This window comes from Argiope bruennichi, chromosome 1 (genome assembly GCF_947563725.1).
Source record: "Argiope bruennichi chromosome 1, qqArgBrue1.1, whole genome shotgun sequence".
In the NCBI taxonomy this organism is placed as follows: Eukaryota; Metazoa; Arthropoda; class Arachnida; order Araneae; family Araneidae; genus Argiope; species Argiope bruennichi.
Window position 1 is genome coordinate 145,773,785 of NC_079151.1, and position 72,089 is coordinate 145,845,873.

At 28.2% G+C, this 72,089-nt stretch overlaps 1 protein-coding gene across 2 annotated transcripts; it reads left to right on the top strand.

Annotated features, from left to right (window-relative positions):
• The first annotated feature begins 3,908 nt into the window (after positions 1-3,908).
• LOC129959961 (ileal sodium/bile acid cotransporter-like) lies at positions 3,909-33,395 on the top strand. 2 transcript variants are annotated; one of them, XM_056072932.1, is made up of 7 exons: positions 3,909-4,034; positions 9,903-10,263; positions 18,508-18,713; positions 22,766-22,970; positions 27,862-28,122; positions 30,172-30,319; positions 30,440-33,393. In XM_056072932.1, the coding sequence occupies exons 2-7, from the start codon at positions 9,958-9,960 to the stop codon at positions 30,619-30,621; spliced, it is 1,308 nt and encodes a 435-aa protein (XP_055928907.1). In that variant the 5' UTR covers positions 3,909-4,034; positions 9,903-9,957; the 3' UTR covers positions 30,622-33,393. The 2 variants fall into 2 exon arrangements, with proteins under 2 accessions (XP_055928907.1, XP_055928995.1); XM_056073020.1 differs by lacking the exons at positions 3,909-4,034; positions 9,903-10,263 and adding an exon at positions 16,761-17,185 and having other exon boundaries at positions 30,440-33,395.
• The last annotated feature ends 38,694 nt before the right edge of the window (positions 33,396-72,089 follow it).

Below are 72,089 nucleotides of genomic sequence, written 5' to 3' on the forward strand. Positions count from 1 at the left end.
AAAAAAATTACTCATGAATTATTATTTAATCAATACAGTAAAAATAGAAATAAATTCTTAAAATTAAAATTAGGATAAAAAAATGTAAAGTTATTAATATAAATTAGTAAATTACTATCAATTAAACATTAATGCATTCTGAACGATATATAGTTTATAGCTTGTCTTTTGTTACTATAAGATCTTTTAAATTCCAGCGACTACTTGACGTACTTCAACACATTTTCTAGTTTCCAACCATTAAAGCTGTTTTTATATAATTATTGAGCTGCCGTAAAAGTATTTTGAGCAGAAGTAAGTGCTTAAACGATTGTAAAGAGTATATATTTTATCAAACGTAAAGTTATATAAGAGCCTACATTTAAATGCCCATGTAATATTAAACCATCCACAAATAGTCAACATTTCCCGATGGCAGCTTCAAAGTATCAGTGAAATGTTGATCCTTTTAGTGATAGTCACGTTTAGTGCAATATGATTTTTTCCCCTGCAGTTAGAAATGAAATGATTTTCAAAACAGTTATAGCATTCTTGCTGCAGATCGCATCTCGACAAGAATCATTTATCAATCGAAATTAATATCTGCTGACAACCGACTGGATTTAATAAGCGTTTGAAACAATTAGAGATTTATTTTGAAGCATAACATACGGGCAAGTTTGAAACATATCTTATGTACAAGAACCACGGCATGTAACAAGTATAACGTTATGCAGAATCCTACTTTCCAAACCAATATGAGGACAATACACCTGATAAATAAGAACCGTGGAAGGTAACGAATATAACGTCTGATGCGGAGTCCTACTTTCCAAACCAATATGAGCACAATACACTTAATATATATAAATCCTGGGAAGTAAAGGATATAACGTCTGATGCAGAGTCCTGTTTTCCAAACCAACGAGACGATAATATACCTAATATAAAAAAAGATCGTGGGAAGTAACGGATATAAAATCTGATGCGCGATCCTACTTTCCAAACTATCAAGAAGACAATATAAGTAGAATGCGATGGGTGTAATACGCAGCAGTCCCACACACATGACCAATTTTCAAGCGGAAGGAGGTCATAAAGTAAAGATTTGTCGAATTTGAAGGCAAGACTTTATGATCGGTTTAAACTGAATGAATTCATTCAAAATATTTTAATGCTTCTGTCATAATTCTCGAATACGAAATACGGAAAGAAATCAATATAATTTCCAGGACATTTATTTTATGCTCTTAGAACAAGGATAAATTTTCTTGGATGATTAACAACTTGATTATTATTATACCGAAAAAAGAAGCACTATAGTAACTCATCTTAGGAACAAAAAATTTACAAAACTAACGATTTTTTTTAATTAAAATATAGTCGTTTTTGTTTATAAAATTTTGCCATACGATCTGAATTATTGATTTTTCCAAAAAAACTATTATTACATCATCTGAAACATATAATTTCTTTTGTATAAATGCTAAAATATACAGAGATTTTTAAAACATATATATATATATATATATATATATATATATATATATATATATATATTGTGATTCTTTAGAAATAAAAAATAATTAAAGGCTGTAATCCTTTACTTTTCATTGCATCAAATTCATCTATTTAAATGTTTCTCTCATGTTTCTCTTTAACTTTATGTGTTGATTGTCAATGTCAGATAGTAAACACTAGAAAACACGATTTTTAGTTTTCAATGCTGTGCGTTCGTTTGTGAATGGCTTATGGTTTCATAATATTGTTTCCTAACAAGCCAGTTAAAATTATTTGCAATGAGCAAACATCTTTTATTATCTTGTGGCAACATTGCGTTGCTTTTGATAGTTTGTTGGTGGCGTCTAGAAGAGAGCGCGTGCAACAAATTAAAGAACTTTTGCGTCATCAAGATGACAACGTTCGTTAGAAAATGAAGACCCATTTTCATTTATAATTGGCTTAATTTGACATTTTAAAACGTAATATATCATAAGAAGTAATTGCAATAAAATGAGAAGTTAAGTCATTAGAAAAATATAAAGTAAAAACGAAAAATGAACATTATTACTTAATGAAATTTGCTCATTAACATTCATATAATATTTCAAAGACACATTAAATATCAGATAATATCTGAAAGAATTGGAGAAAATTGATCATTATGACACACCTCGGTCACTAGTTTTACTTAGCTGTGAATTTTTTAAATTATCCATAGGATGTATATAACACAGTAATCAACTTCTAAATAGACGTGGGCCCATCTAATTATTAATTTCCATTTCTTTGACTCTCTTTAGTGACAAAAGCTAAACATCATTTTTTTAAAGTTTTAAATAATTTTCATTATTTATTGTTTATCAATTTGGTTAAACTTTGGACAAACAAATGTAATAGAATTTCGACTATATAGTTGTATTCAAACCATAAACAATTGTTTATATGTATAAATTTAATGATTCACCCTTATATGACTATTAAGGAAATATATTTCATTAATGAAATTTTCGATGATTCGGTTGAACTTTGCTTATTAAATAACATGATAAATATATTATTACTTTCATTGTTCATTAATATTAAAATTAATTTTAAAATTTATGTATCATCTAAGTATATCATCTATTATTTTCATAAAATACATTTTTTTTTCAATATTGTAAAGCTATAAAATATTTTTGGGTGGTATTTTATTTTAATTTGATACATTTAATTCAATAATTTTTTTATTATGTTAAGTATAGGATATTCAATAGTGCGATGTATATTTTGCTGTATTATTATATTTAAATTGTGGTTTCTTTTATTTTTTCAACAGACTCCTAAATTTTGCAGAAAAGCAAATATTAATGGGTTATTAATTGTTCTTGTTAAGAGACTAAAATCACAAAATGTAAGTCATGCATTGCAAATATCAAATAGCAGATCTAAATACATTATTTCTCAGTGTTTATGTAAGTCATCAAAATCGTATAATGTTTTTTATCATAGAAAATGATCAAGTAAAATTCCGCTAAAACATTGGTTACAAACGGATAATATTAATTGCAACATTTTATACAATATGTTGTCTAAAATTTCGTTTTATTTGCTTTAATTCTGAGAAAATTTAAAATTTTTATCAAAATATTATCTCAGGACTTAAAAAAAACCGTCATAATGTCGGGTTACTTCATAATAGATTTAAAATTTTTAAACATTATAACACATGAAAACTTTGAAAAAGAAATGTATAGTTACTGTATTTACTTTCAATGTATTTTTGCGGTGTGAAATTACAATTAGCTTTGTTGGTGAAAAATGAAATTCGGAAGTATTTTTTTAAATAATTCATACAAATGGAACTATATAAAATTTATTTTCTTTTCGTACAATCTCAGCAACTTGTTATCTGAATAATAAATAACTAAAAACTCTATCATCTTTCAAATATTGCCGTCATCCATTCTATAAAGCATCATTGTCATTCATCACCCACTTAAAGTATTGTTTTACTGAAGAATCATCAGTTCACTGGAGGTCTTTTCGTCCAAGATATTCATTTCCGTACGATTTATTGTGTGCTTCATTTATTCTAGAACTTTTAATAATAAATATCATTTATCCCTTAACTGATAGTAATAAATGTCATTTATAGCTGAACTCCATAGTCAAAATTCAAATCTTGTTTGTGTACTTTTTATAACTCGGTCCCGTCTGTCCGGCGGCAAACTTCAATTACAATCGGCATGGCAGAGTCATTGTTGATTTGTGGGGGAAAAATCGCGAAGCATAAAATATATTATGATTGTTCATTTGATCATTAAACATCACGATAATATTTTTTTATTTTATTTTTCAATTACATGTTATTTTTGACTGTGAGAAGTCTCGATTATCTGTCTAACTTTTGATAAGTTGTGGCTCTTAGGGGAATTGTTTTGTAAGAGTGACGTCATTTTTCTCACAAACACACCTGTCTTTATATTCCGCTGAAGCAAAGCCTGCCTCCCTGTTCAGAAATGTCAGAACAGAATTGAAGGATCATTTTTCATTGCGACGGAATTGCCCAGGTAGGTTCATCCTTTTGCTCTCTTTATCATTTCTACCGAATGGCTCTTCGGCGATTATTTCATAAAATAAGCTTCTCCATTCTCTCGGTGCCTTTGATATTATTCTATACAGGCTTTATGCTTAAGTTCTCGAATTTTGAATTCAGATGTATAAAATCTTATTTAATCAGTCTGACTAAATTATTTTTTTTTAAATCTTTTACATAATATTTTACATTTATAAACTGCATTTTACGTATATGTTGTTTACAGAAATATTTTTTTTAAAAATGATAACCATTTTTTTAACTTAATGATGATTTAAAGCTGTAAACATTTAGCAAATGGCAAGATTAAAAAATACTAATAATAATAATCTAGAAACAGATCGTTGAAACCATAATTTGCAAAAGCTATTTCTTGGGCAGTCCGTAATCACTATGAAAAATTGTTTCGATATTTTTATTAATTAAAAATGAATCGAAATATTCGCTATTATTCTTAATAATATCAAAATATATTATTTCACAACAATAACCATTTTTTATACAGATTGCTGTGATACAAATTTATTTGCTTGATGATATTAAATTTTCCAATATTAATGTGAAACATAATTTTTTGCGACTCGATTTTTTTGTAATGAAATTCAAGACGATTTTATTGTTTCACCCACTTTTTCACTTGCATATTTTTAATAATGTTAAAATTACGATTTTTTAAAAAAAGCTTTTTTTTTCATTAATTTCTAAACAGAATTCTTTACGCTTTCACATAAATGACCATGATTCTATGTTCAGGCAGTGTTCTTTCTGCAAATTGCGCAATAAAAATCACTGTGCTCTCAAAACAACTGCTGATGCAATCAAGACGAACGAAGGCAAGACAATATGAATATACCAAAACCCTTACCATTCTACCATGTTTCACACAAGAAGATAAAATCTATTTTAATTTTTTCAATGGAAAATAGAATTTCTATTCATTTTGATCCATTATATCCCAAAAGGAGTGTAACATCAACGAAGGCCTGTTACATTCAGTTATAATGAGCATATATAATGTTCATTTTTAAAGTGGTGATTCAATCAACAGAAATTTATTTCAATTTGCGTTGCATACACATATGCAATGACATTGAAAAATTCATGCAGTGCATTTAAATTACTGTCTTTCAGAAAATTTCAACAATTTCAAAGCGCCAAAAAAGTTATATTTGCCTAAAAGCGCATTTTTTTTAAATAGATTTTTTTTATTCAGTAATTTTTTCTACTTTCGTACACTGTATTGTATATCATTATTGTAATTTACTGTAATAGTTCAATGTTTTCCGAATTTATAAATTTTTAGTGCCACTCATAATTATTTAACAATTTTTCAATCACAGTACTGCATTTAGCAAAAATTAATAAAATCCTATATTTCATATAATATTTAAAGAAACAAACTCCACGATTCGTTCAATTTATCATTCGCTAATATTGCAAGATAGCGTTTTAAATGTTTTCCAAAATTTTAAATTAATTTTTAGACTTATTAATAGAATTAGAAAGCAAAAAGAAAAATTGTATAATCTTTTAGTGAGTTTTAAGATTAGAGAGATGTTTAAAACAGTTTGTACTGAAAAGATCAGGCTAATTGCCATTATTTCTGTGCACATTAATTAATCTCTTAGTCAGTAAGAAAATGATATGTTTTCATTTCGAGACAAAGAGCTCCGCATTATATGTTAATGTCCGTTATTTCAATTATACAGCCATTCCATTGCTGCTACTAAACTCAAATCTAAGTGTTTATACAGAAAAGAATTCATTTTCAGTTAAGGTTAATAAAAATGCTAATATTATATTTTATAATTCATAAATTCATATATGACAGTTCTAATCGCATCAAAATTTTCAGAAGTAGAGCTATCTTAAATAGTCATAATATGCTGTAAAATTTATGAAACTTTTCTAGCGTCCTCAACATTGTATTTCTTAAATAAATTTTGTCTGATTGGAAATAAAATACTTCTTTTAGTACAAAACTGAAAGATTCCGAAAAAGTGAGGATAATTTCGTAATACCAATTTAAGAAGGGAAAGGTTATTTTAAATAATTTAAAAATTTTCCTTAAAATGTATTTTTAACGAATAAATCATCTACCCTATTTTAAGAATAATTTCCAGAAATTATATGTAAAATAAGAAATGTAAATATAACAATAAGAAATAAATATGAATACAGATACAAAATATTTAGACATTTTTCAAAAGAAGTTAAACATTTACAATAATTAATAAAATTTCAGCCTCAAAATTAATAAAATTTGTCATTTTTTTCTCTATCATCATCTTTCTTATTTTGTCTTCAAAATGTTAAAAAATTTTATCAGACACCTAAAACAAAGATATTAAACTAAAAGTTGACATGCATCAAATAAAAAAAAAGTCTAAGTTTATATGGACTGCAAAAAAGAGACATTTTCAATTTTTATACAGAAGTAAGCGTAAGTCGAAAACACAGAGTAAAAAAAAAAAAAGAATGGCAGTATTTTCTTCCTAAAACTTGCCATCTCCTCACTGCTACGAACTTCCAATTTCGAGGAATGTCTTGAACACAGTGATTTATTTCAAAATTGACTCCAAGTGAAATTCTTGGACTCCAACCTACACTGATAATTTGGAAATTACAAGATACTTACTTTCTTTCAAGAGTGAAAATAATTGCACTATTAGGAATTAGGTTTACCAGATTACAATTATTAGGTTTACCAGGGCACAAAGGTAGTCATCTTGGATCGCATGCACCCAGTGGGATATGAATTTGATATTCCTGTTCTGGAAAATAAAATATATGTAAAATAACCATTTCATAAAATTGTACATTGTGCTTACATAATCTTCAATGAAGACCGAGCTTTGCTCGGCAATTGGTTTTTATTATAAAATCGTGTTTTTGGGGGAAAATATTTAGATACGAATCACATACTGATTGCATATGAATATTTTTCAATCTTACCTACATGTTAACTAGTCATTTAAATAAAATAAAAATCCTGAATGAACTTATTTTTATATGTTAGTGGAAACAATTAACTATATTACAGAGTTCATTTTACAGTTTAGCTATCATATTTTTGATCTCACGCTCAGTTTCACCATGGAAAAAACAGGTACGCGATGACGCTATATGACATTGCCAGCATGAGAGCAGATAGAAAAATGCTCTAATAATTGATTATAAAAAAAGTTTTTATTTTTGTGTGTGTAAAATCGCGTTTTATCAGGAAAGACACATATATACATAAACTTAAAACTCGTTTAAAATTATAAGATAAATCACTTCAATTTCTCATTTAAAAGTTTATCAAGATTAAGATAAATGTTGATTTTGTTCTGCAACTGCACTAAAAGCTCGTGTTTTTTTCCATAAAGTAAAGAATTCAGAACATGTAGAGAGTTATTTTGTGAAAAGAAAAAAGCAGGCAAATGTTTTCCTGAATTAAAATTGTTAAGCACAGCTGTATAGATATTCTGCAGCGTAACCTTCTCTTTCATTTTCAAGGCAGAAAATATCAGTAAATAATGAAAAGAATAACGTTCAAAATAAAATGACTATCATATTTATTAAAGTTCAATGACAAATAGTAATCAAAGTTTTATTGGCTTACATGCAAGCAGAACTTGCGTCAAGTGGAGATTCAAATATAACATCATTTAGATTAAAAGAGTTTTATTTTTTAAAGGTAAAGATTGTGCTCCTGTTTTGAAATTTTCAAAAGAGAATTTCTAACTCCTTTATATTTAATATTTATATAAAATATAGAGAAGATAAAAACTATATAAGTTATACTCCTCTATATAAAGTTCTTAAAATATTTTTCAGCAGTACCATGAAATATTCCTATAAGAATAATTCTAGAAAATCTTTAAATGTGTAAGCCATAATATCAAACTTGTATTATATAAATATATAAACATTATATAAATTATTCGGAAGGTTGTTCAAGCAATACCATGAAATATTTTTAACGAAACAATTCTAGGAAACCTTTAAACGCAAGTAACAAAAAGATCAATTGAATTTTTATTCGGAAATTTCATACGATGTTTCAAAAAGACATTTTTATGTATCAATCATATTTTATAGTTAAGTATTCTTTAGTGGAAATATACTATACAGCAATTTCATATAAAACAACAAAAATTGTAAACAAAATAAAGCATTAAAAATGTGAACAAATTTGAAATGGGAAGGGAAAGCAGTCGCCGTCATAAATTACAGATTAAAAGAAACACTACGTAATATTTTGATGAGAAGTATATATTTTGAATTCTAAAGAATCAGATGAAGAGGAAATAATTAATCAGGAAAACAAAAATTCGTTAATTCAGAATTTCACTCTAATCAAATGTTTTTATTACAAATTGAACACATTTCAGTTTAGATTCAAATTTTTGTAAAAATCTAGAATTTACCATTTCTATATTGTCCAGAAAATATTTTCCAGTCTCTAAAACTTCCACAGAAATTAAAACTCTCTTCCATTTATGTAATGTAAAAGACTACGTTATTATATATTTCTTTCAGAAAATATCAGCTAATGGCACAACAAAATTAAAGATTGACACATACAAAAAGAACATAACAAAAGGGACATTTGTGTTAAAAAAATAAAAAATATATATTAAATACGTAATAGATAAACTAAAAGTATAAAAAAGACCACTTATACTTTAGGATCGTAGATCTCTTTAAATATTCAGAATAGTTATGAAAAATAATAATTTGAAGACAAGAAATAAACAACAATTACCAATACCAAAATAAGGAAAAAAAAATCCCGAGTTCAAACATGGTAAGTGTATCAAGGATTTTAACCCGAAAAATGATGGTTGAGGCCGCCAACATTTTCTAAGTAGTTAAAAAATATTATGCTGTTTATCACCAATGAATAAGTATCGCGATACATAGCTTAAAATGTAGTAAGTGAACATCGGACCCGCATGTGGCATCGTAGTAAGTATCATCGACTTGAACAACTAGTCTGAAGAGGATTTTTCTTTCTCCAGTAAAATTTGCAATTTGATACTAACTACGTTTCCCTACGTCTTGCTCGCAGTGATTTCCCAATTTCATTTATAATAGTTCAACCATATATTCACAGGAATAATAAAGTGAATTCACAGGAATAATACTTACTTCAAGTGTTTAAATATTTTGTTGCTGTTCCTAAATCTTATTTGTTATTATTGCATTTGGCTTGCTAAAGATTTATAACGCTGTTAATCACGCAATTGCATTGCTCTGCTGTTGTAGGCCAAATTGGCTTGTTCTGCTATTTTAACCACATTATATTGCTATGTTGTTGTAAACAAAATTGGCTTTTCCTGTTATTCTAACCAAATTAAATTGCTCTTTTATTGTATTCTAATGTGTTGTACATATTAACTGATGCATCCAATTTCTATTTATTTAATTTAGGGACATATAGGCACACATTTGTTTTCCCGATCCCTGTTCTTTTGCAAAAACGATTTGTTTCAATTCGTCTGACAAACTTTTCAAAACAGCTTATGATTTTTTTTATCCACTGTATATAAACATAAATCTAAATTCCTTTCCTCTAATTTTTTTCGAAAAATTCTCATTTTTATGATTCTTATTCTATATAAATAACATTCTTTAAGCTGTTCAATTTTACATATGGTACAAAATACAATAAACTAAACGGCTAAGAAATACAATGCTGCGGGTTGTCCATTTATTTGAGAAATAATGCTTACGATATTTATTTTCTTTATCATTAATTTAAATAATTACCATTATCAATATGTTTTAATTGTTGTCATATTTTGATGAGTCATAATAGTGTTTCAAATCTTGTTTGTATCTTTATATTTAGGTAATCACTATATCTGAATACTGACGTGAATCAGAAGGGACATTTCTAAAGCATTATGGACCAGATTGCAAAATTTTTTAAACAGGCCATGTTTTCTGGTCTTTTGGACTACATGTACATTGAGACTAATTCAAGCGAAACCAATCAGACCATCAATTTGGATGAAATAGACAGTCTTGACTCTTATTATAGTGCTTCGGAGTTTAATCTGAATATGACTAACCGCACTATCATTAAAAGCAAAAATATAACAGATCAGGACTTATGGAAAGAAGATATGAAGTTTGCTGTAGATTTCTTACTGTTGCTGCTCCTGATTCTCATCATGTTGGCGATGGGCTGTGAAATTACGATACAACAGGTAACATAGTTTTATAGTTTTTTTATATAAATTATAAGCCTAAACACTTTTTTAAATTATATAAGTAAACCTAAACACATCCTAAAATTGTATAATTTATCATAAATTGTAATAAATCACATTGTTCTTATCATTTCTAATACCTGATTTCATTCAATAAGATATTTTAATATCATTAAATTTATCATTAAAATCTCCGACAGTTGTATGTCTTCTTCATCAAAATATTTCAAAAGTTTTCCTTCCATTTCGAAATCTTGTATCTTCTTTTAGAATCCAATATACAGAATGTGTTAAATTGCTAATTGTTAGTTTCTATATGGAAGTTTATTATTCATCAAAATAATTCTCATCAATTCTCAGCACATGTCTCCTGATTTTTCCAATCATTCTCATTAGTTGGAACATATCGATCGATTTGAGTTTTGAAGTCATACAAATTTGCTGAAAAGCACGATAACATTAAACTCAATCCTTAGCAAAGTCACTTATAAAAAATTACAAATAAACTTGTTAGAGATGACACGCGAACTAAAGTTACAATTCTAAATCGAATAAAGATTAACAGTTAGGAAATTATTCACTTCAAAAATCTTCCGAGTCTGATGTAAAAGTACCCCCATATCTTAATTGCAAATCTCTTTGTCCTTTTGCAAATGATGAGCTAGATCCATAAATTTAAGATATGTGCTCACACTGATGATTCTCCTCAATAAAATATATCTCTGCAAATAGTGAAAGCCCTCTGCCTTAAGATAATACCCGCGAAGTATTTTGCGTCTATGAATTAAAACTTGCCCATCCTTTCTTTCCAAAGACGTGCAATTTTTTTTAAGCAGTCAATGATTCTGGAGCAATCATTTTTGAAATCGAATAAAGATTTTTGATTCATCGTGCATTTGAAATAAATAAGGTATTTTCTCTGATATTTCACATTATTTTCCTGCCATAATAAAAATAACATTCACCGTAGGACATAAAAATAGTCCTGGAAATTTATGAAATGGGTTGTAACCATTTACTTTCTAAGATACAAACAAAGAAAGTCTCTTTAAGACATAAAACCTAATAAGACATATCTAAAAATATCTAATAAAAATATAAACAGTCCTATTTCTTTTTAGTGTTTTGTTAAACACCATTAGCTTATTTAAATCATTGTCTGCTTCTTAAATTATTAGTCTCGGATGAAAAAAAATCTGACATATCATCATTAATGGCTTAATTCGATGAAATACGGTTAATTAATTCTATTAGATGAGAATTTAACTAATATAATAAACTTCTCTCTATTAATTCGTTTGCAGTTCGTTCAAATGGAACGAGCTTATTATATTATTTTATTAGCTTCATTATGAAACTGCATTAACGAGCATTTAAAGTTTGTTTATAAGCAGTCGCGGTTATCAACATTAGTTGACATTGAAATTTCTCTTTTAATACATTAGCAAGTGTACCAACAGTCCTCTGCGATTAAATCTTATCTTAATGGTGTATATTTATTCTTCACCAAAGATTGGACAGTTTGTTTGACGCATTCGCCTTTTAACCCTGCATCCTCAAATTAAGTGAAATGCTATGTTTGGTGTCTTATAATACATTTCGAAATAATTGGCTGCGTAGCCATCAATCATTTTTTTAAACAGCTCTCATTAAATTTTCGTTTTTGACCAATCGTTGTTAAGCATCGTGTGTTTGGATTTTAAATTAGCAAAGATAAAAATACAGAGAAATATTTATTGCAAAACACTGTCGCATAAAATGTTTGCAAACATTAGAAAAAAATGCTTCTTTTCCTAAGCTATGAAAATAAAGTATTATAAGTAATCTTGCAAGAAAATTGATCTTAATTTTAAGAAGTAACCATAGCAAAATCAATCATTCTGATAATACAATGCGTGATAAAATGAGAAAATAAAATCATGGAGCTTGAAAAGCAAATATGAGGGTTGGAATACCAATAATCATATAATTACAGTTGATGTCACTCAGGAACTAATTTTAAATGTTCGTACCCGATGAAATCGTCATCAATGCTATTTAAAATCTTGATTCGAGCTACATGTGAGTTGTAGAATAACACTAGTTCCTTTTGATGCTTCGTCTCTCGAATTAAGAATCTCTAAAACAGTCTGATAATGAATATCATGATACATCTTTTTCAAATTTATTTGGTATTAAAGTCCCATTGATTATATAATCAATGGGACTTAAATCCTGGAAGTTTGGAGGATGATAGAATAACACCCAGCTGATAATTACAGTTGAAATACACACAAATATTATATTGAATGTTTATTGTTCTGTGAGGCTGTCTCCAGCATTTTGAATAGCTCAAGAAGTACGAGTGCACTCGATGATTCCGATTGAGCGACTTTTTTTTATCCGGACGGCACTGAAAGTACAGTTTTCATTTTGCCTATATCATCTTTCGTGATCCTTTTTCCAGACGGTATTCACAAGAACACGAAGATAATAGCAACAGCAACAAACATTAGAGGGCAACGAAAGGCAAAAAAATTATTATTATAGAGAAAATTAATTATTTTATATTCATTAAATAATACAATTGTTTACTATATCCTGGAGCATCCTACACTAAATTTATCAAATAATGGAAATAAATTAAATAATGTCATAAATTAAATTAGAGCATATAATGGATTAAGAATCTGTGAAATATATAAGAATCTCTAAAACAGTCTGATAATGAATATCATGATACATCTTTTTCTATAGCAACCCGTGATTGATTAATATGACCTTTGGGACCAGAAGTCATTCTATCAGACTTCATACTCCCCGGATTCAAGCAGTTGTATTTATAATTTTCAAATAACTTTGAAAGCCCCTATTAAAATAACTTTTCATTTTCCCCATTCTTCGTATTTCTGATGTCCCACATTTGCAGATTGCTTTCCAAAATCTAACATCCTCCAAAAAAAATTTCATTTTTTGACTTTAACATTTCACGATCTTTCCAGTGAGTCCAATTCATCCATTTGTGAAATAAGCGTGAAAGCATAGAGATAAGGATAACCTATATTTCTTTTAAGTTGCATCCTATATACTAAAGGTCGCGTCACTTAAGAAATTAAAATTATATTCTTAAAAGTATGAAATTTAATTATTTATTAATTATTCAATACCATGTCGTAACTTAAGTTCCCCATTAATGTCGTAAGTTAACTTCCCCATTCATTTAATATTAATTCAATCACGCTCGAAGTCATGCTTAACTGTAATCTGCCTTAGTTCACCCCGTATAGACTAGAATGAAAATCATGAGATCATATCAATGATTGATTTTGCTGGCAAAAAAAAGAAGAAATTATAATTGCGATAACCTGATTAAAATATTTACTGTGAGTATAGTGAATTCTTTATTCAAAAAATATTAATACAAAAATACAAAAATCAATAAATTTAGGCGTGAATTTTAACTATAAGAATGTAAATAATATTGAAAATAGCTTTTTAAATTTATACAAAATCAAGAATTTATTGAGTTTTAAGAATAAATTGCTATCAACCAGTATTCTCATGTACCCTAAATAAGAAAAGTGCATTAACATTTCGTAACTCAATTTGAAAGTAGAGTGAATATGATAAAAACATTTTTAAAACACAAATTTATGAAGGTGCTAACAAGCAGATCTTTTTTCGTTCTATTCTACTTTTTAATTTTTAATTTCTTATCCGTTATTAAAAATATTAAATAATCTTGAAATCACTTTTTCCCTCACTCGATGTGTCAAACTCACAATCAGATAATTCCCTAATATCAAAAAAATCAAAATTTTGTTAAAGAAATATCATTAAGTTCCAAAATTACTAAACTTCGATGCAACTTCGATGTATTCATGTAACTCTCCTATACTATCCTTTTTCGAGACATGTTTCTGGTTTTCGCATATGCCATGATAGAGTTAACAAGTAAACGATGGCATACAGAAATGTCGATCATATCTCTACACAGTTACTTTATGGAACGTTGGTCAAATGAAGTCTTTATAGGTATGTCGGGAATGGGTCGATTCCAGTGAAGAAAAGGACATCGGCTCTGTTCCAGTTGGCCGCGTGGAGAGAAATTTGGATATTACGTTGAATGTGGATCAGCCTGTTTAACCTTCGTCCCATTCTTTTTGCCATTTTGTCATCATCTCTGTTTGAAGAATATTCTTCAGGTGACATCTTGTGAACTTCATTAAATTTCGATCTTGATTCGCAATAACCAGTGTATCTGTTAGTTTGTTTGCCGTTTCATTCTCACCGTAAGATATACGTGCCTTGATCCATGATATTTTAATGCGGGTATTTCCAAGAAGAAGGGAGAATGTGTCTCTCGCTAATTAGCTATTGGTGAACTTGAGGATTATATACTTGTTTTATTGTCGAGATAAATAGTGATTGAATCTGATGAGGAGAGAGATAAGTCCTATCATTGACTCTCCGTTCCGCCCGAAGGCACATAGATAATAAATACTGAATGACAGGACCGCCGCAATAGCAACACTGGCGGGAACTGCGGTTGATTCCTAAGAGCCGTCACCGGTCATGGTACAACCCTTCCCTAAGGAAGTACATCCCGTCATCGATGGAAGTAGCCAGACCCCAACCTTTTCATGCACCCTCCAGGGTGGTGAGATCTAACCACCATGCCGGAAGCATCTCATCCTCATTTCGAGATTTAACTGTTCTATTGAGTGTTATTAGTTCAGAATGAAAGAACTTATTTTCTTTCAGCGAGTCTAATCATTCACATCTCCTACAGCCGTACCATCCTATAAATAAAGTTTGAAACATTGTTAGCACACCATTGATACAGTCAGTAGGAAAAATTCAAATTTCAAATTGTGGATAAAACAAATTTTTATACACCTTTTTAAACACTAGTATTTTAACGAAAGGAAGACCCATTCTTATCCTTCTTTATGAACCTTTTAAAATTATTCAAAAATAAAAAAAAGCCTTCATTCCCTGGTATCTCCTATCTCATTTCGTTGCAATTAAGTAACCTTTACTTGAATAGAGCAGCCGACTGAAGCTATCTGTTGGATGATGAGAGGATAACTTCAGGATGAAAATGGAATTCTTATCGCTTAGCTTAACAAATGTTATATCAGTGAAAAAAGAAAGTCCCTTAACATTTATAGGTCAGGGGCATTTTTTTTTCATTACAAATTATATCTGCAATATAAAAAAAGATTCACAAAATTAATTTAAAATTAAATTCACATTAAGTTTTAATTTTATTGAAAAAATATAATAATGAATATCTTTCTCATATTTCAGATTATTAGATCTTAAATCTGCTATCTGAGCATTTAAACTCAAATTTGATTCTTTCACATATGATGCACATATTTTCAATGTGTTGTAAAGCAAAAAGAGCTTCTTTTCTGCATATAAGTAATTTTGGAGGACATCAGGAACATAAGAACTTAATAAACAAATCTAGCAGCTATTTCTTTCAAGAAATGAGTATCGTGATCCACATGGTAATAATGAGAGTGTTTATAGATTTTCCATCGTCCTTGCGAATAAAATCTTTAAATTTTTTTCAAAGACACTAAAAGATAACATTTTTATTGAATCCATCCAATGAACTATTCTTGGATATTATAAATGACAAATGTAATTTCGCAAAGCTAAACATAAAAGAACCCGCAATAAAATTGGCGCTGCATATTGGGTCACGTGAAGGTGCGCTTGATTCTGTTCTATTCTGTCTTCCAAAAGGCACTGCCACGTGAATTCCCCATTCTCCTTTTTTTCCTTCTGAATTTAAAAAATGAAAAATTCTTTCTAGAAGTTAATCGAAATTCGCAATCTCCGTAACTAATCGCATAGGATTTATGGAATTCGATTCATCTGTTTAAAATTCCATCTAACGAAACGTTTAAGAATAATTTAAAGGGCAGATTCAAAATACAAAAAAAAAGAAAAAAATTTATGCATATTTTTAAAATTTTATTTTCCTTAAAATTCCAAATATATACTAAATCATATGTTGTATAATTTTTTCATTAGAGATGTTTCACTTTATATATAAAGATATATAAAGATTTATATATAAAGATATTGCTCCTAACTCAAAGTTTTTATATTGATTTGATGATTTTCATTGATAAATTTCTGACATTTGATTTAATAATGATGTGTGAGATAATAATAAACTAGATAACAAAAAAAAACAGGTTTCCACAACAAAACAGGATGGGAAACATTATGATAAACATTTATATATAATTCTTGAAACTCGCAAAACAATACTCCTAGTGCAATTTCCCCGAAACTTTTTCGAAACAGATTAGCTGGTGCCTTTTTTCTTCAACAAAAAAATATCAAATATCAATAAACTGTGACCTGATCCATATATTCGTTAACATCCTTATCACTATCGGAGCGTCCAGAAAACATAACCCGAGTTCGCATCCAAACATGGCAGTGAAGACGCTCTTGGGTAAAGTTCGACGCTCTACATAAGCTAGACATGAAGCGATGGAAGGGATCAGTTATAGGATTTGAGATGGACTTGAGTAGTTTATATTCATAGAAGTACTTGTTTCTGGTCAGGCGGCAGGGCATTCGTAATACTTGCTCGTTTCTTTGAATAGGTTGTCTTGCATAGGTTCATAATTTTAAAGGTATTTCAGGACAGCGTTTTGCTTTGATTAAATCGGAGAAATCTTTGAATTTAGAGAAAATGGAATTTTCGAACATAACAGCTAAATTGGCTGTGGAGCGAATAGCCGTCGTTGAGAAAAATAGTTCAGAAGAAATGATCAATGATACCATAAAATATTTAGATGAAAGTTTGCGGTTGAACGACGAAATGAAACCTGTCATTAATATTTTACTGTTGGTTTGTTTGGTCCTCATCATGTGTTCTATGGGCTGTGAAGTCAGTATTGGCGAGGTAAGAAAATACTTAATATATAAATTAACCCAGTTTGTACCGTGCAGATGTTATATGGATCTCCCCCCCCACACACACACCGTTTAAACTTGAAAAAGAATAAAATAAGTTTTTTTTTTCATTTTATATAATTACCCCTTTTTTATGGTAAGTATAATCACGTGTATTAAAGCATGAAATAAATTTTAGAAAATGAATCAAATCTATTTTAAGCACATTATGTAAAACCCACAAAATCGGTTAAGAGTCATTCATTCACTCCGCGCTCCTAAATATTATGCAGCCTGAAAATAACATTTCAAAACTGTTGCTTATGTACATTTTTGAATAAAGCAGAAGAAAATGTAAGAGCTCAGCTCTTTTATTTATAGATAAAAACTGAATCAGTAGACATTTATCGAATGTGAATTCCTTTAAAAAAACGATCGTTAAAAGCAAAGATCGAGTAAAATAAAAGCAAATTGTGATGCTAATCTTTCGGAAAGTTTGGAGATAACGTGACGATCTGACTCATCGCTTGCTGAAACGGAGGATCTCGACGATTTTTCAAGACATCTGATTATCAGATGATTTCAGTTATCAAGATAAAACATTGATTTTTGTTTAACCAATTTTTGTTTTGCGGTCATTAGAAGAAACTTAACTTCATTTTCAAATTAAAATCTGTTGATAAGTTAAATTTATTTTCTATATTGTTTCAAATTTAATTTGAAAAATTTCACAATTGTTTTCACACGTACACTGAAGCAAATAGTAGCAAATTTTTGGAAATGTTTTGACAACGGGAAAAAAAAACTTGTATTTGATTTTTTTAAACTTATATTTGACAACTTTTGATATTTTTACGGTAAATGTTATAATTCCAAAATCTTTTAAAATTTACTCACTTAATCCTAATGTTCCCTGAATATAAATCATAAATACTCTTTCAAATGGGTCTTTTCAGACTTTAAATTGAGTTAATTTAAAGTCTTCTTTATTTTTATTTTGACTAATTGAGAGTCCTCGTCCAGTTTAGAAACTATCATAAACTCCTTTGAAGAATGCGTTGAGTCAGAAAATTAAAATTCCATAAGACATTCCTTTTATGTGAATAAAAAGCACGAGAAAGGGCGCATCTTTTTATCGTCATTCTATAGTGACTCAGCCAAATAATTCTATTTTCCTTCTAATCCGATCATGTCCGATCTTGAAATTCGTTTTAATGGATATTTCGGATAAAAAAAATTTGGAAAGGGGAAGGGCACTCTGTGCAGTTAATTCTGGACTCTTCCTTAAATAAGAAACCATTGTCTTGCAAGTTAATTCCCTTTCTTTTATAGCTATGGCACCACATTAGAAGACCCATTGGACTAACTATCGGAATCGTCAGTCAGTTCGGAATCAAACCAGTTGCTGCATTTGCTGTGCTTTTAGCCTCTGGGGTGGAAGGACTGCATGCCACGGGAGTGCTCATTATATCGTGCTGCCCCGGAGGTGTACTTTCTAACACTTTCACTTACTTCAGCGATGGGGATTTGCCTTTGAGGTAATTTTTCGTTCTTTTCTTCCCTTATTTAGAATATGTGGGGACGTCTAAGAAATAAATGTTAAGATGATGCATTGCAAATATTTAATAAAAATAAATACTAAATAGTACCATTTCAAGTTATTTTATATTTCATAAGTAATTTAAACAGATAAATAACAATGAAATAAAATAAAACATTAAAATTCTTTCTTTAATGTAAAATTAATTAAAAAAAGTAAAATTAATATAGAGCAATAATCCATTGAAAAATCAATTCATAATTTATCATTTTATATAAATAATTCTCAGACATTTCGTAACTATGTAAAGAAATTGAAAAAGACTTTTCAATCCTTATAATATTTCATCATTCCATATGCAATCTAGAAATAAAATAAAATATGGAAATAAATTAATCACATTCATCTAGAAATAAAATTATACCCCCCCTACTCCATTATTTCATATCTGTGTGATCGAAATTATTTATTTATATTTTACTCAGTACGGTGTTTCCGATTGGCACAAATGAATTGATTTATCACCTCTATTTTGATATCACCGTCTTATTTTGTTTTCATGTCATAACTTCTGAAATTATGATCCGAAAATATTTCTCTTGGATATTAATTTACTTTCTGTTTGGCAAAAAAAAACTTATCTTTTATTATATTTCGCTGCATCATAAAATTAGATAATTATCCACTCTCCAAACGAAAATCGATGTAGCTCTGATTTTTCATCATTAAAAAAATTATTTTTGATTGTAATTATGAATTAATATTTTCATCAGATGAAGTGGCATGGCTTTTGCAAAAGAACATATTACTGACAATGACTCGCCAATAACATTCCACTTATATTCAAAGGAATATTCTTAATTAAATTAAGGCATTAATTAAAAAATTATATAATACTTTCATTTGAAGGGAATTACAAAAGTATATTAAAAACAAATATCTTTAGGGCACATACCACAATGACGAACATCATACGTATGTTCGAGGAAAAACAATTTTCTTCATCACCGATGGGTCGGAAATTTAAGACATGTCTGTAATTTCCGATTAAAGATTTCATAAATTTAGAAACTTAATTTATGTCCCATGTTCTTCTCATTGTATTTTGGGTGGTTTTATAACAAACAAACATCTCACGGTCAAAATGACACAGGCAGTAATTCCCACTCAAATCGGGATCTAAACTAAAGAAATTTATCAAAGTCGAGATGTTTACCGATTGTGCTGCTTTACATTCTAATGCTTATTAAATAAATTGTTAAAATGAAATATGTAATTATTTATTTTTTTAAATGATTCAAGACAAAATATTTTTTAAAAAATATTTATTCAAAATTTATCTAGCAAGAAAACAGATTTTTATAAATATCGCATCATAAAATCTCATAAATTGTTTTTTTTTTTTTTTTTTTTTTTTTTGTTCTCTACGTTTAAACTCCTTGTGTGCCAACAAGTATACCACAAGGTTTACAGATGTAAGTCAGTACGCAATCGACAGTAAAGTAAATTTCAAATATAAGGTCGCAGGTACAAATGCAAAAATAGAAGAAAGAAAAATAGGGGAAAACAAGTAGATACGCAAACAAAAGCAAAATGAAACAAAATTGCTCACATAGTAACAGAAACATACAGTAAATGATATAAAACAATTGAATGAGCATGATCAAATAAAATATACAAATACAAAAGTATATATGCAAATATATGTAGGCAAACACACTAAAGTAAAGTTTAAGTCATACGTGGAAAAATACTGCTAATATATGTACAAAAGGAAATGAAAGATGATTTACACTGTACAAAGGCAGATAAATGAGGAGGCCAAGCTATATTGTTCTTTCGAAGGCAGTTCTTGAGTTTTCGTCTTTCCGGAATAAACTTGCGGCATTCAAATATCAAATGCTTGACATCCTGGACTGCACCACTGTAGCACGAACACCTATCAGTCGGCGACAAATTGAATCGTTTTAAATATGCTTTAAAGTTTCCATGCCCAGTCAAATTGTTGTATTGAGCTTTGATTTAAAGGTCTTAGTTTCTAATCGCACTTCAAAAATAAGAGGGCACTCAATTTATCATTATGAATTATCAATTTATCATTATCATTTCTGAAAAAAAAAATGGAAATCTAGACTTTTCTTACATTTAAATTTGTCCACAGATTATTTAAATCAAAATCACTTTCCGAACCTGAACTGGATTTATTTAAGACGATTTCAGTATCAAATAGATTTAAGGCTTTAAATGTATAATATATTAACAATAATGTTAAGGTATGATTGTTAATGAGCAATTTATATTATTGCAAAAAGTTGTGTTGTTAAAGCACCAGAGAACTTTTTATTATGATAAAATGATAAAATTTCTATAAATAACTTTGATTGCTGTCAATATATCTCAAAATGTTTCAAAGTAAAATATGATGCAGATGAAATTAAAGAGACAACAGGTGATAGTATTCATTCGTGCGGAAACGCAAGCAAAGAAAGATGACTCAAACCAAACATAGACTTTCAGACACTGCTCATCAAACTTTATTTTATAGGGTTAATATCCCTGAACAGGGAGAAAACAAGCATAAAAAATGTTGTTCCTAAATTTAAAAATACACTTTTCGTGGTTTCTAGAAAATCTTCAGGGCAACAACAAGGTTACTTCAATTTAATCGAAATTTTAAAACTTATTATTACTTGGAGGTTTACCAATTTTTTTATACACTTTTTGTCAATAAAGTTACCGCACTGTATAAACATCAAACCATTTAACCATGACATTGAGCTAAATGTTTACATATAATAAAAGAAACAGTTTGAAGATTCGATAAAGGTATAACAAAAAAAGTCCTATCAACAAGACAAGAGACAAAGACTTTTTTTTGTCAGGAATTATAAGAACATTTCACCAGCTTCCGCCATTTTTTTCTCTAATCTCCTAAAGATATGAACTATGAGGTTAAAAGATATTACAAAGAAAACTTTCCATTGAGATTCCTTATAAATAAGTTAAAAAAAAATAACCGAATTTAGAGATCTCTTCAAATTGAACTTCTAAGCAACTACAACCATTGAAAGATTTTTTTTGAACAAATGTCATTTGCAAATGAGATGATCATTCAACTAAATTATCTTCCTACCCTCAATAATAAGAGGAATATGGTGAAGGGAAAATGTCCACCACTTTTGAGTTTGATTGTACATCTACGAACTTGGCTAAGATTTTTTTTTATCCTGCTTTGAATAGATCATTCACAAATAATCCTGAAAAAATCACTCTGGTATAATAATTAGTTGTATTTATATGATTTTTTGCTATCCCCTTTTATTTTAATAACTACCCTTTCTATTTTATTGTACTTTACATTTTTCCATTTCAAGATTCCATTATACCCTTTAAAACTGCAATTTGAAGTTTTTATGGCTTGTAAATTTTATGGTATATTAATAAGAATATCTAATAAGACATTTTTTTAACTTAACTGTAGAACTTATTATAGAACGGGATGCTTTGTAATTCTAATGTTCTGGATGTTCTGCAGGTCTGGATATTTTTAATTGAATATCTGAAAGAGAAAAAGCTATCATAACTATTTTATTCATATAAAACTGAAACATTTTTTGTTAACTAATATTATATTTCGACTTTTAAAAAAGAAAATGTTCAATTTTTATGAACGAGTGACTTCACTTTTTCGATACTATAGCAATGAAAAAAATTCAATTTAAAGTGCATTTAATCTTTTTTGAGAGGAATACATTATTAGATACAAGCATCATTATGTATTATTTATCATTATGTATTTGAACTCTGAAGTATGTATTATATTTTAAGCCTTCTCAGATAAAATAGAATAATTGGCATCAACTTTGCATGAAAATGTGAACAGAAAATATCTGATATCATGGCGATTGGATTAAGTAATTCACAAGCAGTTCTCAGTCAGTTATTTTTATAATTCCATTAGATTTGATGATCATGTACTTTCGTATCAGTAGGTGAATAGAAGAAAGAAAAAGAGAGAGAGATTCTTACATGTTATTTTTGTCGTTTTAGCGTGGCCATGACAACAGCTTCCACAATTATGGCTATGGGAATGCTTCCAGCAAATATCTGGCTTTACGGAAGATATTTCGAATCCGTTAATCTAGTTATACCATACCAAAAAATGGCTTTTTCACTATGCATCGTAACATCGCCAATAGCAGTGGGAATGTTAATGAAGTGGAAACTGCCGCGTGTTGCTAAATGGACTACAAAAGTGAGTAACTTTTCATTTTTGTTTTAATTAAATCAGGAAGGTCACTGATGTGAGCATTAGTTAAAGACATTTTTTTTTCTGAGACAGTGAAAGGCAAAAATACATTAAAACTTCTAAATAATGTTATTTTTAAGGAATATTTAAATTTTCTATAAATATAGAGATAAATAAATGAGTATTAGAATTTTCTAGACTCTAAATAAACTTTTAGGAAACTAACTTAACTTAATATGCGTTAGGTTTTTATAGACAGATGATACCACTCTTTTTTAAATTCAAAAACTGAGTTCTTGATTTGAATCTGACTTTTATAAAAGTGGCATGAATTCACATATTTTTTTTTTTTTTTTTTACTACATGAAATTTAAATCAGAATTTTAATGGCATAAAAGATATATTACAGATTTTTTTAAAAAAATTCTTATCCACGATTCATCCCATACTACGTAAATTATTTTTTTTATCCTCAATTCATTTTTCTGAAAAATGCTTCCCAAATCTATACGTAGCTTCAGTTCATGAAAGGAAAAAAGAAATGTTATCTCATTATAGCTAATTTTTTGGTAGTAAACTTTCATGAAATGAGAAAAATATGTAATCGATTCTGGGAAGCTGGAAATGGCAACCCATGAAGTCTTGATGAGATAAATAAAATATTAAAAGTTTTCCAGTGACTTCTTTGATAGCTAAATCTCGTTACTTCTGAAATTAATTTTCTTAATTAAATTTTATGTTCCTTAAATGTATCTCAATATGTCGTTTCAAAACTTTGGATAATCCTTATCTTGAATAAAGTAACAATGTGTAGACGTAGAATTGTATTTTAAAAATATGCCAATTCAGAAATTTCTTACTCCTCATAAAATGACGTATTACTAGATTTATGCTTTCTACTGTGTAGACACATGAAAATACAAATGTGATTGTCACGTGCTAGACAGGTGACGCGCGAAATGTATTTTGACACGAAATTCATTTTGGACGGTTAACAGATGGTTTAAGTACAAAACGATCCTTGCCTCTGAAGGTAAAAACAGTGGGCGTGACGTTGGATCATCTTTTACATTCATCTATAAGGTCAAATTAGCTCAAGACACATTTTCATAACAGCTACTTTTACAGAAAATGCACTGCTTGGCCATTACCGACTGTACTATAATGGCACATCAAATGAAAATTAGAAATAATGCATCTCTCTTGTTAAATTCAAATCATTCAGATTCTAATTCAGATTTTACTATATTTTTATAAGAATTTTGGAAATGTTATTCCGTTTAATAATAGACTTGCAGTTCTTTATTTAAAAGTAAAATGAACATCAATTTTGCGATTCTTCTTTGAAGTTTCTGCTTTAGCTTTAATTTCATAAACGAAGTGTAAAAATGAAATTAAAATGCATTTTTAAATTATTTTATCTACACACTGCTTAGAAGTTTTACTGGGAACTAATTGTGCTTAAAATAAACAATAAAGAATGCGTGAAATTGTATTTTCTCTTTAGTAGATCAGATGATCAAACATTTTTTTTTTATTCTCTTCTTTATTAATTTCATAGTTTAGTTAATCACTTTATAAATCAATTTATTTGATCAGTATTTAATATACTTTCTAATAAACTTTAATCATAATCATAATATACTCTTAATAAATTTATTTATTCACTTTATTTAATCACTTTAATCAATTAATTAATTTCATTTTTATTAATCGTTTCATTTAACAACAAAAAAAGATAAGTGATATTTTCATAAAAAGTCCTATACTTTCACTATTGGAAGCATAACAGTATTTCATTTCGCGTTTTGAGAACTAACAAATAATATATATAAAAGCATTTTATAATGAAAATGAACAGAATGCATGTCTTAAAAATCTAGTTCAGTTAGGTTTTTTTTTGTAAATAACTTTAAAAATCAGAAAACCATATAGCTATATTTAATCTGAAGTCTCCATTACATTACTTATAAACTATTTATAGAAAGAAAAAAAGAATAATTAAAGCTATAATTAATTAAGTTATTTTAACACACAGAATTTATTTTTAAGTTATTTATTTATTAATCAAATATAAAAGTGATAAATGCAAATCGTTGCTAAAAACATGGAAAAATATATTTTTAAATAACTGTATAATATGGATGAAAGAGAAGCAAGTTAAAAGTAGTGATATTGGAATAAACTTATTTTTTGTCTTCAATTAAAAAATAATCAAACATAATAACGTGAACAAAATAATTAATATTAAAATTGACTTTTTGAATTTGATATAAAGATACAGAAGGTTTTTCATGATGTTTTTACAATGCAACACAATAAATTCAGTCATTTTTAATATGAGTAAATTACTTTAAAATCCTCTGAAAAGCAACTGGGAAAAATTAATATATTTTTCAAGATGCTATGAATTAGTTAATCGAAACCTTTAGTGCTTTCAGCTTTAAGACGTTACTTAAAATAATCTTCCTTAATTTATTTAATAATGCAATCTTTTTTATTATTATTATCATCACAGAATATTTGACTCTCCGATTTTTCTTTTTTGTTATGAATATAAAAAAATAGCTTCCTCTTTAATTTGAAACTACTAAAATGTTTTTTAAATTAATTATAATTTAGGTGGCATCTATTAACTTGTTTTATTTTGTTGTTGAGTGCAAGCAAATAAAAATCAGATTTAGTGGATTAAGTAAAATTGAAAACTGGTTAATTAAAATGCTTGAAAAATTATTTTAATTACAGTCTTTTGGACTCCGAATGCTCGAAACAATTGCGACTCACCAAAATTAAAACTTGAAAGTTCACAAACTTATCTACTCTGTATTTTAGTTGGCGCAGTTTTATTCAAATAATTTTCTTATTATATTTTCCCAACCAAATCATTACAATATTCGCACAATTCTTCTTCGGAATCCGAACTTAAACCTGATTAAAAACCTGACACCTAATTAAAATTCGCTATCATACAGCTAGAAAGAACGAAATAATAAAAATTAAAAAATTCTGCTTTAATAAAAATTTGTACAGATGCAAAAATATCGAAAACAAATGCATTCGATTTAGTGCGGAAAAAGAAAAGACCATAAAAAAAATGCACTGCTAAACAAACCATCGGCCACAACAAACATTTGTATTTGATCAAAAATGCAGGCATGCACATCCCTAGTCATTTGCAGTATGACAGTATCAGAACTATCGATGTTATACTGCCGTCGGATGCTGGAGAAAAAAATTTTCAGTTTTAAAGCGAACCCTTTTTTCAAATCACGGAAAGTTAATAATTTTAATTGCAGATATTTCTCCCAATTTTACATATGGCTCCATGAAACTTTTCCTTGTGTTTTTATTATGGTATTGCGCACAATTTTTTCATTCGACTTTTTGGCTGATTTTTCTTTATTTTTTTAGTTATTCTTTGTAACATCGTTATAACTTCGCTAAAAGCGCTGTAAACCATCTCAATAAAATCAGCATAGTCGCTTTACTATAGGTACATATTACTTCCCTGATTATATGAGACGCCATTTTGAATTTAAAAGGCTTAATGGGATTTTACCAACCACCGTGTGTATATAACTTTTCTTTGATTACTCTTATATTTCCGTGCCTTTTTTTTTATCTCTAACTTCAGTACAATATATATATTACTGCATTTACATCCATGCAAGCACTGTATGTATTTATATGTAATTTGTTGTATGTATCATTCATTTATTTAATTATAATTTAAAAAAGAAATACAAAATAGACAAATTCTAAATTATTCTAGTCTAAAACATTGTTATTATTGTTCGGACTAAAAATTGTCATTTTTTTTTCCTTGATTCCTTTACTTTCTAATACTATTTACACAGTAAATGTTTCATTTTAGTTGAATTCGTTAAATATATTTCATTCACTGTTCCGATTTGATTTACTATCCGTAATATTAATCATTTTGGTACAATTGTTAGGTATCGAGCTTACTAAAAACTCGCGAAAATTTAACTTTATAAAAATAAATGAATTATTGTTGCAACAAATCTAAACTACTTTGTTAAATAATTAAATTTACTTTATTATTCAATGATTTTACTATTACAAACAATTGCAGAAAAACCATCGTGGTTTACAGAATCTTCTCCAGTAGAATCTTAGTAATCTGTCAGATATTAGGTTAGTAATATTTCAGATTGATAAATGCTCCGAATTAGTAATGATTCATTTTTAAATGCATTTTAGAAGCCAAAAATATGTTTATTAGCCAAAAAGTACTAAATTGTATTGATAATTACACGATACGATAAATATTACAAACCAGCTGGTACTGGGAGCGTTACTCCTACATAAGAAATAATTTTGGTAATATCGTTTGAAATTTGAAACAGCTATCTTGTTTAATTAGGAATGATCAAAGAATGATAATTATTTTCTTGTCGACAATCAATACATTCATTGAAATTGAATGACATATAAAGGAGAAGTATGAATAATATTTATTCTTTTTTTTACTATATTATTCAAGTATACTTTAGGGTAGACAATATTTTTTTGTTTTTCGACCTTCAACAAAATTGTGGAACTTATGAGAATCCAACATACAACTGGCCATGAGAAAAAGATGGATTTGCTAAGTTCAAACCAATAAGTTGGCAAAATTTTATCGCCATCTAATGAACAGTACGGCAGCGCATAAAATACGAACGAACAAAAATTCATTTTTTATATATATTAGATTATCATAATTCGGAATGTGAGTAATTGTCTATCTTTTACGTAGGCCCAAGATCATTTACATACTTCCCTACTTGCTCTTTTGAAAATGTCAGACTATTAGAAGTACCGAAGTATAAAAAGATACTTTTTTTAAATTTTGCTTACTTAAACAGCATTTGTTATCCTATTTTCCCTACAGATCGGTACATACACTGGACTCCTGCTGATGTTCGCTAGCGTTATAATTGAGATCGTTATTTTCCCCAACATGTTTACCGGTGTGCCGCTAAAGCTGTACGCTATTATCCTTGCACTGCCTGGCATAGGATTAGGGCTAGGCTATGTCATTGCTGCGATTATGAAACAGAAGGTGCCGGTCTGCAAAACTATAGCGATTGAGTGTGGCGTACAGAATTTCCCATTAGCTTTAACCATCATTGCTTTGTCGTTTCCGATGGAAGTAAGTAAAAGCAAATTGCAATTTTTATACATTTTCTATTTAATTTCTGTTATTCGATCAAAAAATATTACATCATACATGCATCAGTGACATATGAATATATATAAAAATCATTCAATTAAAAGGTATATATTCAAAATGTTCATTTACCAAGAATATTCAATGTGGTCTAATAAAGAATCTAAGAAAGTAATTATAAGTAGTATCTTCTAGAATTATTAATTCAATGACTAAAAAATTTTTTAAAAAATTAAAAATATATGTATTGCAAAAAAAAAATTCGCATAATAAAAGTTTTATATTTACTGGTAATCAGTTTGTGGAATAGACAAGATAAAAAAAACTTGTATTTAAAAGAGCAGAATCCAAGAGATAATGGTTGAAAATTGTGGCAAATTTCTTCGATGTCGTTAAATGAATATGAAAAAATACTGATTTAATAAATGAAGAATTATTTTATATTTATAAACAAATTCTTTCCAAGACAGCTGATATTCTCAAAAGAAAAAGCTCACTTTTTAAAGTTCCAGGAAAGAAAAACATTAGACACATAAAAAATAACATATTTTTGAGAAAGATGTAAGAAACCTTTAATTTCTTTAAATAAATGGGATAAAATGTTACGTATTATTACTTTACTTAGAATTGTTTTATGAGTAATATTAGGGTAATGCAAAGGGGAAAATATTAATTTTCTTTAATATTAAATTAAAGCAAATATATGTGATGCATCAGTCGATTGTAATTATAACTAGTACCTTTATTTAAGATAATTTTTACTAGGTCGATAAAGTTGTTTATTTTCTCTTTCGAGTTATCGAAAAGCTCCTTATTTATTGAGAAATAATACAACTTAGTGATAATTTCAGAAAATGTTGCGTAAAGTAATTGTTTTTTTTAAAAAATATATATGTCACAACGCAACTACAAGGTCGGGCTGTTAATTTGCTCCATGTATCAAGATATGAAAAGCAAGATGCAGGTTGGGCAATTTATGATCCAGTTGATAAAGCCTAGATTATTTGTCGGTTTGATAAGAAGGTGAAAATGTACATCAAATCATGAGGTTAAAAAATACTGGAAAGTTTGCAGATTGTTAATCGGACTGAATCACGTGATATAAACACCAGACCCTTGTTTGGAACAGTTGTATATAATAAATTTTTCATTGGCAACTGCGAAACTCAATTCTGAAAAGTAAATATTCTTACATAAGACATTTCTCCTTTTTCAGTTCAAAAATACTGATAGCTATAGAATAGGCTCAATTAAAGAAAGATGTTAAAAACAAGAATAATTATGACTTATTATAAAAAAAATCTTTGAGATAATTACACTCTTATCTCACACTAACTAGAAATTAATATATTAAATTAAGCTTCTTCAAATAATCATGTATGTAATTCTATTTTGGGGTACACTTTTTCAATGGTTGATTTAAATAAATGCTAAAAGTGAATGAAAATATCGCCCCCTTTAATATTTTGATTTGGGGAGTAAACTTATTTTCAAATTAAATTTTTAATTAAAATTTGTGAAAAATTAGTAATTGCTTGACTAAAAATTATTTATTAACATTTACTGATGCCGTTGAAAGATGTAATTATTAATCGTTATTATATAATTCAAAATCACTTAAATGATGTAAAATTTCAACTCTACAAAAAGAATTTCTTCTCAATGTGATATTATATGTAACAATACTTCTACGGTTACATTATAAGCTCCATGAGCCAGTATTATATTTTATTTATTTTTTTTTTGCTATATATGAACAAATTCCCATAATATTATTTATAATTAAATAGGCCCTTAATCGTAAATCCCATATTCATTTGTTTATAATATAATCAATTTTCTAGGGGAAATCTAATTCAACTGGTAAATTTAAGAATAGTTTGTTAAGACTAAAAAAACAGTATTTCTTTTTCAAATTTATAACACGCTTTACTAATTTAACACGTTAAAAGAAATCATCATATATTTTACAAAAAAACAATTACAGGTGTCAAAAGAAACATTTCAAAACAAATGGTTTTTGTTTTCTAGATGCAAGGCGACATCGTCTTACTCCCCTGGCTTTACGGCTTTGCCATGATTGTTGGGTGTAGTATTCTGTGTGGCATCTATCAACTATACAAAAGATATCAGAAAAGGAAGGAAATTAATGGAAAGAATGTAAATGGCCTCAAAGAAGGTTTGTAGTTCCCTATAGAATTTTGATAATATCTTCATTCAAGCAAATAGAATAACAAATAAAATATCAAACTTATTGAAAAAAAAGTCAGAATTGAATACAATCGTTCAATATTTACAGGTTTGGATGAACCTGAAAAAGAGGATCTGATGCAATCAAATGGCAAACACCTTCCAATGAAACTCTGCACAGTTAAGCTGACCGAACCTGAAAAAGAAGGCCTCATGAAGTCGAATGGAGTGAGCGTTCAGATTAAACCTGGTGCGATTAAACAAAATGGCGTCCACAAAGCTCCAGTGTGATTGTTGCTGAAGCTACAGATGAAAAATACCTCATAAACTTCAGATCATTTTGTTCCAGAACCGGAAGACGATTATATTTCTAAGTTTTTAAGAAATATGGATCTCTTTCAGATGGGGATTTTTATTTGGCTTTTATAAAGTCGCTGGCTGTACTTGGAAACTGAACTATTTTGGTCAATCCAGCTTCCAAAGATAATCAAAATGGTAAATGGTCAAATAGCTAGATTTCTGTGGACAGATATGAATTTGTCATCAGTAGATATTTTACGTGATACATTTTAATAGATGAAACAATTAGTTGGTGTAAATAACAGCGTAGTTTTTATGCTTGTAGATTTGATTGTATATATTTATGTAAATATATAGCCAATATAAACTAAAATGACATAAAATAAATAAAATTACAAAAAAAAAACGCATTTTCCTTGATACTTCTTGAAGTTAGATTTTTAGTCAAGTATGAACTTCTTATAATTGGCACTTGAAGAAGTTAGGAATTTTTTATTAAATAATTCGTAACTTTAGTAGCAAAATAAAAATAATAAGGAAGGAACTTCAGTTTCTAGGTGAACAAATAAATATTTAAATAACTTTTTAAAAAATATTTATATATAAATGTGTTTAGTATGAAGAAGTGAAGACATTTCGGGAAAGAAGCTTTTCAGCTTTCTAATGATTTTTAAAATTAAAAGATATCTGTTTGGGATATTTTTTAAACAAGATATAAATTATTCTAGATCATGATCAATTTATAAATATTGCATGTGAAAGTTTTGTGATGAAGTCATATCACCGGTGAATGTAAAATCATAAAAAGAAGGCAGTAAAATTATGACTAAGCATTTTATTACTTCTGAGTACGTAAAATATCAGTACTTAGAAAATTCCCTACATTATAAATGAGTGATTTGGCATTTCTCAAAATCGCGAAGATCGTCAGGAACAGCCAGTAAAGTTGGAGCAGTAGGTGGTACGATCATTTCTCTTTGAAAGTCATGGATAAAATAATTTATTGTCACAAGTCAAATTATTTTGAGATATATCATTTTTTCAATATGACATTCATTGTTCTTAGACGTTGCCGAAACAGAAAAAATCTAGATTGTTCCTTGAGAAAATGAGTAAATTGTCTCACTTCTGCACTACGGCAGTTTTTACAATGTTTTTGTTTCATTAAGCATTCAATTTGAACATTGACAACTGTGATAAATAATAAAAATCCGCATGAATGTATATAATGTTAAATTCTTACGATACGGCAATCGTCCCCGAATTATGAATCGCTGGCTAGTTTATGATAATACATGCCAAGTATTTTGAAAGTATATGTATCTTTCCATGATTTGAAAAAGAGAAATGGGCTTGAAATTTTCAACAAGCCACAAGGATCATCATAATAATAAAAAAAAAATCACAATATATAAACAAGCGAATCATGTCGAGTGGCAAAAAAATGAAGAACCAATACAAATGCATTTTCAAAGCACGGTTGACGTATTAAAAATTTTATCTATTTTGTCGCTTGCTACTTCAATCAGCGGGTTCGTTTAACGCTTGTTTTCATACAGTATTTCAAACGTCGCTTCTCCTTTTGACTATGAACTTTAAATTCTGTTTTTACACATTAGCTTCGAAACGGCCTATTATCATTATATAGTAGTAAATGGCCTATTATTTGTGTTAATATTATTATATTTAACAATAATTGTTTTCATTTCCAAAAATTTCTTTTATAATTCATAAAACTTCTTATTTGTTTGGGGAAAGCTTATTGCGCCAAAAATAAAATGGGTTGTTAAAGACTCGCTTTCTAAAACATGAGTTACAATAGTTAAAAGTTTGAGAACTCCTGGGATAGCTTAATATAGATAACCTTTGACGATTCTTAATCTAAATGGAACTCTAAAGTAAAATATAGTTTTTAGTGAGTGTTTAATAATCGTATTTTAATCCATTTTAAACACATGTAATAGGTTGATTGTTTAATTTCGATATACACAAAAAACATTATTTTCAATACTTACGGAAAATTTTACAGAAAAATATTAGTAATATAGTTATTTCAACGTGATTTTTCCAATCGTAGCTCAATTTCGATCATTTATATTATTAACATTATTACTTATTTATTAGTTAGTGCAAAATTTGCAAAAAGGAGCATGAAACATCAATAGCATGCATGCAAGAATGCATTTAACATCATTAGAGCATGTGCGTATACAAAAATGACAAAATAATGGGAAAGACTGTTGTAAAATATAGTTTAAAATATTTGGAAATGTGTTAAAATTAGAAAAAATTATTGTATGGAAACGACATTGAATCATTGAATAATTAATTTTATGAAGTTCAAAGTCATGTAAAAATGATATTGGGACACAATATATTCAGAAATTATTGAGGAAAATAGTTATAATTTCGATTAATTATTAATTAAAAGTCTAATAAAATTTTATAAAATATTTTCTTAGGGAGTATTTAATATCCAAGAAATACCTACATGACAAATTTGATAGTTCTAGGTTCAATGGTTTATTCTACAATGCATTTTAAACATTTTTTTATCATGCATATCGACATCATTCAATTAACAAATTTATAAACATCATCATGTTAAAGAACGAAATAAATTGTGCCATTATAAGATAAATGTAAATTTTTATAAGTTCTTTATATAAACCTCTTTGTGCTTATATAATATATATTCATACTTATTTTCATGTCTGTACTTTCTAGGAAACAGCATTTTTGCCTTTGTAATATATTTACTCTGCACCATTATTGAGATGTATGATTTTGTATTAAATTCTGTAAATAAATTGTTTACATTTATAAACTAAAAGTGCAGTTTAGTGTGTTTTTTCACTAGTGTTCGAAATCAATAAATACCATTATGATAACCTGCACACCTGCAGTTCAAATAATGTATTCATAACGTCACGCTAAATATGTTTCTTTCAATAGATCACGCTCAGAAGCCGGGCAAATAACGCGTGTTTACTTTTACACAACAAATTTATTGAACTATGCAAATGAATATACCTACCAATTTACATTTAAGAACTCATATGATTTCTAACTTTTCCAGACATCAAAGAAAAAATAACCGCTACCTAAACTCGCATTCTTTGAAGATCATCTGTCTTGGTAAAAACAAGTGAAATGCTTTGGACTGATCCTAGATAATAAACTTTTAAAAGCCATATCAACAATAGTAAAAAGAAGTTCTGGGCTAAAACTCACCTCATTTTCCCACTCATTGGCATGCGTCAACCCACCCTTTCACTGAAGAATAAAATGTTATTATATAAACAAGTTCTAAGACCTATCCTCACTTATGGTGCACACATTTGGAAACTTGCTGCTAAAACCAACCGAAACAAAAGTCAAGTTTTGCAAAATAAAATATTTCGTATCCTTATCAATGCCGCCTGGTTCATATGAAAAAAATAATCGTTTTAAAATGATTTCATTATTTGACAAAAAAAAAGATACTGTATCATAAAGTAAAGCAATTAAAAAATAATGAGAGGAATAAGAACATATATGAGAAAAATACAAGACAGATAACAAAAAATCTGAAAACAAATACACAAAAAATATTCATCCGTTAAAGAGTAATAGGACCATCAAGTAACAAACAAATCATGTTTTGGATTATAAAATTCTTTCTTTTAAACTTAAAAATATTAAAATGTATGTTGAACGCATCTAGATCCTTAGAATATTTATTAAAAATCCTATAAAAGTTGTATAAAGAAAAATTGTTAATATAATTAAAGAAAGACATTCTGAAATATTAGACTATCTCACATAGGTTAGGCAGACGAAACAAAACTAATACAGTTGAATAATTCATGACGATTAGCAATGTTATTGATTATTTTATTAAAAAAAAATATCTCTACAGAATTTCAAACTATGGATGCTTTTAATTTTGCGAAGATAAATAGAAACAAAATTCTTAAAATATATAAAACTAGGAAAATTTAAATGTCAACATCCTTATGAATTTTTTTTTTCTACTTTGTTTATCCTAGCCTGTATTGTTTTCGATTCTTTCAATAACATTGATCGAAAATATTAGCTGCAACGATATTTATTTTAGGCGAGTTGTTTTAAGAATTTCAGTTTGAAAATGTCATATTGGGCACGTTTGGGTTATTTTGTTTCCCTATTTCCCTTATTTGCTCTATCTTAAAACAACAGACCATCACTGTTTTTAGATATATTATATAAGTCGGAGCAAACTTGATGCTTCTCGAGTTTTGATTCCAGTAGCTGATTTTTTGAAAGGGATGGGGGTGCCTAAAAAGTTTGATTTAAAACTTTGTTGTTAAATAAAAAATAAAAATTCTCTGAATGATAAAATATTAGGATAATATAAACACTTTATTAAGTATAATTAACCGAGTTCCTATAGTGTTTATTAAATTCATTTTGTTAAATATTTATTATTAAAATGTTATATATTATATTTTATTATTTATAATAAACATTATTTTTATTATATTTATTATATTTTTAGAAAAATGAACCTCTGTTTCAATAATATTGTGTGCAAACGTGGATGTCATGCAGTTTGCAATCATAATAGATAAAAAAAAGAAATGCACTTTTTACAAAATCAATAAAACGAAAAATGTTAATCTAAAATAAATCATAAATTTATTGAAAATATGCAATTAAATGGATCCTCTTATTAAAAGAGAAGCCTCTTAATTTTTATTTATTTGAAGCAAGCACTCTACAGGGATTGGCTCTATTTACAGAATACATAAGGAGCACAAGCCACAAAGCAAATTAAAACATACATAAGAAAACGATAAACAAAGAATAAAGAAATATCACTGCCTAGTGCCTCAAAATATCCAAATCTGACACTAAGTTGATGGAATCTGGTGAAATTCGAAGGAAGTAATTAGATTAGGGAATAAATTCTACAACATATACAAAATTTAAAACAACAAAATAATAGCCAAATAGAAGCTTTGTGAAAAATAGAAATCACATTTTATACTGAAACTCATTGTTTCTTAAAAACAACAGGTCGCTGCAAGCAGTAATTTAACTCAAACTTCTTGACTTTGGGGCCGAAAAATTCCAGATATGAAATTCAATGTCGCTGGAGAATCACTTTGGTTGTGGACCTGATGCAGGCTAATTCATCGGAGGTAAATATGCTCTAGTGCATCCCGAAGCTGTCCCCATTTTACTTCGAAACGATAAACAAATATATTTAAACAATACCTGGAATTAGCCTTCGTTAATTATGTATCTAACCAATTTGGTTAAAAATTTTCATAAATGTTATAATTTTTGTATTGTGACAAAAGATTGAAGTAGATTTTTCTTTTATGTTTAAATTAATTTTCCGATGATAAAAGAATTTTTGGTGCTTTTTTTCTAATTAAAAAGAAATATATTATTCAGAGACCAGTTTCAGTTTGGTGGTTTCCATTTTTGGTCAACTATTTCATTCTATGGTGCGTTTTTAAATTCATCAAAAAGGTGTGCAAAATATAACAGCCAGTTTTATAGGGCTATATATAATTTTACAAATGTATTAGGATTTGTTCAAGGCAAACGCATACTAAATAAAGAAGAGAAAAATTAAGAAAATATCGACACTGCCTGTCATATTTGCTATGGCAGAGAATATTAAATTTAAAGTTGGATCCCTTGAAAGCTCAATATCCTTGAAACATAGACATAAACCCACGATTCACCTCCGGCTGCAGTCATTTTCAAACGTTTTTCCCATTTTACAATAAATTTAAAAAGATCGAGCGCATCTGCAATAAGGTTTTCTTTCTGGCTTGCAGTGATTAATTTTGGCACATGTCTAACTTATTTCCCATGCAGAAATCTTAACAGTCAGAATATATTGAACGAATCATAATTCCACTCTTCCATAAATCATGAATTTCGATTTTCACAAATAACTGAACGCACTCACTAGCAACTAGGGATTGCAATACCGGTATACCAGGATACCGAATACCGGTATTTTGAGCCATTTGTACAATTTTGTAATACCGGTATTCACAAGTTTAAATACCGGTTTTTCGGTATTTACTAGAAATTTTTAAAATTGTCTCCACTATATGTTCAGGTATCGCGAACATAGAAAAAAAGTATACGTTTTTGTTTTTATGTCTCCATAACGGGCGAAATTAATTAGCTAATTAATGGCTTAATTAATTGCTTAAATCTAAATTAGAGAAACATGGATTATCCCTGAAAGAAAATATTGTATCCATAACGACTGATGGTGCAACAATTATGAAAAAAGTTGGAAAGTTGATTGGTGCAAATCAGCAGGTGTGCTATTCACTTAGAATTCAATTAGGAGTAATAGATGTATTATACCAAAAAAATAAAGAACAGAAGAATCCAAATACGGCGGATATAGAAACTTCGGATTCCGACTTTGAAAATAGTAAGAGTGAGAGTGATATTGACAAAGAAGATAATGACAATGTAATTGTTGAAGAAGATATTGCTAATGAGGATGAAATATTAATCCATCAAGAATTGCTTCCTATAATTTATAAAGTTCGAAAAATTGTTAAGATATTTAAACGTTCCCCTATAAAAAGGAAATATTACTAAAATATATACTAACTGAAAATAAAACAGAATATATGTTAATATTAGATTCTAAAACACGTTGGAACAGTTTACTCCTAATGATGGAACGATTTTTGAAACTGAGAAATCCAAACCAAAAAGCAATACTCGACTTAAACCTGTAAATTAATTTTTCAGATGGTGAAATCGCCTTAAAATCCAGAACTATATTAGTTCTACTTCCAATAAAACTGACTATTGAGGTTTTATATCAGAAAGATTTTAATTATTTCACAGCTAATGCAACAATAAATTTCATGTTGCAGTCATTGAAAGAACAGCATACATCACTATCTGAAGAATTAAATATTACATTGAAAAATCGCACAGAAGAAAGGCATCCCGAAATAGAAAATGTCTTATGGTATTTACATAATTATAATGATTTTAAAAGTGAAAATGAAAAAGAAGAAAAGAAAATAACAAATTCAAATCTGACTAAGCTTATAGTACATTTTCTTAAAATTTTTTACCCACAAACCTATCCACATTCAGAAGAATTTGGTTCAATTATCGAAGATTATGATGTCACTACTGTCGATAGTGAAAAGGAATTGTCTCTGGAATAAAAATTAGAATTAGCGATAAATAAAAAAATGTCAACGAAATCAGCTATATCCAAAACCATCCGACGAGAAATCGATTTATTTGAAGATGAGGGATTTAGAGGTAAATACTATATTGCTAACAGTACCACCAACTAGCGTAGATGAAGAAAGAGCGTTTTCGACAGCTGGTAATTTTTACACAAAATTACTTTTCAGGCTTAATGACAGTACAATTGATGCATTATGTTTTTTAAGATTACATTTCAAAACTTTGTAAAAGTACCACAGACTAAATAGTGATAGTGGTGTTTTTTTTTTGTGATTTAAATAAATAAGATGTTTCTTTACTTTTTTGTGATTATATACTGTTATAATTTATAAGTTACAAATTATTTTTTGTGATATTTACACTCTCTAACGAAACTGGCAAATAAAACAAAGAAACACTTGTGTTTTCTTTCTTTTTCTAAAATTTCTAACACCGGTATTAAAACCGGTATCCCGGTATTAAGATTTAAAAAATACCGAATACCGGTATTGAAATTTTGGTCCGGTATTGCAATCCCTACTAGCAACTCATGATTCGGCAATTTTCGAGTGCAGAGGAACTCATGTATTTTAAAATGATCACTGTTTTAGGTGACAACATTTTCAACATATTCATTGCCATGTTGGAAACATTTCAACGACTCATAAACTCTTATGTAGGTCATAAATCTTCTCCAACCTTCTTTAACTTTACGGAAGTTTCATCTAAGATGTGCTAGATTTTGGAGCAAAATTGGGTGCAGATTCTCTGTCATAACAAGTGTGATGGTGATACAGTACACACATTTTTCAAATATCTAATTTGCTGAAATGGTGTTAACTATGACTTGCAATTTCCATGCTTGGAAGGACTCAAGATCAGTATATGCCACATGTCTTCCCTTGGCATATTTTAACCTTGAAGATAGTACGCCAGTTTCAGAACTTTTTGATTCTCTTCGTTTGAAATCATGCTGTGGCTTGATTTCTAAAATTTTGCTCTATATAATTTAAATTTGAGGTTGTTTTTTTGATACTTTTAAATATAGTATTCCAGAAATAGATTTTTTCAATGCAAAATCTCATTTAAAACTGAAAAATCATTTTAATGCTAGCCTTTTGCAAAGCTCCCTCTTTGCGCTTTACAGAAAACTATCATTTGCAATTTAATAAAAATAAAATGAATTTAATAGAAGAAGGTCTTATGTAAATTGAGCTAAAAAAGCTTGAAAATCTTAAAGCTATTTTAGGGTTAAAAACTGCAAATTAATAATTTATTTTAAAAATATTCTTAAAGGCAGTTTTATAAAATTTTAAAATTCTTCTGGGAAATATTCAAAACTCTTATTATACAATAATGGCATGAATTATTTTAGGATATAAAAAGAAATTCCATTGATATTACATAATTTTAAAGTATTTGTATATCATTAAAATTATATAAGAAAATTATAATACCTTCATTTAAAAATAATATTTTTGTAAATATTGGATATCCTATATCAGTAATCGCCTCTAAGATGCGAAGACAACTGAAAAGTTACACAAGTTATAGCATGCTTTACTTACTTGTACAAGGCTCGAAAGAACCAATGTATTTAGGTAACAGCTCAAACTTTCATGTACATTGAAAAAAAATTACGAAAAGAATTGCCTAACCCTTTTAATACCAAAGGGATATATACAGTTTTCTAACTTTTTAAAATTAATTTAAATAGTTCTTAATAAAAGCAGTTATTAGAGATTATTTGAACATCATACCCTAGCCTTCTGCTTAAAAATTATTTGAAAAAAATTCCAATATTTTTGTCTTTTTCAGGAATTCTATTCATTTACGTAGGACAGAAAAAGAAAACGATTTCTGAAAATTATTAAAGAACACAGTATTATACACATCGAATCCTGATCACCGAAAAGTTAGCAAATAGCTACGGAAGATATAAACTTTTATACTACTTAACTGTGAATATCACAAACACAAAACACAAGGCGCGAGCATAAAATTCTTTTGCCGCATGCTAAAGTTTCGCCTCGAAGTACGATAAAATCGCAATTGAAAAATAAAGAAAGATCATTATTTCCTTTCAATAGCATAGTTCAATAAAAATTGTCCTACTGCTTATCCGGTTAGATAGGATAAAAATCTAAACATAGAATGGAAGGAAACAATCATATTTATTAGAAATTTGTACTAAATTGAAGTCTTAACATCCAAAATGTCAAGTACTGAAGTGAAATGTCGTAAGTAAGGCATTGTTCTTATGACTTTCTTGATTTTTAAATACTTTTATAAATTTATTCTTAATTATTCTTTTCAAAAAATATTTATAAATTAGCTACACACAAACGTATAATTCAAGATTAATCAGAAATTCTCTCATATTAAACTTCAAAACTAGATAAGTCTTCGTTTCTCTTTTCTTTAGTAAGGGTTTTGGTTAATGTTGGTTGTTAGATTGAAATACTGGTTTAAAAAAACTACAAACACGAGAATTTTACTTCTAAATTTATTTATTTCGTTATTTAACCCTGGTCGGCAACAACTACTCAAAATTATGGGAAGCACATATAAAATGACTGGGAAGATTCGTTACAAGGAAAATTATCACAAGGAATGGAATTAGATGCACAATTTTAAATGGCACTTAAAATAATGCACAAATATTTTATCACTGTTCAAAGAAACAGCATTCGAATAATGACAAAGTTTAGAATTATGTAGCTGAAAAACCCAAATAAAACGATAACAAAAATTAAAAATTGAATAATTGTTCACTAAAAATAACCTATAAGTTCAATAATACATGATTGATAATCTGTATCATGAACTGAAACAGCAAAGCACATAACATGAACAACAATATTACGCAAACAACGAATCATACAAGATTCATACAAACGAACGAATCATACAGAGAATGATTCATACAGAGAACGAATCATTCAACGAATCATACTCTATACTATATATAAATAAGTTTTTTAAAAAATATAAGCAAAAAAGTATCTTTCGAGCAATAATATTACATATATAAGATAGGCATAAAACTGAACTGTCGCTCACCTAATAAGTTCGCAAACTGCAACTGGAAATTTGAAATTTTTGGGATTGCCTCTGCAAATTGTTTTGAACCAAATTTTTTAGAATAATACAACAATGGATATATATAAAACGCATTTTAACAAAACATGCATAACGGAAAAGTGCCTTCTAAGCATCAATATCATAGATATACAATGCATGTTAAATAACTGCCTTTCATCCTTCCAATTTGTCACGACCGCACTTGAAAATCTGAAAATATTTGTGAATATGTCTCTCTCTGTATGTCCAGTGCGCGTTAAATCTATTGGGGCCAAACGTCCTCCCACTGGTGTTGTGTGGAAGTTTCGAAAGTGGGTGCCGTCCTCGTTATCTGGTCGAGGCTTCAATTACGAGATCCGTCCCAAAATAGCCTTAGTGTTGCTTTAAAAATGGAACGTTGATATAACTTAACTAACTCCTCCCTCTTGTTTCCCCGTAAAGAATATATTATTAGGGTGTCAACTGTAGTGTCTACCCACTCATTGAAATGAAATAGTTTCAGATTGTAATATTAGTTATGCTTGCAAATACAACTCATTGAGCATAGCGAAGCGTGCAGAACTGTTATTTCAAAAAGCGTCTTCGTCATTCAAACGAACGATTGTGCCGTAAATTGAAAATTTGCATTCAATTGAGTCAATGTTGAGCGACATGATATGTTTATTTAGGGCGTTTTTACCATCTCTCAACCAACCAATTGGGTAATAAATTTCTTGAATTTGTTCTTCGCCTACTATATATATATATATATATATATATATATATATATATATATATATATATACTGCAGAATTAGATGATAGGATAAAATTTTACCTGTTTTGTTCGAACACCTGTATTTTATTGCTTTCCGTCTTTTTTCAATATCATATTACTAACTTCAAGTCATTGTTGTTTTCTCTCCTCGTATTGTGATTTCCGGTAAATTTGATTAATGTCAATAAATGATAACAGTTAAAAATGATTTTGCAATTCCAATGCATTTAAATAAAGTAGCAACATTTCCTTCATTCCTATTTGTTGATGAGATAGAAACTGTTTTATTTGACTTCTAAATTTGGGAGAGTGATATTTGATGGAATTTACTTTTAAAACTCGATTAACATTCCTTCTGGCTAAAAGCTGAAAAAACTTCCTTATTTATTTTTTTATTATTTATTTATTTATTTGTATATTCAGGACAAGGCCATGTATCTTAGTTGGCCCAGTTGTATTTTAATGTTATCGAAAACTCGATACATCCACGTGTTACTCATTTTTTTGCGCGTGACTAATGGGAAACAATACGTAAACATGTTTTTTTTAGAAAGATGGTGTTAAAACAGGAACTGGGCAAAGAGGATTGCACCGTTAAATTTAACGAATCAATTTTTACCGCCTTTTTTCTGTAGCTTTACTTTTATTAGTCTTTCAGAAATGAATTTCATTCTTTATTCATTGAAATATTGTCACCGAGAGAACACAGTTTATTGTGTTATCAATGTTTCATTTTCGAGTTTTAAGATTGATTGTATGCAGATACCTCATTTACAAACATTTTACAATAAAATTGTTACAGAAATCCAGATTTATCATTGATGAGTAGTGGTAGAAGATAATCTCTAAAACATGTTTATTCTACTACCTAAAAACGTCACCTATCATAAAATTAAATATACATACATTTATTTTTTAAATATTCGTACAAGGAACTAAAGAAGAATAAGAGTAATTAAGATTCCATTATAAAAATTCGGAAGAATATTATAATAATGAATAAAGTTATAGAGTAATCTCTCAGTAATTTGGGAGATATTATGCCAGAAGATTACTAGATTGATGAAGGCGTCAAATAAGACAAAATTCTTTGAATAATTGCATTTTGATTTAAAATTTTAGTCTACAAAATATACAAAATTTTTCAGAAAATTATATATAATAAAAAGTCACAAAATAAAATACAAAATCAAAGCAGCAATGTTAGATGATATATCTATCAGACAGCCCTCTGATAACTCCTCACCACTGGATTCCCGAATTATAGAGGGTCCACGTTGCTGAAATTCGATGCCTTTAAAAATTATTTGACCATCCTTAACAGCAATCAAATACTAATTATATTGGCTTTTATAAAAAAAATAGTAAACGAAATACATTTTAAAAATTTACGGACATCTGTATTAGACAGTTTTTGTTATACTTCTCATCAGCAATGACTCAATTTAACTTGAAGACATCAAAAAGATGACGTCAGTCTAATTTTTAATCTTTATCCAACCATGGACTGTCTTCACCTTTTCAACTGTTAGTATAGGTAGAGTGTTAATTTTGTTTAGTTTAGTTTCTTTATATTATTATCCCGGTTTAAAAGCAACACTAAGGCTATATTAGAAACTGATCTCTTTATTTTTAATCTTGGACGGGTGACAGGAACAACGCCTGAACTGGCGTCCACTCTCTAGATTTCAGTGCCACTCCAAGGGGACGGCATTTAGCTCATGATTTTCAGATCTGGCGAGCACCAAGCCCTCATACTCGGCGGATTTTCAATGAAATCTGATTTTTGGTTTGGAGTCGTTCGGTTTAGGCATCAAGAGCTTACCATTCGGTCACCATGGAATATATCAATATAGAATATGGCTACTCAATTATAATCTAGATCGTGAATTTATAGAAACTGAATTAATGCGTGAAACACGCGTTATCCAAAAGGTTTCTATTTTACATGTCAGAATTAATAAGATTAGAATTTATGTCATACGTAATGCATTGCATGCGGAATTTCAGCCATATCGCCAAAATGAAATCAGAGAAATCGCACTTATTGAAAAGAAATCGGTGATGAAGGATTTTCACATATGAAAGAAAAAAAAATCAAAGAATTAATTGAGGAATGTTGAATAAAGAATCGGAACAGCGGTAGTGGATGAATAAAATATGTTAGCTTTATCTCGTTAAAAGTATTGTTTAAAAGAGAACAGAAACTGTCTGATTTTGCATTCAGAAGATTGACTGACTCTAATAAGAAAGAAGTGGATACTTGATGAGAGATGTAAAATTCTGCTCTAGTTATCAATGCGAAACTTTTAAAGACATATATCTACAATTGTTGCAATTAAGAATCATTGGCTTTTTAAATATATAATTTTTTTCATGATTTTATTTATTCAACAGATATAAAAAAAACTTTCAATTAATAATTTTCATTGTCCTTTTTGAATTACCAAAATGTTTAAGGATTTTTTCTCCCTTCCGATCCAAATGACTCAAAGGGTATAAAGCTTGGCATCAGCCAAAGAGGAGAAAAAAAATCCCAAACTTTTCTTTAGACATTGGTATTGTGCAGACAGAGCAGGTATTTAGAAAAAAAATCCAATTAGAAATTGATTAATAATAATATTTATAGATAAAGAACCAATTACCGCTTCTGCTTCCTCCTGCCAGAGTCACTGGTTCTACTACAAAGATCCAGAGCGCCTCATTTTGAAAGAATATTGGAAAATATATGAAATATATGTCTTTTTCTCTCCGTGCTGTTGATGATAAAAACAATAGTCTCTTGAAGAATAACCATATATAATAATTGTCCACAACATATGTAACACTGAGCGGCGTTAAAAACATCATCACCTTTTTATCTGCATCAGTATCGGAAATTCCAATTTCTGTTATGGCGTCTAACAACTGAGACAGAATTTTTTTTATTGTTGCGGTTGCTGTTAAAATTAATCGGTGTGTGAATAAATTTAAGCATTAATAAATACCCAGATCAATGATCTAAGATCTGCTATCTTTGTTATTTTATATTTATGTTGATTCATTATATACTGGTTGACAACTGAAACTGTTTCTTGAGCTATATATTCACTACTTGAAACATGGAAACATATTATGCGCACTGAAACATATTATGGACACAATTTAAAATAAACACTACTAAAAATAACTGAAATAATAAATATCAAAACATTGAAACCTATAATCAGAAACATACTTGCATGATGCTGTTTTAGGCTTCATTCGTCTTCTTATATTATTTTCATTCGTCTTCTTAAATTATTTTTTACACCTTTATTTTTACTTGATTATTACAAAGGAGCAATAATGACAATTTTAAAAAAAAGATGTATTTAATATCACAAGACTCGTATGCGCTTAAATGTAATAACTGAAATAAAAAAAGCAGTGTTGCAACATACTTAAACATATTTTTGAAAATTAATAATTTTTTAAAATATCATTAATATTCTAGCGAAAATTGTTCCGTTCGACCAAGCACATCATAACTCATTCGGCTCAACCAAGCGCCTCATAGCGGAATGGGAGGTTGCGGGTTCAAACACAAGCAAGGCAAGTTGCCATAAAAAAAATGATTTTTAATTTCAGTTTGCTTTATGTCAAAGTTATGTTAATTATGCAAAGTTAAGTTCCCAATTTTCTGCGAGCCTTCAAAGTCTGGAATGTTCCTTAAATGTATATAAGTAGTTTCTCGATCAGTTAGAGTTTGTAATAAAATCTTGAGTGCGTTCATTTCCATTGATCTTATTACATTCACCTCATCTGCAAGACAATATTTTTAATTAAATTTTTTAAAAATAAAACTGTCGTCACAAAGAATCTAATTTGTTAAATTTCAAATAGATTCAAGAATGATTTACTGCGATATTATGCTCTTTTATTCTTAAAATTTTGACATTAAAATTTCGATAAATTTTCACTTAAAAATCTGATAAAAATTTTGATCGAAACTTACACTGAGATATACACTTGCTATGAAATGTCCGTGTGTAAATACATAACAAATATTCAAGGAAAGGAAAGCATATTATAAATATGAAACTATTTTAATTTTTATTATATTCTTTAGACTATCCTTTAGCTTGTAACAACAATTTTAGAAATATAACAAACACATTCTTTAAATTAACATAAAAAATATAAACAGTTACGAAAAAAGTTTGTGTGCCAATGTAATAGAAAGATAATTGCAAATTAAACTTCCCTTATATTGGAAAAACGTATTTAATTTCGGTAAATTTCTTTAAATATTGCATTTTTATTTTAAATAAATTTTATAAAAAGGAATGCAAAGGTAAATTTAAAAGGAAAATTATATATATATATATATATATATATATATATTATTTTAACCTTCCAGCAAGCGCATCATTTATATCTTCTCCATTTATGCAATGTCACAAAATGTGAATTTTTAAAAGACTAATTATTGAAGTTAAGATATTCATTAATGAAGGTTAATAAATGCAATTATTTTAAACAATTTTATTTAAAAATTAATTTAATCAAAATAATCAAAACTCACGAAAACAATATGATAAAAAAATTGGTTGGATATTTGAAAATAAAATATATGAAATTATCAATATTTCAATTCAAAAATTTACGCTTGTAACACAAATTTGTTGAAATAATATGGAAGTAGAAGAAAGCAATTGAAATTTGGATATAAAAAGCAAAAAGACAATTTCATATACACTACTAAATCGCTGCAGTCCGAGCAAATTTATTCTATATGCTCCAATTGTGTACATTTCGAGCAAATTTAACAGCTAAATCTTATAATTACAGTGTGCTTATCATAGTGGCAGATTGGCATCTTATTTTACCAAATGTAATTATGTAGTTCATTTCATCAAAACCAAATTCTAATTGTCTTTTTAATACTTTTATTTTTAACTCGCTTTGTTGAAAGGGCTAACTTTATTCGATCTATATATTATTTCATAAGAAAACTTGACAACCAGCATTCGTAAATATTTCCTTCTATTTGATGTAAGTCAAATGAATAATATAGTTGCTGACTGCATCAACATTAATTTTTAAAACAACAAAGAAAACAAGGCACAGAAAAATCTTGATTCAACGGTCGGACATGTCTGAAATACAAATAATAAATTCGTAGAATTTTGTTAACTCTACGAATTCCAAAATTTGATTAAAAAGTAATCGAAAGAAATTGCAAGAATAGCTAAAGTCATGCACTTTTTGGTACCAAAGAGATATAAAACACAATTCTGCTCTGATGCTTCTCTCATACATACGAGTCAGCTGGAAGATTAAATATAAAGGCAAATCACTTCGAAGAACTAGCAAGATTGCTGGAAATAAACTTATTCCTCTGTCCAAAGAATGTTCAATTATTACAAATCAACGAAATTTGTTACCTCAAAATCACATAATGGACGTCCATGTAAGCTAACTACCTATAAAATGTTACACATCTTCTAATTCATATATATCTAGATTCAAGATTACAGCATCTCGATAAGAATTACAGCAGATCTGAAAACTGCGGATAATATGCGGGAAGATTTGAAGAAACTGATAATCATTCAGAACTCACTGAAAGCCACGATATCATCTGTCAATAAACAAAAGCGTTTAGATTTAGCAAATGAGTATGTTAATAAACAGATTTAGGGAAAAGTTCTTTTTCTGACGAAAGCAAATTTTTTATCTTTGACATCAAAGGGTTTTGTTGTGAAAATAAAGCATGGCTCATTGATTATGAAGAATGAAGGAGGGAATATTGTGCTTATAGTTAAGCAGTGTAAATGGGTTTAAATAATAGCCAATGGCGTAGTTTTTTTTTTTTTCAGCTTTATAGACCCAGTACTTTGGAGTATATAAACAATTCAAAAGAAAATTTGAAATAGAGCACCCAACATTTGAATCTAATTTGTTAACGTTCTACTCATTTCTAACATTCTACTCATAAATTTAAGTTATGGCTACTGTGCACTATCACAGGTGAGTCCCATTTTCCTCCAAAATCGCTGGACTTAAAACCAATCAAATATTTAAGGAACTTACTTGAAATATAAGAGTCGCCAACATAATGTAATCTTCAAAAGATATGGTGAAAGATTCGTTATTGGAGAATGAAATAACATTTCTTCTAAGCAGTATACAAACTGAAACAGTCTGTGGCCAAACTATTGATCCTAAGGATTGAACTATCCTAAGAGATAATAACCCAATTAGCTACTAAAATGTAATTATCAATCCATAATCATCTATTTTTTGACTTTTTTTTATCTATAAGTAAAACTTTACTTGCAGATAAATACTACTTTTTCTAGCACCCATTTTTATTAATTTTCATTATTTTAGAAAATATATTGCACATCATATTTTTGAAATTACTATTAAAAGTTAATGAATTATATAGAGAAAACAATGATAAAAATAAAATTATATATATATATATATATATATATATATATATATATATATATATATATATATATATATATATATATATATTTGAATATTTGCTTCGTACACAGATTGTTTTCTAGCTAATGTAATAACTCGCGAAATGGCTCCAACAGTTTTCCAGCAGAGCGTTTCAACCGATTTTTTTCACGTCTGTTGCAAAATAACACTTTGTATCTAACTTATAAACATCATCTTATGACAAACAGTAGCGGTCTTTAACGATGCTGCTTGGTTATCATAAAAAAAAGCAGAGCAGAATTACATTAAACTGTGTACAAGATTTACTATCGGCTTCCTTGTTAGGTATTGGTGTTAGAGCTTCACCTTTGAATTTCATACCAGTCTGGCTTGACATTGGTGAAAACTAACACGTGAAATAGCCGCTCGTGTATATTGCGCAATTCAATAAGATACTAAACTATTTATTCCGGACGGCCTTGAATTTCTTCGAGAACTTATTTTCAAATACTCAATACAAGATCCGCCAAACAAAATAAATGATAAATACACATAAATTCCAATCACTCTCTTGGCGAAAATGACCATATTGGAATGTTTTAAAACAGATAGTAAGTTCATTGAGAAGAGCAGATAACTAAAAACTAGAAACAATGAAAGCAGAATGGCTATTTATGAAAGTATTTTCTAACACGCAGGAGATAAAGAAGCATAAATAGCATAGTTTTCTATCACATTTACTAACTTTTCCTTACATGATTATTCACTCGCTTTTCCCTCGCTATAATCAATCTATCTATACTAATAATATCAATGTGTGCGTGAATGTTGTCGCTCTACAGATCAGACCGCCTGACCTACGGTTATCACATTTGGATAAGAGGTCGGCAATGTGCACCTCTGTGCTATTTTTTTAATTTTAATTAATTAAATATTCAGCGGGGGGGTTTTTTCCTTCGAGAATTTTCAAATGTGATTTTTACATCAAAGTAAAGATTAAAAAATTATCTTTTTAATTAAACCAATGTTTTAACCCAAAAATTAGGTTCCTTTTTTTAATGAATTATTTAAATAATATTTTCCCATATTTTTTAACAATATATTTCGCACAACAAAGATAAAATTTAATCTGCAGGAGCACATTACGCGTGCATGCGAAAAAAATTAGCTTTTATCACTGATCACTTTAACAGAATCTCAAAATAAATAATAAGTGAAATGTTACCGCAAACCTAAAAAAGCGTCATTTTCAGCACGTGTCTGCATGAAATGAAATAAATAAGGAATATAATTTCTGAAAAATAAATGCAAGGCGAAGTTTTCAATGAGCATTTACAATATCTACAGTATTAATTCAATAAATCAGCTTTATTTAAGACAAACGTGGTTTAATATAACTCCTTTCAATTCAAGGCCCAACGGCTAATTTGCAAACTTTTAATAATGGAAATACATGAGTTAAAATGGTCTAAATGAAGTAAATAATTACATTTTTGTAACTTGAATCAATAAATGCTCTAATAAATTACGGATGTTTATTTTTTTAGCTAGATCCTCCGCTCTGTGAATCATATATAACAAAATATTCATGAGATACTAATATTTTAAATAAAAAGAGTTCCATTCCAATTAACTAAATCCCTAGCAAAAAATGATTTATTTATGGAAATCTGAATATCACTATTCAATAAAAACCGTGATTTTAAACCACTTCATTGACCGTCTCAAAGACAATGCCCTAATCAGCGCATAGGGTTTTTCTAAGACCTGTCACCTATGTTTATGAAAATGTTCATTAAATTATTCTGTTCAAAACTTCATAAATCGGTCAGATTTGGTAGCAGAAGTTAGAAACGTTCATTTATTCATTTAAACGTTGAAGTTTTAAGAATATTTCGCAGAATATGATTCCTCAGGACAAAAGGAGTATATGAAATTTCGACATCATAATTTTTTGATCTTTATTTATAGACCGAAAAAAAATATAATATTGTTATTCACGCCATTTAAATCCTTTTGAAAGGAAAACTAAAAGGAAAAAAATGAATTAATTAACTGAATGAATGAAAAATAACTGAATGAAAAAACTTATATGATAAATGATGAATCTGAAAAATGTTTGTTGGATAATTCTTGATATATTACATAAATTATGAAAAATATTCTATAGTGTTCATAAAAGCTGAAAGACTCTGTTTTCAGCGCTCATATTTAAAAAAATGTTTAGTTTCTATTAAAAAAAAATATTTTTTGTATTAATTACAGTTTAATCCTTCCCACTTTAATTTAAAGTTGAAATTTTATGGCAGCTCATAGAAAATTAGATAGATACATAGTAAATTATGGCTTAAGGGCTTTATAACAATATAAGTGAATTATAAGACCATTAGAATTTGAAGTTAAGTATATTTTGATGAAGAAGCTATTAAAAGCAAGTTACATAAAATATTTAATTGAAGATTTTACCGAGCAGTAAGACTGGCGAACTGGTTGTTTGCCAAAGGCGGCTGGTGGGCTGGTGTACAATAAGGAAGAATTCTTCAAAAATTAACTTTAAGAATGATTAATTAAAATTTTCAAAAAATTTTGATTAGTCATTTTTAACATCAACTATCTACTGATAAAAAAGCAGAGCAATCATTTTGTTTGACAATTAGGATAACTAGTCCGAAAATATTTTCAATCCTGGATGAAGTCAAAGTACTTCGATTCTTCCATTTTCGAAGCATTTTTTACGAATTCATTACATTTCGAATATATTCAAAAGAAGAGTTGAAAAAAAGCGGTCTATGTTTAATTAGATCCTGATTCGTCTTAGTTTTATAATTTCTTGGATTGTCTAAACGTTTTAACTATAAATAAATATATCGTATTAAAGAATTGCGAAAAAAATATTATTTATATTAATTTCAAAATAGTTTTTTTAAAATACTTTTGAAGGGTTTTTTTTTTTTTTTTTTTTTTTTTTTTTTTTGAGGAATTACGTTACCAAACTTTGAATATTTGTAGAATATGGTTACTCTAATTACATTTTTTATAAAAACAACCTTCTAGTTATAACATCTTAAACGATATTTTCCTACAGTTTATGAGAAATTCATTACTTATATAATACAGTTCCTTTTATTATTTGTATAAAAAATGGAATTTTCGGATTTGTAAAATGTAAATTCATTGTCTCGCTTAGGATTTATTTAAACTTCAGTGCTAAATTATGTGGCTAATACAATCAATGTTTTGAATCAGAATGTTGTATATCTTGGAATGTTGTCTATAAGCTGTGAAAGTGCTATGAAATGTTATCTATTCTTATTAAACAAAAATGGAAGAGAAGCTTTTTGGTCAAAATATCCCTTTCTAGTCTTGAATAGCTGAACACATGTGTGTTTGTGTGTGTAATAATATTTTTAAATCTACTTTAAATTCTAATTAATGTCCAAATTTTTTTATCTTAATTTAATCTGTATTAGTTCATTCTAAAATCGGTTCTTATTTTTTGATCCAATTCCTACTTTTTTATTTAATTAATTTTTCACCCGCTCTAGAAAACTGTAAATTCAGCAAGTTCTCACGAGTGAAGGGATAAAAATCCTTAATGTTTGCAACATTCTTTTAAAAGATACCTATATTTCTTTTTCTTAAATCTACACGTGTCAAAGAAATCCCTATCAAAATTTTATTATAAAATCACTGAGAGAAAAATTTCGGTTTCTTTTTATTCTTGTGTCGTGGTGTGGTGTCGTGGTGTCGTATTAATACAGATGACGTGATCGGATTCTTTGATGGTTTCAATATTTTTGGGGAAAATGAAAGAGAGTGAATGATACTAATTCAAATCATCTAATTCATTGAATTGTGCCAAAATTGTATAGTTATTTTAATAGATATCCTTTTTTTTAAGGATTTTAACAACAATTAGGTAAAAAATGAATTCGGAAGAAATTAAGGACAGTTATCTTATAATTCAAATGAAAGAAATTCAATGATAAAACGTATTTCACAATATTTTTACTATAGCTCGCTTTTATTGTCTCTGTTGAGGTCAAAGATTCTTTACCCTGAACCCATGGGAAACAAATGAACTTACAGAAAACTCGGGTCGCAATATCAGGAGTCCAGAAAGCTCTGTTGGAAGTTGAGTCACTTTAATTTGAAGAACAAAAACGATCCTTGAATCACATCATTTCAATACCTACTTCAAGATAAACAACTCCCAAAATATACTTCCGGATAAAATCGTCAGAAAAAAAAAGTTTATCGACCCTTCAATTTATTGACGTCCAAACTTTTCCCAATTATCAAACTGTTTTACACGTGTTTTTTCGTTCCAAACACATGGTGAAGAAAAATTATATAATTCTCGATAATGATTACTTGAGTGATTTATTCAAGATAAATAGATGCGATTTCGTTAGATATTCAGAATCATAAAAACTGATATGTTAGAGTTTTAAATAAACTGATTACATGTGAGTCAAAAATATTGCTAGTTTTAAAATAATGAAAATTTTGGAATAATGAATTTGCATGAGATTACATTTTTTCGAATTTATTTAGAGAATATTAATTGATACATTATTTTCTTTTTTTTCTTTTTTTTAATTTTTCATAAGATAGCTAGTTAAAAGAGTATTAAAAATTTCTCAAGCAGATAATAAAAAAACATTTAGTTTTTTAAAATATAAATAGGTACATTATCATTCCATTATTTTTTTTCAAACTTTTTATGGAATTTTTCATAAGACAGCCATATAAAAGAGAGTTTCAAAAAATTTCAAGCATATGACAAAGGAATGTTCGGAGTCTTAATTACCTATACTTTATGCACATTTTTAATAATTCTATTTGTTTTAAATAATGTGAATTTCCTTTTAATTAATCTCACTACAGTTTCCATCTTATTTCGATAATAATAAAAATATCAAATAAGTATATGCTCATATTCTCCCCTTAAAAATATATCTACAAAACCAAATTTTATTTAATGTTTTATTGATTTATAAAATATATCGAGAACTGGAGCGTATTACGATTTCTGCACTAAAGAATAATTTCTAATCGAAAAAAATGACACCAAATGAATAATTATTATTCGACTTAACAAATAATTCTTTAATCTGTCACTGTTTTATGCTGTTCATTATTATAAAGTGATCATAAATTTTGAAACAAAGTCCATTTAATCATTCTTCCCTTCTTTAGCAGACATTCACTCTTTAAATAGGAAGCAATTATTTGCTAGACAAGCAAGTATTCCGTTTTATTTTGAATAGCTCATCCCAGATCTAGGTCCATGAAGCAAAAGGACACAGAAAACATTTCTCTTAAATAAAGTTATTCATATAATGAAAGAAAAAGATTGAAAGAAAAAGACAGTTACAATAAAAAACGCGAGATAAAATTTATTTTGAAAAAACTATATAATCCTACAATGTTACCTTTAAAAATTTTTTTCATTACATTAATTTCAAGTACAACATTTTCTAATTTATAAATTGGTTTATTTATTAGTTTTAGTGGATTGTCTTTTCAGTTCCAGTTTTAATCATCATTTAAAACGCATATATTCACCGCAAAGAATGCACATTTCATGAGCATGCTCAAGTTTTGAATTATATTTACCATATACATGCATAAAAAGAAAACTCAAATGCATTAAAAAATATTTGATTTTAAAAGAAATTATATGAAAGAAAAGTTGGAAGAAATATAAAAATGAATATCCTCATTATTTGAGTAAAGTATTATCAAGAAGATTTTAAGTTTTATGTAGTATTTTGGTCAAAAGATGATATCTCTGCATTTAAATTAATCATCTAATGGATTAGTATTTTCAGAACACTTTATTAATTAATTATTTTTATTTAAGAGATGTACTTATAGTTTTAATAAATCTAAATTTAAATTTTCAAGCAAAATGAATAAAGCTCTACGTTATGGTCTTGTTGCATACTAATGTCAGCAATAATTTTTTTATCTGTTTTGTATATTCTTTTTTGATGAATGTCATTTTTCAGTCTCAACAATAATATGAAATTCGATCTGTCATAAAATATGCGGAAGTTTAGAAATTATCTCTTTTCTGTACTCACTATTTCTGACTCAGCTTTAATCATATTTTTTCAGCTTTTCTTAAAACTATCAAACTAACATAAGTTAAAAGCAATGTGTATATTTATTTTACGCATTGCCAGTTTATTTACTGTATCTCTTCATATCAAATAAGAAAAGGTGGAAGTTTATAGTCTTCATAGTCATTAATTCTTCAAACTCTACAATTTTAATATCGACTTTCCAAACAAAAAATCTTCGGGAAAATCTCGTACCATGTCGTTACATGAAACAATAATATTCAATACATAGATATTTTTTCTATAAAACATGATGTCTTACTATACGACGCGTGATAGATGCGAGCGACCGTTTTTAATGGACCACAAAATGATACAAATAACACGTAAAATGACATAAATATATCTTCCAGAAAGATGTCTTAAGAGTGGTTCGTCACATAAACAAACAATAAAACTTCAATAAAATTTTATCATATAAAAAGAACAGTTAAGTTCAAATTCTTGCACATACTATACTTTGATGTTAGTCGTTAACGATGTTATTATATCACAATAGAGTACTTACTCTTTTCATTTCATCATCGGAAACTTTTTGTACTGTATTTTCTCATGACCATAAAAATTTTCTCATTTGAAAAATATTTTTCCTTCAAAAAGGATACGTTAAGCAAATAGAACTCATTATAGGTAAATTCTCAAATTTCTGTTGAATTTCCTTAATTTATATTAAATTGGAGGGAAAATGTCACATTTTATCTTGAATGGAGTTGGAGTTGGATTTGAATGGCACAAAAGCCAAACATGACCATGCTGCGCCAAATGTATCATAAATAACATTTTATCATGAAGCAATGTACTTGTTATAATTTTTTGCAATACAATCATTATTTATAAAATATTTTTTTTAAAAAAATTCAAAATGATTTACAGATTGTTATTGTTTACTTTACTTACACAATTTTAATACGAATTAATAGCTCCAAATAATTTTCCTTCTCTCAGTTACTCTCCCATTTCCAGAAAAATCTCAAAACCTATACTTCGTTGTGCATTCATTGTGGGACAGAAATTTTGATGATTTTTTTTAGTGCAATAAAATATGCAAGGTACCGAGTTGGCCAATTTTAATTTCCTATGGAGGCTCTTGATCCCAGATACGTAATCAAAGATCGACTGTCCCCTTCTCTCTCCATATTCGAAAGATATTGCAAAATAAAACTTGGAAAGAGTTCCCCAACCACCCCAAATGGATCGATTTCTCCAATTCATTTCGTTAGTTTGTACAAATTATAGCTAATTAATCGGAACGCTCTATCATTATAGCTCAACCAAAGTTTACATTTGTAATTTCTTTTTGTTTCAATAAAATGTATTCCATCCAAATTGGTTCATATGACTGCATCCATTGATAGCGAGATTCTAATAACAATCGCCCTTAATATATATACTGATGGCGGGTCATCGCGTCAATCAACTTTGATGCACCACACGCAGCTGCTGGGTTTCCTCATAAACTATTCAGAGAAGTAATTTTTATACAAACTATCTTAAAATTGGGGGATAGAGGTGGAAAGGTGATGCTATGCATCATGAGCATTTATATGAAATAGAAATGGGTGAAATAGAACCAATAGTTGGAACTAGAACGACCGGCTCATTGGTTTTCATTACTACTTTAAATATATAGATTTATTCTAATGAAAATTTTATTTGCACAGTGCTCCATCTAGAAATTACATGAACGCTATTTTAGGATGCTAGTACTTTTGAACAGTGTTTTGATGACGAGGATGAAACCTCTCCAACCTTCAGGCCTCCACTAAAGTTCTTATGTCTATCTTCAGATTAAATGTAAACCAAGCTGATTCATGACAGAACCTACGACATGTTTCAAATACGATCACCGACCAAAGAACCACGTTTCCTTCATCGATGTATTACGACCTTGCTCAAGCATAATAATAAGCCCTATTATACAGTAGTAGTACGACCTTGTAGTAATTTAACCTTAGCATAGTTTAGAGGTGGAAACGTAGCTCTTTGATCGGTGATCATACGGTACTAACGTTTGATTTGAGTTATTTACTACACAGAAATAAAATTTCGTTTCAATTCATTCTATTTTTCTTAAAAGACAGCAACTCATGATGTTTCTTATGAACACTATTTGCATTCGAACTTGTTATTAAAATCTTTGCGTTTAAATTCAAAAATATATACTCTATTTGTTTTTCTATTTGCTACATGAATTACTGCAAATCAGAGATCCATTTTCCCTTTGGGAAACAAATTGTGCAGTTTTTAGTTTTTCATGAAATAACCAAAGCTAAACAAAACTTTAATATTCTTGCTTTATTTTTTTTAAATAATTTATGAAATAATTATTGTACGTAGATGAGTTTATGTGCAGCCTAAAAAAACAAATTATCTTTAAAATGACATTAATTTGAGTATTATGCGAAGTTTCATCTTATTTTCACAAATTCGTAAATAAATCTGATCAGTATAGAAGTTTATTATCACCATTTATCCATATATCACCATTTTCCAATTCATCAAAAAAGATTCGAGGAGGTGAGAAATAAAATTATAATCGAGTTTTTCCGGGTCAGACACAGAAGCATTCACAAAAAAAGATGTTGCCAGCGTAGCAATTTTGGGCAGGGTCAAATAGAATCCAAACGTTAATTGATTCTTGCCAAATTGTTTAAATTATAGAGACAATACAAAGAGAGTTTAATAGCTGGGATGCATGATTAAAGATCAGACAAAAGAGAATGCGAAAGAAAATCAAGAAAAAATAAGACTGCAAAAAAAAATGTTTTTCGAAATTTCAAGAAAATATCTCATTAATTAGCGATTTTTCTTATAATATTTCATATAACAGCATTATATTTTTTTAAAAATTGTATGCTTGAAAGTATTCCCAGCCCGTCAGACGTAGTAGTTGTACATAAAACACGGATTTCAATCTATTTTAACTAGAAGATAAAAATACGTAATACAGTATACCCTATTGTAAATAATATAAACAAAATGAAAATCAATCTGAAATCACGTTTCACTTTGAAGTTCAAATTTTATAGTGTACATAATTGTAGATGGGCAAGATGTACAAACAAGATACCGAAGATGTACAAGCAAAAACCGAAATATCTCAAAAAGTATTTCGCGCAATAGTATCTGTCAAGGAGTAGTCAAATATTATTTCGGACACCAAGAATTTTAGAGAGATTAGCTTTAAATGTAAGAATGTACTAAAATAGGACTTTTAAAAAGTATATAGCATATCAAACAATTACATTATTTTGAAATTAATTTTAACTTCTTTGAAACGTTAAGTAGAACAAATAATTTGATTGAAAGAGAATCATTTTGCAGACCTTTTTCTTCCTATTTTCTTCTAAAAGGAAAATTAGTTCCGAATGAATATCTTATAGATTATATATTCATTTATAAAAATGCATACTATAGGAATTTCAATTAGTGTGTTTCATGATATAAAATAAGTATCAATCAAACAAAGAATACGAAATATCATCACATAATTTTATAAACATTTAAAGGCGTATTAATTTAAGTGCGTAAATACTGAATCTTAAAATTATACTAAGAATATAAAAGTTGCCAACATCGTTTCAAGTCTTATAAATTTATCTGAAGATAAACTATCAATGTAATTAAATTTCATGGTCACATTCTCAAATGCTTTTTTTCTAAGTGCACTGGTTATTAAAGCACATGTAATTCATGTAGCTTAATATTTTCCTAAATCTTTTATTTACCTACGAATTTCAAACTTAATTAGATTATTGAGTGAATTAAATAATATCTTTCATATGTTTCAATCGAGTTACACTACCGACTGCTTTCTTACACCACTATATTTGAAGCACTACCTGTCGAACTTGAGATAAATTTAAGTAGATGATCCGTCTATTTGTTAAAATAACAATTTTTTTAAACAGACCCCTCACCTACAAATTTATACGATAAAACATAGCGAATGCGCATCTTTCAATAGCAAAATATTTAGGAGCAATCCTTTGAGACTGAAAACAATTTTTCTAATGCAAATCTTGATTATTTTTTAGTTTGCTATACATTTTTATCCCACATGAAATGTTTGGAAAAATGGAATCTTTTAATGAATTTTTTCAGTCTCTTCATGATATGCTTGGGTTTTGAGATTTTATACGCATACAGGTTCTCGATGATAATTCAATATTTCAATATTTTATTACTTAATTACCAAATAATCCTTTAATTAAATTTGATTCAGTCCAAGTTACAACATTTAGTGATGAATTCTAATTAAGTATTATTATACATTTCGTTAAATTAAACCAGTCACAAGTATGAGGAAGGAAAAAATGCAGGGAGTGCAAGTATTATTTTTAACATGCTTGGTGATTATTCGATTTGGAAATTTCTAGAATTGTTATTTCGTCAATTTTATCGTTATTTATGAATTTTTATTTATATTTTATATTGCAATAAAAATACAATATTTTTATTATATATATTTTTTTATTTTTTTATCTTTATTTTCTCAATTTTTTCAATACATTTTAAAAAGAATTTATTCAATAAAATGTGAATAATATTATAAAGAAATTTAAATACAATTTTTTTAAATCTAGAAAAACTATTTAAAATAGAAAAATAAAATTATTAATAAATAAACACCTTTACTTCCCATATTTGTTGAACAATCTATATTTTCTGGGACAGACCTACTCATAAAGGAATTTTTTTATTTTTTTAAAATTCACCGCTATGTTACTTTAAATTTTGATGTTCAAAACCCTTTCTGCCCAAAAATAGTTTTGAAAATTATATTTATCACTCCGTGTGTGTGTACAAGAGAAATCTAGGATAAAATGTTTGGATGAAATTCGGCAAGCTCCTTTTATGCTAAAATTACCTGTCTGTATCAAATTCTGAACCATTTCGGACAACGAAAAGTGCTTTTCTAAAATATTAACCCGGTTTCTTTCACTGTTTTTAGAAGTGATAAATTCCACGCATTTCTACTTCAACATTTTCGTTTTCACTCCCATTTGATGAAAATATGAAATACTTAATTAATTAATTATTTTATCTATATACCTGTGTACTAACAATTCCCAAAAGGAAAAATGCATGAAATTTTATTTGTTACGTTCCTCAGATGAGCTGCATCACCGAGTCAGACTTCAAATCACATAGTTTATTTTCTTACCTGTGTGGAATCTGTGTAAAAAAAAAAGGCGTCTCACTCTTACAAAGATATGTTAACAAATAACTTGCAATCCACGTGGAATTATAATATGGTATGCATTTTAATATTGACTTTTTAAAGCTACGAGCCACCTAAAATAATATTAAATATATTTGTACTTGTATAAGTTAACATGGCTAAAGTGAAAGAAAAAAATTCTTAATTTTGGAATAGCAAGAGAGAAAAATTAAACCGGCGTTATTAAATAAAAAAATTCAGCTAGCGTAGAAATCATGTTTTGTGTTACTAGTTCCTGCACACACCAGAAAGTAATAAAATTGCAATATTAAACAGTCCAAAGAGTTTTTCATACATATTAAAATGAAGATATTAAGTAACGAAAAAATTTAAGATAGCGTAAAAATCATTTTCTTCCGTTAATAATTGCCGCAGTCACAGAAAAATATTAAAATTGTAATATTAAACCACTAGGCATCTCGACTTTCCAGAATATTTACACAATATGGAGTTTTTGTCTTTCATAGAACGCTGCATATTTGATTTCAGGTATCTTCCTTTTCATTGAATAGTTACAAAGTTCGTAATTCTGAATCTCGTTCGTTCAACATAACACATTTCAGCCTTCACAGACTTACAGATTGACAATAGCTCAAATTATTTTGATTGATTAAAACAAAAATATGATAAAAAAATCGATAAATCTATATGCTTCATTTCATCTGTCTCGTTATTTGTATTTTCGAACAATCTTGTTCACATGGATACTTATACAGATTCCTATTTATGGATTTCATCCAAATTCTAATAGCGTTTATTAATATGGCAAAAAAAATCACTTACCACATTTTACTTTCTCGAATATAAAGAAAAAAATAGATATTGTTGCCGCCAAAATTTGGAACTCGGGATTTTGACGAATCTTTACGTTTTATACTTCCCTGAATTCGAAAAACGCATTCTTATCATCATACCTATCAGTTTATCTGCCTGATTTTCTGAGGCAAAGATAACTCAAAAACATTTTGGTCTAGACGGATGAAATGTGAAGCAAGGTCTTTGCACCCATTCTGTTGATTTCCATCAAATTTTGAGCAAAATACATGCAAAGGGAATTTGTCTCTCCGCTCTTCGAAAATAATTTAACACGATAACTACAAAACGAAGAAAGGTAGATGGATGAAATTCGGTGCCCGGATTTCACATCTATATCGTAGACTCCTGTCAAATTTTGAATCAAATCCGACACAGAGTTGAACTGTACTTTCTACTCTATTGGTTTGTACACGGAAACGCAATGTCTTAAATATATCAAATTTGGTATGTGATTTTTATTCCGTGTCACATTTTAGCTCCAGTCGGTTGAGGAAAAATGCGTCTAAAGCGCAAATTCATTTTTAATAAAGAGTATACAAGAAAGTTTTGAAGAGACCTCTCCGGATAGTTATGTCTGCAGCATATAGAGTGTTTCGAGTTGTCACGCTCACGAGCTGGCAGCTGGCATATATATAAAAAAAAACAATTGTTTTTCGGATGCAGAGAGATTTGAAACACGGCCATTATGAAAACTACAAATCTAATTTTTAATAATTACGAAACATTCTAATATGAAACTTTATAATATACATAAACTTTCTGATTTCAAAAACTTTCATATATGAAAAGTTAAAAAGTAGTGCAAAAATATCTGGAGGAAAGGAATATTTGAATATTCTTCATAAGAAGTATGTTTATAAAAGGTATTATAAGAGTTATTTTGGAATAGAAATACATGAAAAATGTGTGAGAAAAGTGCTCTTGATGTCTTTTTTACCGATATATTTCTGACAAACAAAAATCGTTTCGATAGTCGAAAAAAAAATTTTTTTAAATTAATGAAAACCCCAATGTTAGTAATGACGTCAAAAAAATAATATTGTTTAAAATTCATGATAGATTAAAGATTTTAAACTAAAAAGATAAAAAGACTTTGAAATTCATTTAAAATAAATGATTTTCAAACTAATTGGCTATAAAATGGTTCATTCCATTTTTCTAAAGTTAATTAAATAACAAATAATTTTAAGCATCAGAACAGCGAACGAAACGGACGTCTCATTTCTAAGATTTATTTCCACACACAAAATGAAAGCAAAATCATACAAATAAGATTTTTTTTAGCATTAACGAAATGGAAGCCATCGAGACATCTTCTCTGCAAGTTACACAGGACTCCATCCTCATATATAGGATAGTACGGGTATTTGAAACCTATCTTAAAAAATATGTTTCAGTGTAAGATTTCAATGTTTACAAAAAATAAAGTAAAACGAAAAAAATTGGAAGTTAGAGAAATTGTGTTCATCTTATACAGGATTTCTCCAAGAATTTTCCTAGATTAGATACCTCCGAGAGATTTCATTTCTAAAAATATTCTAATATTCCTAGAAATTCGTATTTTCAGCTTTAAAGTATTTATTTTGCTACGTAAATACTTCATATGGATTTTTAATTTCTTAACTTACAACAAAATTTAACTCTCAAGTTACTTCATTACTTATTTGGAATTATTTCTAATTGATTTTTAAATACTTTCCTCTGCTTTTCTCCTAACTAACATGAAATGACTCGTTAAGACTTGCTAAAACGGATTATTTTAATAATTGCCCTTGTAAATAATCTAAAAATTTGTGAATTTAAAACAATTTTAATTAATATACTAAATAGCTAAAAATAATATTATATTAAATATTTGGAGAGAAAAATAGAGGAAGCTGAAAGCATTAATAGAAATAAATTAACTAAACTAAAATTAAATCATATTCAGAGTACAAAAATGGGATTAAAATTCAATTTTGAACGAATTTTTAGACATTTTTTTCTCGTGGCATTTATTAAGTTTTACTTTTCTAAGCATGCTGTTTTCCATATCAATCAAATTCAATTTGTTATTAAATTTATTTGGTCTTTTTTGCTATACACTTTCTTTCTCGTAAAGAATACCAATAAAAAAATTATCTACCATTTTAAGGCGTGTTTTATTAATAATTATATTTCTCGATTTTTAACATATTTCATAACTTATCATTATTTATTAAGAAATCTGTTTATCTCAAATTGAATGTCAGATGGAATTGAATGTCAGAATTCATTCTCATATGGAATTAAATTTGAATTGATTTATTCATAATTAAATTCTAAATATATTTAAATCTTGCCTTTTCATATACAGCACACACCATTACAAATTTTTAAAAAAGCAATTATAATAAGCTAGTGAAAAATTCGACACGACGTTCCACTTTGAGAAAAACGGCAGAATTTTTATAAAGTCCTCTTTCTAGTGCCTGCATTTCACTCCTTGATATAAACCATTTTCGAGAAATCCTTTTTTCCCATTTAAGAATTTTTTTATGTAACAATAAAAAATTCGTGGAATTTTCAGCAAATTTCTTCTGAATATGAAATATATCTTCAAAAAGACGAATACTTTCAATGGAGCTCTATTTATTTTTTTAAAATGTCAGTATAAAGTCACAAATATTAATTTTAGTTAATATATATGTATTAATATAGCCATTAATTATATATTTCATAATATAGCCATAATTAATATATTTTTGATAAGTAAAGCTTCAAAAAAGTATAGTTAATAAAAGTTATTAATTCATTATGGAGTTTTAAAAACAACATATAGTTTGCATTCATAAATGTTTCATTATGCTTATTGGTAATCTTATCTTCTACAGAGAAGTTCTTGATTCTATAAAATGAATAGGAAAAAAAACTAATTTTTTTTTTCAATTATCATTTTGCACTTTCTGCAAAGTATCTTATGAATTTTTTTCATATTTTGTTGGAAAGAAAGATTTAAAGAATTCAACAAATGTTTATACATATTACAAAAATATTGGGGACTTGAAGAATTGTGAAAAAAATCAGGTTTATTAACAGTACTATTTTTGAAACGGCAGATAGTTCCTATTTCCTCAAAATATTGTACAGTAAAGATTACGCTCATTAAAACATACGATATTTTGATGTAACATCTGCCATTTTGGGGCAGCATCACTTCAGTTTAGTTTAATTTATATTAAGTTATATTTATGCTCCCTTTTTCAGACAATGCAAAGACTGATTTCGAATCGATCTCTTAGTTTTTAATTGTTGACAGATGATGAGGATGATACCTGAGTTGCTTTCCTCTCCTTCTTCAAAAAACAGCGCCACACTCGACACCGACTGATTTAAAACATTCCAAGTCCACTTACGCAACGGTTCTACGATAAGATAAAGTTTGGAATTTGAAATCCTCCTGCATCAAAACAGAGACCTGACCACCAAACCATCGAAGACTTTGCAACAACTTAAGAGCAAATTAAATCACCTAATATAAATGTTTTGCATTAATAATTTGTCATTCGCATTTTGAAGTACGGGTGATGAAATGTAACAAACCTATCAATCATTGCTTCCCAATGAGTAATATCAGCACAAACATCATCCGAGGTAGTTGGTCTATATATAGTATCCATATTATATTCATTCACAACGGGCAAAACTGTGTATATGCACCTACATGACTACATTTACATTAATCATAACACGCAAAGTTGTTTTTGTATGCACAGTCGTGTTTCACGTGCATCTGCGAACTGCACTGTGACGAAAGGACTTACAAAAGAATACACTGATGATCCATAATTGAGCTTTAAACATTTCCAGGTACCTAACTTGATTCCCAAAAGCAAATAACGTATCTTATTATAATTTCAAAAGATTTGTTTTACTTGGCAATGTTCATAGTATGAATTTTTTGTACACATTCCTTTACACTTTCGACCAGCTACATATGGATAATTCTGTGATAATCATTAAAAAATCAAAAAAAGGACGAAGCTTGATGATTTTTGATAATTTCAGCACATTTTCAAACTAGAAGGTAGCAGAACCGAAAAAAATTTATTGTATTCAGTAAATTTATAAAAATGGAAGGCGAATGACTAGCTATAAATGAAATTTAAACTTTTTACCAGATTTGTGGTATTTATAATGCATATTTTAGAAAACAACAGACCAAAAGTGATTTTGTTTTCCAATCATAGAATTTTTAATCATAGTTGTTGGTGTCATTCATTGCTCATTTAGCTTATGAAACAAATATTAAAACTTTACGAATCAAAGTATTTTTTGCTACCTTAAATTTTAGAAAAATCATACAAAAAATTCTTTAATTTCGATTTTTTTAATTTCATAACATTTTTATACTCTTTTTCTTTGGTTGTTTTTAAATATTTTAAATTTAGAACTAAAGAATAAAAATAAAAATAAAAAAAATCCCAGGATAATTCTTATTTTTTGACTTTTTACGATTTTACTTTGGCCCTCCACATTCTTGAAAAAAATATTTTCCAATTTTTATGCACTAATTAAAATGTATTTTTAAATTATTAATATATATAAGAATTAATATATTAAATTACGAAATTATAATTATTAATGTAATAACTTCGGAAAATTTTATTCTCTTGAATATACAATTATTGGATAATAACAGTGAAAATAACAATTATTTCACTTTATAAGCATTCGAGACAAATTGTCTATAGAATTAGTAATTTTCTGAACTAGTTTTAGAGTGACAAACTGCTATCACATTATGAATGAGAATCTAACTGTTTGTCAAACACAAGTATTATTTAATAACTAACCAAATTTAAAGTTATTTAACAGATTTCAACCCGCCAGCGATATCATTTTAACAATGTCGAATCCATTCTATCTCTAGGGACGGGTGTCTTTACAGGAACTTTTAATAAGTGTCAAAGAATTTCAACATCCCGAGCAAAACAGGGGGCTCAGTTTGCCTATTTTCGTTGTCAGGACGGTGATAAGACACGGAGAGCTGCAATGCGTTTTGGAAGATGCGCACAAACTCAAAACTCATTTTCAAAATAAGTGAAATGAAAAACGTGGGCTTTAATTCGAATCTGAGACGCCTTACGGAGAATTTGTTAAAGCTTTGTCCCAATTTATTCGAAACGATGATTCCGAAAAAGGAGGGAACTTTTGCCGCTCGCTGAATTTTAAACATTAAAGAGAGTTTTTGTAAAACAGATGGGCAAATGGTTTAAAATATGAGATTGTTTTCAAAGAGTTAAGGTTTTAGAATTTGGTTTATTGACGTTCTCTAAAGTCTTGAAATTCATATTATAAATATATCTTCGAAAAGAATTTACGTAAGTAAACTTTTTTTTATAATTATTATTTTCCATAATTGAAAATAATCATTTCAAAACTTTCTTCTTAATATATTTTTATTTATAGCAAAGCTATTAATTATTTTATATTATCTTAAATGATTCGAAAAAAGTATAATATTTAACGTAAAAGAATGGTTTTTGTAATGTAAATAATATATAATATAAATGTAATTATTATATATTTTATATTATTTATAATATATAATAATAAATAATAATTTTTTCTCTGAATTATGTGCATCGCTGTAAACCTGGCATTATAAATATCTTTGAAATAAAAAAAAGATAAATAGAAGATGTGTTACTTTATAAATTTCGACATAAATTAATTCGTGACTAAATATTTACTATTTTTATAATTATTCTTTATTTACTATTCTCATAAGAATTGGATAAATCCATTAATTAGTCCAATTGTCGTTTTATTAAAGGGTTATGTTTTTATTTCACTGTATATTATTATTTTGGCATTTATTTTAACAGTTATAGTATCTCAAAATGAAAGCTTATTAAGCTTTCAGAAACAAAAAATAACTTTTTAATAGTTAGGGGCTTGTATATGTTATTTAAAATGTTTATTTAGCGTGTTTTTTATATTAAACTAATAGATATATCCGGCGTTGATCGGGATTAAATTCTTTTCATGTAAAATATTTTTTAAGTAGAAATTACTTTTAAAAAATATTATAATATGGAAAATTCTTTCTTTAAGACATATGTATTGAAATAAAAATGAAATTAAAAAATAGCGGTAGAGTAGTTCTTATTATTGTCCACCAGAATAAATTTTAAAATTATCTATGTTGCATTTTGTAAGGAATTAATAAAAATTCAAAGAAAAAATGCATCGAAATGAAACTGTTACAGTTAAAAATTTAAAATATTTAAGATGTTATAAATTCCGAATCATTTTCTCCAAAGTAACTGTCAGTAGCAAATAATGGTTAATTTCTCATAGCCTGAACCTGAAACCATTACTGCTGTTGATCATCTATTTCTTTTGCTAGAAAACAAAAGCTTTATTTTTCTTGCTTCCATTTCAGAGACTGGCATATTCCTGCTTTTAGGCATTGTTAAATCAATACTTTGAAGAAAATGAAATAAATTGGCATAAAGATATTTGTAAAGATTGTGATAGAGTAATTCAAAGTTAATTTTGATGGATTAAATTTTTTTAGTTATGAAAATTAAAATCAATATTATGCTAAAATGAAGTTAATATTATTGAAATAGTAAAATTTTGAATTTTAAGATAGTTTTAAAAATATTACTTTTGGAATAATTTCGCCTGAAATTATTGTAAATAACAAAGTAAAATTTTAGATAATTTCTAGTCATCTGAATATTTAACTTTGAATTGACAATATTATTTCTCTTGTTTTAAATAATAAATGCGCAAAATTTAATTGAATTGAATTTAAGAAGATGTGGAATACCAGATATAAATACATACATAATTCACAATGGTTTTTATTTATATTACGATCATGTATACATATTTGTAAGTATCTGTTTCATTAGATGAGATACGTTTTTCATCTTTCCAAATAAAAAAATCGAAATTATTTTTTATTTTGATGAACTGCATAAATTTATCAGAATAATTTTCTAGTAATTTTCAATAAAACACACATCGAAAAAATATTATTTTATCGAACTTAGTAAATAAATTTTACTTCTGTTTGCCTAAAAATTATTCATCACTATTTTAATACATTTAGTTAATAATAATGATAACTAATAATTTTTTATATTTTTGTTTTATAAGTAACAAAAGTTGCAGAGTAGGAATATATTTAATTAAGATGGAGAAAAATTATTCCTTGGGAAAATTATTTAGCATTAATAAAATATTATTTACTTAAATGAAGGTCTAAACTTTCATTTCTCTTAAAATTGATGCAATGAAAAAAGTTCCAAATGATGCAAACAATGAAATTTCGATTTCGGTTACAGAAACTAATATTTGTTAATTATTATCACTGAAATTTATTTATATTTTAATTATAAATTCTGCCTCTAATATTTTTACTTATAAAAGTGAATGTATGTGTGTTTCTTTGCTTCACTACTCAACAGAAGTTGAGAGAAAATGACATCTACCAAATTTTGCACATATTTTACAGAGTGGAATTCAGCACTTCGGTAAGATTTTATAATTTTTGAATTAAATTAAAATTTTACTAATTAAAATTTCGTGTGTATATGCGTTGATAACTTCCAAAAATAATATTTTCACAGAAAAATAATTTTCAAGACGTCTACAATCGAAATGAATGTACCAATTTTGAACAATGAATCCATTTTTTTTAAATCTCCATTTTTTCAAAAAAAATTTTTTTTCGCAATTCCCAACAATATTTTCTATTTTTGTAAAACACATCAAATTATACATTAATTTTAATGGTACATTCTTGCTGGGGGCGAATGGCGGCTAGTATCCCACATAGAACAGTAGGAGGGCTTTGCCTACATTTCACCTAAAGCCATCAAACACTTTAGGAAGTTGTTAAAAAAACTATGCAATAAAAATTATATTAATAATTGCCACAACGAAGTTATTTTTACACTTTACACCTTTTAAACAGAATAAATATTTGACAGTCTAATGGAATAGTGTTATAGGCGACGAATAACACAGATTTATCCTTATAGTATATATTTCTTTTGTCCTTATATTATTATAATTTTTTATCTTCATAGTATGGTTCAATAATGTGAACCATTTTAAATGTATTTCAAAATTCAAGATATCAATTACTAGCATCAACTGGCAACCAACTGGTTCGAGGGAGGGTGCTATTTTTGGTTTTGTTCGCTTTTAATTAAATCTCTTATGCATAAATTAATATTCATGATTCCCTCAAGAAAATCATTTTAAGAATCAAATTATGATGGACCTCAAATTTGCGTGGGTTTTTTAATTATTTTTCATCTTTTTGTGTTTGCGAACCTCCTAATAAAGTTCATCCCTATGACACCATACTGCTATTAATCATTTAACTCTGGCGGCGCGGTGGCTTCGTGGTAAGGTCTTGGCTTCGGGATAGAGGCATTCAGGCTCGATGCCCGATGCGTACACAGATGTCATCTGATCGTGGTTCTGAATTACGAGGTCCGTCCCAAAATTGCCCTATTGTTGCTTTAAAACTGGACGTTAATATGACTGAAATTCTTAACATTGGACGAAAGCATTCGCATCTCTAACAGCAAATGCAAGAAAAGATAGGAAAGAAAGATTATTTAGAAGTGAATAAAAAGGATGTTGCTAAGTGCCTTTAAATCTAATAGTGACTGCAAAACATAACAAGAGTTTTAAAAAATATGAACCGTTATTGGATGATCTTCGGAATGCAAAACATATTTGCTAAATCGCTTATAACCGACAGCCGGAGTTAAAGAGTTTGAAAAATCAAGTCCGTTTGACCTATCTTATCTTTCGTCGTACTGTAACTTCATTTTTTTATACCTTACTAGTGGTCTTTGGCAACCAGCGGATTCAACAGAAATATTGGTGTTACTTAATTTCAGTTAAATCTTTTAGATATAATATCATGTCCATGATTCCGTCAAATTGTTAGGTATTAAACAGTGTTATTTAAATTATCCCACAAATGTTCAGTTCATTGCATATAGGATGCTTTCTCAATGGAGACTGGTCCCATAACATCAAGGCACTATTTAAAATGTAACTGTATAATTCATCTTTGTAAATGTAATGTTACTGTATAATTCATCTTTGTAAATGTAATGTTACTGTATAATTCATCGGCGCTATTAATAATGTAACTGTATAATTCATTCTGCTTAAAATGTAACTGTATAATTCATCGTTAAATTTCGCGGGGTTGTAATTTCACTTTTTATTCACCTTGCAAACTACACAAATGTTAAACGGATTAATTTTTCCCCCTTTTTCAGAGATAAAATCACGCGATCAAATATTTGCTGAAATAATTTATTTCAGTTTCAACAATGAAATGTATTGTTAAAATCTTTTACAATTTTGAAATATATCATTAAAATATCGAAAATAATAGATTTAATTGTCGTGCAAATTTTAGATAAAATTTGCACGACAGTTAAATTGTTATCATTGAAAAGACAATTTTTCAATTTTTGAAACGGTGTAAGAATAATGTTCAATATTGTTAAATAGCGTAAATAGTTTCTTCAATAATGTTTTCGGAATTTATCGCGGAAAAACGTCAAAATTTCGCCTAATCCTTAATTAATTAAAATTTTAATCAAAACTTCAAAAAAATTGTTTTGAAGTGCATATTTCAATGTTCCAAAGTACATGTATTCAAAATATAGTACCTCTAGATCTAACGATCTCTCCTGCCAATGTACGCACAGACACAGACACAAATACAAGCCCACAGGCATATACTTATTCATAGTTATTGTTAAAACGTCGCTGAACAGTACGTCCTCAAGCTCCAAGCTCATGAAAATGACACGATAGAACGTTTTACGACGTAAACGGCTTCATTCGTTCTGTTATATCACATAATTTTACAATTACGCGTTGCGTCTATAGGCAATGTATGAAATTTAATAGAGTCTCAGCAGGCACTGCTACCAGGTCCATCAGCGTGCTAAGAGAGATTCAATGTTATTATAAATTTTACTTATAGTAACGTTTGCTTATACACAAGCACGTATACTAAATATTTTCAACAGGAAAAGTACATTGAACGTGAAAACAGAAGCAATAACTAAACATATTATAAGTAACTATACATATTAAAAGTAAATAAAAACATCAATAAATATTGTAAGTAAATAAAAACTTCAATAAATATTATAAGTAAATAAAAGAATTAGGAAATATACATACAATCTTTCAACGCAATTGCAAAAAAATTATGATATTACCTACAAAAAAAATGATGTTGGAAAGTGCTGAATCAAAATAATCATTTTTATTTTTTAATTCTTCTAGATGGCCTTCAATATAAAGTTCTACAAAAGCGTCAAAACTTAATTTTCCGAATGACAAGTTTCCAGTATAGATTTTTGTTTTATTTTGTACTTTTGATGTCTTCCGAGGATAACTTGAATCTAATTTCAATTTTTACGTCATCTTAAAATCCAATCCATACTGAACAGTTTTTGTTTGTAGTATTTTATTTTATTTTTCAATTTTTTTTTCTAATCAAAGCTACAGTAACAGCAAACTTTACTGTATTTGATATTTTCCTTGCACTTGCTTGCAAATAAACTTAATAATATAAAATGTATACATTTTTTTTATAAATAAGAAATAGCTTAAAAATAAATATGTGCAACAAGTAAAAATGTATCAAATATTTTTATGTAGCGTGAATGGCTTTAAGCATACAAACAAAATTCTTTGCTGTCTCTTATTCTTGCTTTCAATTCAATCTTTTCCTTGATTGTTTGATTAAAAGAGGATCCTGTGAAGGTAGAACGATGCCATTTGCATCGAAAGGATAGAATAAAACTGACATTTTCCAATTCTTTTTTATTCTGAATTTAATAAATGTTTCATTTACAATTTTTACAACTATGTGGTTCTTCAGCCGTGTGGTTACAATAATGCAATTGAATAATGGCTTACGAAAGTTCCCTCTGTTTTACAACAAAGCTTATTGCCATTTCTGATAGAAAAATGGAACATAGAATGTTGCTGAAATATATTGCTCCTCATCTGGTACTAAATGTTTGTATGCCATTACTCTGGCAAATGTATTATCCTAAGTAATTCGTAACTCCACTGACAGTCTGATTATTCAGTAGTTCAAATGATTATAAACATTACCAATAAATTTTGGTTCTTCACAGAAAGTCTATTTTATTCTTATTCTTACATTTGTTCAAATGACATCTGTCCATTTTAATTCGTTTGAGAAACAATGATCTTCACTTTCTCATATACGAAGTATAAAGAAAATATTGTAATCTTTAAAAAAATTGAAATCGAGATTTTGACAAATCTCCATGTTTCAGACCTCCCTAGATTTGAAAACATTTTGAAATTTTTTGACCATCTGTCTGTCTATAGTCTGTGACAAAGGTAATTCAAAACCGTTTTAAGCTGGCATACGGTCTTTTCACCAAATTTGCAGATTTCTATCAAATAGTGAAGCAAAATCCCTTCAGAGGGAATGTCAAATTGTTAGAATATAGGCTAATACGATAACTGCAAAACGAGATTGTTCGGAGATTTAAATTGCAGACAATGCCAAATGTTGAGCCAAATCCAACAAGGCAGGTGAAGGCAGGTCCGTACTATAATTCAAAAAAGCAATGACTTCATTTTATCAAATTCGATATGCGATTTTGTGACTCAATTGAAGTTCTGTGTTAAATTTTGGTTTCAATTATTTGAAGGAAAATGTATCAAGCAAAAAACACAAACTTATCTTTCTTAGAGAATATGCGAGACAGCTTTAGGGTGATCCTTTCCTCTGTTTACATCTGCACCTATCT

Bases quoted from the DNA above. Each gene is read 5' to 3' on its own strand.
- LOC129959961 (XM_056072932.1), top strand. From the start codon at position 9,958: ATGGACCAGATTGCAAAATTTTTTAAACAGGCCATGTTTTCTGGTCTT. The intron at 22,971-27,861 runs GTGAGTAACTTT...TTTTCCCTACAG, and splicing joins TTGCTAAATGGACTACAAAA to ATCGGTACATACACTGGACT. The intron at 30,320-30,439 runs GTTTGTAGTTCC...CAATATTTACAG, and splicing joins TGTAAATGGCCTCAAAGAAG to GTTTGGATGAACCTGAAAAA.